General features: G+C 40.6%; 4 protein-coding genes and 1 long non-coding RNA gene across 10 annotated transcripts in view; 2 read left to right on the forward strand and 3 right to left on the reverse strand.

Annotated features, from left to right (window-relative positions):
- The first annotated feature begins 6,344 nt into the window (after positions 1–6,344).
- Positions 6,345–26,575, forward strand: LOC104610517 (dihydroorotate dehydrogenase (DUF3598)). The gene is made up of 5 exons (XM_010277172.3): positions 6,345–6,921; positions 7,218–7,658; positions 18,646–18,738; positions 23,394–23,533; positions 25,930–26,575. Exons 1-5 carry the CDS (start codon positions 6,508–6,510, stop codon positions 26,369–26,371), a joined length of 1,530 nt encoding a protein of 509 aa, XP_010275474.1. The 5' UTR covers positions 6,345–6,507; the 3' UTR covers positions 26,372–26,575.
- A 367-nt stretch (positions 26,576–26,942) lies between these two features.
- LOC104610518 (vesicle-associated protein 2-1-like) lies at positions 26,943–39,560 on the reverse strand. 4 transcript variants are annotated; one of them, XM_010277176.3, is made up of 10 exons: positions 39,336–39,475; positions 39,071–39,236; positions 38,833–38,912; positions 37,314–37,384; positions 37,117–37,198; positions 36,884–36,999; positions 36,640–36,774; positions 36,457–36,483; positions 28,307–28,381; positions 26,943–27,372 (listed from the first exon to the last, which is right to left on the reverse strand). In XM_010277176.3, exons 2-10 carry the CDS (start codon positions 39,076–39,078, stop codon positions 27,232–27,234), a joined length of 735 nt encoding a protein of 244 aa, XP_010275478.1. In that variant the 5' UTR covers positions 39,079–39,236; positions 39,336–39,475; the 3' UTR covers positions 26,943–27,231. The 4 variants fall into 4 exon arrangements, with proteins under 4 accessions (XP_010275478.1, XP_010275476.1, XP_010275477.1 ...); XM_010277174.3 differs by lacking the exon at positions 39,071–39,236 and having other exon boundaries at positions 39,336–39,560; XM_010277175.3 differs by having other exon boundaries at positions 39,071–39,365.
- A 196-nt stretch (positions 39,561–39,756) lies between these two features.
- LOC148804362 (uncharacterized) lies at positions 39,757–46,417 on the forward strand. Its single transcript, XR_016080925.1, has 2 exons — positions 39,757–40,910; positions 46,220–46,417. It is a non-coding gene; the product is annotated as an uncharacterized LOC148804362 (long non-coding RNA).
- LOC104610519 (large ribosomal subunit protein bL19cz) lies at positions 46,111–49,359 on the reverse strand. Of its 2 annotated transcripts, none has more exons than XM_010277179.3 (5): positions 48,837–49,359; positions 48,352–48,723; positions 48,130–48,216; positions 47,899–48,032; positions 46,111–46,426 (listed from the first exon to the last, which is right to left on the reverse strand). In XM_010277179.3, exons 1-5 carry the CDS (start codon positions 48,846–48,848, stop codon positions 46,318–46,320), a joined length of 714 nt encoding a protein of 237 aa, XP_010275481.1. In that variant the 5' UTR covers positions 48,849–49,359; the 3' UTR covers positions 46,111–46,317. The 2 variants fall into 2 exon arrangements, with proteins under 2 accessions (XP_010275481.1, XP_010275480.1); XM_010277178.3 differs by having other exon boundaries at positions 48,825–49,357.
- A 14,016-nt stretch (positions 49,360–63,375) lies between these two features.
- Positions 63,376–71,262, reverse strand: part of LOC104610520 (uncharacterized) — an 11,534-nt gene continuing 3,647 nt past the window's right edge. Inside the window, exons 2-4 of one of the 2 annotated variants that reach the window (XM_088895877.1) lie at positions 70,648–70,836; positions 65,148–67,098; positions 63,376–63,764 (exon numbers count right to left, since the gene is read on the reverse strand). In XM_088895877.1, the coding sequence (XP_088752003.1) occupies positions 65,241–67,004 (1,764 nt within the window). In that variant the 5' untranslated portion in view covers positions 67,005–67,098; positions 70,648–70,836 and the 3' untranslated portion in view covers positions 63,376–63,764; positions 65,148–65,240. The remainder of the gene's footprint in view (positions 63,765–65,147; positions 67,099–70,647; positions 70,837–71,262) is intronic. The other variant, XM_010277180.2, reaches the window with a different exon arrangement.

Genomic DNA, 71,262 nt, shown 5'->3' on the forward strand with positions numbered 1-71,262 from the left:
CGAGGGGTCCTAGAGAAGGCGTTGTAGACATACACATCGCGCCACAGGAAGGAGTCGCCTCGCTTTGAATGACAACGAGGAGGTGGAAAAGAAAAAGGAGAATGAAGCCACCTCGTCAGCATAGCCGGTGTCCCGAACTTCACCACTAGCTGTTGAAATCCTCTTGTCCCCATGGCCAAAAGAATTCAAGACCCCTATCCTATAATCCTATGACGAGACAACCAACCCAGTCGACCATATTGATAGTTTCTAGGCCCTGATGCAACTACATGGAGCAAATGACACACTTTCTGGGACACAGCTCGGATGTGGGATTCGAGGTTGGCCGCATGCTCCATTAAGAGTTGGAACCAGTTCGCCGATTTGTTCACTACACACTTCGCCACAAGCAAGCAATGTCCAAAGTCCGCGACTTGCCTGCTCAATGTTGTACAATAACCCGATGAGAAGCTCTGGGACTACATCAAATGATTTAACCTGAACCAACTTCAAATTCCCAACATCGACCCAACCATCCAGCTCACCACAACAGTCAACGGTGTTCGGCACCCCGACTTGCTCTAGGAGGTTGAGTTGAAACCTCCGACCTCCATGAAGGAGTTCCTCAACCAAGCAGCCAAGTTTACAAAGGCTGAGGAAATGCTTAGATCCTGGTTATAGCTGAGCGGCAAACAAAAGATGTTAGAAGATGAGCTAGCGAGCAGCAAATAGCGGCAGAAGAGCAAGTCACCAAGGCGTAGCAAATCCCCCCACAATTGTTGCAGCAAGTCATCACAAAGAAGAAACAGGTCTACGTATAGAAGCGACAGATCCTTAGGGTCAGCATTCTCGCGCCCCACCCGTCCAAACCGTAACTACACGGCGTTGAATACGAAAAGGGGAGAAATTTTGATGTAGGTCAAGACGACCAAGTACATCAAATGGCCACCTCAAGTGAGAGGAGATCCTACTAACAGGAACCCGAACAAGTATTGCCACTTTCATCAGGACATTGGCCATGAAGCTAAGAATTATCGTAACCTCAAGGACGAGAAAGAGGAGTTGATCCGTTGAGGTTACTTGAAGTAGTTCATCAGGCGAGAGGACCGAAGCCGACCTACCGACCAGCCAAGAAAAGCGCCACAATCGAGCAAGGACCAAAACAACCTCCTTGAGACCCACCAGCAACAGAGCGGTCCATCCGTGGTGTTATTAACACGATCACGGGAGGGTCCATAGTGGTAGGATGTAGCACCTCGACGAGAAAGAACTGAGTTCGGGAGCTTGAACATGAGGACGAGAACCCACCAAAGCACCCTGGTGTGGATGAAGTGATTTACTTTATTGAGGATGACACTTGTAGGATTTAGTATTCGCACGACGATGCCCTCATAGTCAAATTAATCATAAATGACTTTCGAGGTAAAGTGAATTCTAGTCGACCTTGCCTGGTATTATCTTCTTGGAGGCATTTGAGCACATGGAGCTCGAGAGGAAGGATATGCAACCGACTGACGTCCCTCTGGTTGGTTTTAGTGGATAAGTAGTCCGATCCCTAGGCCGAGTGAGAGTGATAGTAACAACGGGCTTGACACCGAATTCAATACATTTCAATCATGACTTTTCTAGTGGTCGCGACCCCTCGCCCTACAACGCCATTTTGGGTTGACCTATCTTGCATGCTCTCTGAGCAATAGTGTCAACCCATTACCTACCGATGAAGTTTCCAACAATGTGAGGTGATCAGCTCAAGTCTCATAAGTGTTACGTGACCGCACTAAAGAGCAAAGGAAAGCAGGGCATTGACATCGACCTAGAGCCGCCACCGGAGAACAATGACAAGAGAGCTCACCCCATGGAAGACACTATCTTGGTGCCGGTCTCAAATATTGACCCTGAGAAGACAATGCAGATCGGAGCTCGCCTCATAGAACCATTGTGCTCTGACCTAGTAAGTTTTTTAATTAAAAATATAGATGTTTTTGCTTGATCGGCAGCGGAAATGTTTGGCATAGACCCCTCTGTCATAACTCATACGCTAAATGTTGATCCTTCAATCAAACCAGTATGACAGAGGAAAATGAACCTCACCCAGGAGTGATGGAGGATAGTAAATGAGGAGGTCGGGAAGCTCCTCGTAGCAAACTTTGTTAGAGAGGTCCAATACTCAAGCTAAATTTCCAACTTAGTGCTCGTGAAGAAAGCCAATGGCAAGTGGTGCGTTGACTATACCAACCTCAATCGAATATACCCAAAAGAGAACTTCCCTCTCTCTAGGATTGACTGCCTAATAGACGTGACCTTAGGGTTTGAGCTGTTGAGTTTCATGGATGCATACTTCGGCTACAACGAAATCCAAATGGATCCTATCAATGAAGAAAATACTACTTTTGTAACCGAGATGGGCTTGCATTTTTTTAAAGTTATGCCATTTTGTTTAAAAAACGTTGGAGCAACCTACCAATCTCTTATTGATAAAGTTTTTTCTAAGTTAATTGGAAATAAAATTGAAGCCTATGTTGATGATATGGTAGTAAAAACCCAGTTTCCAAATTCTTTGATTTTTTTTATCTTAATTGCGTTTTTGACATTCTAAGAAAATACAACATGAAACTCAACCTGAAAAGTGTGTTTTCGAGGTCACGTTGGGAAAGTTCCTTGTGTATATAGTGAATCGACGTGACATCGAAGCCAATCTATATAAAATCCAGGCCGTCCTAGATACTCCCTAGATCAATTAAAGAACTTCAAAAGCTAACAAGTCGAATAGCTGCCTTGAACTAGTTTATGTCTAAGTCGGTTGGGCGGTGCCTTTCATTCTTCAATGCCATAAAAAAGAACCAAGACTTCAAGTGGAAAGAAGAGTGCTAGCTCGTGTTTGATGAGCACAAGAGGTACCTCAATTCACCACCTTTGTTAACCAGGCTATAACTTAGGGACAAGCTCAAAATCTACCTCTCTACGAGTGATGAGGTAGACAGAGTGCATCGACCTGTCTACTACATGAGTAAAGTCCTGTACACCACGGAGTCTAGGTACCCAAACTTCAAGAAGCTGGCCTTTTCGTTGGTATTAGTAGCTCGAAAGTTGTGACCTTACTTTCAGGCCCATATTGTCGTGGTCTTAACCGATCAACCTCTAAAATAAGTCCTCTAGAAACCTAAGGTCTCAAGTAGGTTAATAAAATGGACAATCGAGCTCAGTAAGTATGACATCCGGTTTGAGCTGTGCCTAGCGATCAAGGCATAGGTCCTGGTTGACTTCTTCGTCGAGTGCACGTTCAGCACACTGACCCCTGAAGTTGCTGAGCTTGTGACCACCTCGGAGGCGTCAACTAGTGCAGCACCTTGCCCAACTTGGGACAAGGAGTCCTAGATCCTCCATGTGGACGACTCATCTATGGACCTAACGAGGTAAAGCTAGAGTATACTCTCCAGTTTGCGTTCCGAGCGTTGAACAATGAAGCTAGGTATGAGACATTGATAGCTGTGCTATTGTTGGTGAAGGAGGTCAGTGCAAAACATCTCGTGGTGTGCAGCAACTCATAACTAGTGGTGAACCAAGTGAATGGGCAGTATGAGGCCCGAGAGTCTGCCATATTGGCTTATTTGGCCAAGGTTATAGATCTCCTACCCAACTTCTACTGTTGGTACATTCATAAAGTGTCGAGGCCGGTGCGCTCTCAAAGTTGGATGGTGTGTTAGACACTACAAAGACAACGATCTACATTGAAGATCTACCATGACCTATCATAAAAAGGGTGGCATAAGAGGTTACTCCTATTTTAGCTATAGAGTCGGGTAGGATGGATCTGCTCGTTGACTATCTATGCCACGAGACTCTACCTGCAGAGTGTAATACAGTTTGGAGGGTGGAGTGGTAGTCAGCTTGCTATGTAATCATAGGCAAGCAACTGTACTACAGGTTGTTTATGCTCCCCTATTTGTACTACTTGTGCTCAATTGAAGCAAGCCTAGTGCTACACGAGATCCATGAAGGCCTCTACGGAGGACCCCTAGGAGGGTAGGGCGCTCACCCAAAAGGCGCTATGACAAGGCTATTATTGGCCTTCAATGAAGGTAGACACATTGGAATTAGTTCGAAAGTGCAACAAGTGCCAATGACATGCCAACATACTACACTAACCCGCTACTGATTTGACCCGGTGGGGGATAGATATCCTCGATCCCTTTCCACCTGCGACCAGGGAAAGGAGGTTCTTGGTTGTTGCGGTTGACTATTTTGCGAAGTGGGTGGAAATTGAGCCGTTGGTATCCATCACAACTCAGAACATGCAGAATTTTTCTATAAGAGCATTGTTTGTAGATTCAGACTCCCCAAGGTATTGGTTTTAGATAATGGGAAGTAATTCAAAGACATTAAGTTTCAGAATTGGTGTGCCAAGATAGGAATCTAACAAAACTTCACATCGTTGGCCCATCCCCAGGCAAACGATCAGGCTGAAGTGACGAACAATGTGATACTCCGTGAACTTAAAGCTCGGCTCTCTCGAGTTAAAGGTTTGTGGGTGAACAAGTTGCTCAATATCCTTTGGGCCTACCAAACTACTATCAAGATAACGACCGGGGAGACTCCTTTCAACCTAATGTATGAGACGGAGGCTGCCATTCCAATGAAGATTGAGATGCTGACCTTACGGTTGAGATATATGATAAGGAGGCTAACTAGAATGAGCAAAAGAATAAAATGGTGGATTTTGGTGCTTTCTAAGCTTGGATTTTTGATAATATTGTATGGTTAATTAATGGACATAGCCCCGCATAAATTTACCAAATGAATATACAATTTTTCAAAAACTCACATACAAATAAATGTTTTTTCTATAATCAAAATTCAGAAAAACTGAATAACATAGAATAAAAACGCACCCTATGTGACATAGCCCCTTCCTTTTGCTACCTTTTCTTTCAAACAAAATGCAGCCTGAATTACATAATGTGGGATCGAATCCCTTCTCAGGCTCTAATATGCTGAAGGTACACGAGGCTGGGATCCACCATAAAAATGGACCCGTGGTTTGGGGTTGAAACATGTACGGTTGGCAGGAGATACGGACTCGAGAAAACAATTCCTCGACGACCCAACTTGGCAGTTGGCAGTTGGCAGTAGGCACAGGATAGCATCTTTTGGGCTGTAGCAGCGGTATGTATTAACTGAGTCAAGATCTACTCCTCACACTGTCCTCACATCGGCTGATTGCGCCACGCGTCCCACGTTCGTGTGAAAGCAAAACACGAGCGGAGCGTTGCATTTGGCGCCCAAAACATTCGTACCCTTCTTCGTCTCTCCCTCTTCTAAAACTTTCGATCTTCAAATAGTACTTGATCCCTGTCTGCTTTCATAACCTCTAAGAACACTAGATAGACATTGTCCCTGTTTCGTTCTTCTTCTTTTTTTGCTCTGACTTCTATTAAATTCCTTCACATCTTATATTTCAATTCTTCTTCGGACCTCTCTTCCAAACCCAACAACTACCGTCAAAAACAACACAAACCCGCAGACAACAACGTCCACAACAAATAGAGAGATAAAGCAATACCAATAACTGAGAGAAATAGCTCGATAATAGAGAGATAAAGCAATAACGAAGAGAAGACACTGTATTGGGTTAAGTGTGTTGTCTGAAATCTCAATAGAAGTGTGTTTTGGTGTCTCCACATAGAAGTGCAGCAGGATAGGCGCTGCGTGTTGCGTCTTTGAAAGGTCATGGGTAATAAAGTGTCTACTTCTTTATATCAGGACTAAAGTCCTCCCTCCCTTCTCCACTGGTTGTAATCATATTTTCGGCGGTCATCTGCGAGATGAGAATCTGGAAATAGTCCGTCAATGGGAGTACTCTGTAGTTGAAAAAGAGAAAAACATAAAACCCCCAACATGAGAGAGGTTTCTCAACAGCCTTTTATTCTTAGGATTTTGGGAGAGATTTGATTTGTCGGAATCAATTCCTTGGTGTCTATTCTCGCCGGTGAGACTAATTCCTGTACTGACCTGAAGAAAAAAGGTTTCGTGAAGAGAAAATAACAGGGGTGAGAGATTTGGACAGGTAAAAAAGAAAATAAAAAACAGAATCGCAGGAGTCTCGTCTCATTGGTGACCGCCGGAGAAGTGATTGCAACCGGTGGAGGGAGGGAGGGCTTTCAGTCTTTACCTGAACAGAGCAGATGCGGGGTTGAATGTGATTACTACAGTTAATGACGCATGCTCCCCCTCCGCTCGTGTTTTGCTCCCACACGAACCCGGAGATGCGTGGCGCCACCAGATCTTGTGAGGATGGTGTGAGGCGCCCTTCTGTCCCTTCTGTGAGGAGAAGATCCGGACTCGTATTAACATGCGCCGCGAGCTTAGAATGTTTAATCGCCACTCAAAGTTCCCGCTTTCAGCCAAGGTGGGGGCGTGGAACAACGTTTTCTTCGTTATCTTTCGGTCCCTTCGAAGGCGTCTCTCGTTCAGATAGACTCTTCTTTCTCTCACACTCACTGACACTCGCGCGCGCACACACACAGAGAAATGCAGACTCCTTGTCTTAACGCTTGTAAGAATTGTACGAATTCTCCACCGTTTCTAGGGTTTAGCAGTCGCAACTTCTGCTCATACTCCGAATCTCTGGTCGTCTTTTCCGGTCGGAAGGTATCTCCTAGGAGGATTTTCTGCAGCTTTAATGGAGGCAATAGGAGGACGAAAGCAAGCGCGAAGCAGGGAAGGAAGAACGGTGGTGGAGACAAGGTGAAGACGAAGGAGAAGGAGAACGTATGGAGTGTCGATAACGAGCTCGCTAAGAAAGAGGCCATGGTGGAGAAGGAGAAATTCAACCGCAGGAGGAGAGGAAGGAAGGTCAGGAATATTGTGAAGAAGGATAAGAATTCTAGGGTTATGGTTTCTGGAGCCATGTTGATGGAGGTCGAAACCGTTTTGCAGACGCAGGTATTTTGTCTCTTCCTATTGCATTTTGTTTCAATTACGAAGGTTGGGTCGTGCTGTTTTTACTGTTGAATTGATCACAAAAATATTTGTTGATTTTGCTGAAACCTCAACTGTATATAATACCTGCTATTCTTCGTTAGAAATGAAAGGTGAATGCAGTAAAATTTGCAGATAGATTGTTAAGGTTGAGAAGATTGAAGATATCATTGTTTAATCCAACTAACCAACTTAATGGAGAGAAGAGTGTCTCTTCTTTGGGCTGTGAATTTTCTGATATGGTTTTCTTGCATTTTTAGGAACCCGTTATAAGACCGTCATGGAATACTTTTGCAAGTAGTGTCAGTGGGATTTGGAAGGGAGTTGGAGCAGTATTTTCGCCTATCAATGCTGAAATGGAGCCCATTGAAATTGGAAACGGAAACGAAAATTTATATGATTGCTACACACTTTCTCACATTGAAGCCGTGCCTGCCCCTTCACCTGGGCGTGGTTCTCAAATCCATAGGAAAATTAATTGGGTCACTTTGAACCCTCATGGTGAAATATGGCAACAAAAAGCGGGCAGCAATAGAAGTAAAGAGGCAGATAAAGATGGAGTCTTTTCACCCATGAAGGAAATAACTGATACCATCATTGCAGGTCGTGATTTGCCTGGATTTGAGTCATTTGACTTCACAAAGAGTGATCTATTGGAAGAAGATTTCATGGCTATGGAGCCTGGTCTTATTTTCTTTGAGGTAGGTTATGCTTCATTTGTTTCCTTGGTTTAGAGGCTTTCAGATTATGTTCTGGAATTGGACACATGCATTAATTCTTCTGGATTAGCTATTGGATTTAGACCATGCTAATCAGTAAATAAGGATTGGTTATCATTTAATATTATTGTTCTCTTAAAACAATTTTATGATTGTTTGTTATGCTTTTCCTTCTATCACCTAATGTTATATTTTCTTTTAAAATCTTTGAAAACAAAACTCAACTTATTTATTTATTATTGCCATATCAACTGGCTGGATGTTTTGTGAGGCTGGGTGTATCAGGGTTTTGATCGGTTTAGGGGGTGGATGGACCTTAAATTGGCCCCTCTGAACTGGATTTGAAAAAAACTAAAAAAAAAAAACCTACCGATATGCCTCTACAGGCGTATTGATATTTTGAACCTTAGTTGTTACTGAAGTCTTCAAGCAAATAAAAACCTTTTGTTGAGCTCAGTAATAAGCCTAATGCTACCTACATCAGCAAATTGGAGGAGGTTGATTTTTTGGGTGGATAGAAAAAAATTCATATGGATAGGTAAAAACCAAACTTCAAATAAGAAATTAAGTTACAAGAGTTTGATGTGCTAAATTGTTTCTTGAGCCATTGTACAGTTTCTAGTTGAATTTGCACCATTGGTATGACAACAACATGGGGACCTGTAATCAACATGAGTTAAATATACAGTTTTGGCTGGTATTCTAAGTTTGTCTTCCACTCATTTTAGACTTCAGACTTTGGAATATGTGGTTGGAGATGTTGAACTTTGTATCTATGTTGCCATGACTTTTTAGAAAGAGTTTGTTTCAGCAGTTCGAACCAGTAGAGAAGGACGGAGAGAAAGAAGAAGAAGAAGAAACAATCTAACTAGTAAACCTTAGCCCTACTAATCGACCATAATATGCATTATGTTGTAATTAGTGGACAGGGACTAAACTGCCCCCACTGTATGGGACAAGAGAACTATAGAAATAATATCAAGATTGCCACATCTGCATATAACTTGAACATGATGAAAAGACTACTCTACCCTTACTTGAGCAACTCTAACACTCCCCCTCAAGTTAGAGAATATATGTCATTATAATCCCAGCTTGTTACATATATAGTTCACTCTCCTTGAGCTCAAACCTTTTGTAAACAAATCTGCCCACTGATCACCTGAGCCCACGTGTTCTGTGCTTATCTCTCCAGTAAGGACTTTCTCCCTCACAAAATGGCAATCAATCTCTATATGCTTTGTTCTCTCATGAAAAACAGGATTAGATGAGATGTGAATTGCAGTATGGTTATCAAAGTACAATCTCATAGGTCTGTCCATTGAGAATCCAATCTCTTGTAAGAGATTTTTCAGCCACACTAACTCACATGTAGTGTGTGCCATGGCTCTGTATTCAGTTTCAACACTATTCCTTGCCACAACGGTTTGCTTCTTACTTTTCCATGTCACCAGATTTCCTCCAAGAAATTTGCAGTAACCTATAGTAGATCTTCTATCTGACATTGAGCCTGCCCAATCTGCATATGTATACCCAACTACCTCAAGTCTTCCTCTTGGTTTGTACAATAACCCACGGCTTGGAACTCCCTTCAGGTAGGTACCTTACAATTCTAAGAACTTCACCCCAGTGAGGTATCTGGGTGGCTCACCACACTAACAACAAAGGAGATGTCTGGTCTTGTGATGGTCAGGTAGTTCAGCTTCCCCACTAACTGTCTATATCTTCCAAGATCATCAAATATTTCACTTGTATCACTTCTCAATTTAGCATTTGGTTCCATGGGAGTTTCAGCCGGTTTCACACCTAACGATCCTGTTTCATCCAGCAGATCAAAGACATATTTTCTTTGGCACAGGTTTACACCTTGTTTTGACCTGGCAACTTTTATACCTAATAAATACTTCAACTTCCCAAGGTCTTTTGTTTGAAAATGGTCTTGCAGAAAGGCCTTTAGTTTGTCAATCTCTAATCTGTCACTGCCATTTATGACAATATGATCCACATAGACTACTAATAAAATCTTTTCGGCTTCAGAATCATAGTTGAACACCGAGTGGTCGACCTGACATTGTTTCATTCCAAAATTTTTTACCACTTCACTAAACTTCTCAAACCAAGCACGAGGAGATCGTTTCAACCCATAAATTGTCTTTTTTAGTCTACATAGCTTACCATCCTCCCCCTGAGCAACAAACCCAGGTGGTTGCTCCATATATACCTCTTCCATAAGGTCACCATGGAGTAAGGCATTTTTAATGTCAAGTTGAAACAGGGGACAATCATACATAACTGCTAAGGAAATTAAGACACTGATTGAATTAATCTTTTTCACAAGGGAGAAGGTCTCCATATAATCCACCTCATACAACTGAGAATAACCTTTAGCAACAAGTCGGGCCTTCAACCGCTCCACACTGCCATCTGGCAAGTATTTAAGAGTATACACCCATTTACAACCCACAACATGCTTACCTGGAGGAAGAGTTATGAGCTCTCATGTGTTAGTATGCTGAAGAGCAGAGAGTTCCTCCTCCATTGCTTGATACCATGTTTCAGCAGTTGTTTCAACAGTTCGGACCAGTAGAGAAGGAAGGAGAGAGATAAGAAGGAGAAGAGGAAGAAGAAGAAGAAACAATCGAACTAGTAAACCTTAACGACTTAACCCTACTAGTTGACCATAATATGCATTATGTTGTAATTAGTGTACAAGGACTAAATTGCCCTCACTTAAGTATGGGACAATAGAACTATAGAAATAATATCAGGATTGCCACATCAGCATATTGAATTAGCAATAAAAAGGTTTTTGTGTTTGACCTATTTAAGAATAAATTGTTTTGGTTGGGGGGACTATCCACGTTGAATACTTTGCTGATTGGTATGACTTCTACATTGACTTTGCATCCAAGTTCTGTACTTGCCAAATTTGCGTAACATAGCTTTGGATAGTGTGTAGCTTCTTGGTCAAGCTTTCTTTTACCTTGAATTGTCACTGGGTTGGATTCATACTAGATATGAATTTTATTTGATTAGTATTCCAATTCAAACCTAATTGGACAAATTAAATTTGGATTAGTAAAGTAGGTTAAAGGAATGCACTTAATACTATTTACAATGCTATGTTCAAACTATGCATCATGTGATATAATCATGAGGGATTTTTTGTGGGAGCCAAGGGAAAAAAAAGAAGGATCACTTTAGATGGGAAAGGTGGTGAAATTAAAGGCAGAAGGGGGGCTGGGAAGGGAATTGGTAATATCAAGTTGAAGAATATGGCTTTTCTTAGCAAATGGCTTTGGAGATTTGGATTCATACTAGAAGTAGAGATCACTAATTGCAGATTTAGTCAAGTTTCTTGTGAAGGAAAGAGGGGGAAGATGAAGATTTCAGCAGTAGAGAAGAAAGGAGAAGAAGAAGAGAGTAGGAAGTCGACCAGGATTGTGAAATCAACCCTAGCCGCCCCCCTCTCATTATATTTATACTTAACTTAAAAAGATGAGATATTACAAGGATGCCCTTAGTAGGGTGGCTACTAAAAGCTGAATAGTCACAACTTAAGAAAACATAAACTAATGGGCTTAAAGCCCAACAACTTCCTAACTAAATAAAAACAAACCGGACCAACTAAACACTCCCCCTCAAGTTGGGAGTAAATGTCACACATTCCCAACTTGCGTAGATCATGCTCTAGCTTGTTCTTTGCAACACCTTTTGTGAGAACATCAGGGAGCTGCAGATCAGAAGCAATGTATGGAAGACAAACTTCTCCAAAAGTTACCATTTCTCTGATAAAATGTCTATCCACTTCAATGTGCTTAATTCGGTTATGTTGGACTGGGTTATGGGTAATGTTAATTGCTGCCTGGTTATCATAGTATAGCATCATAAGTTCTTCTGCCTGTACACCAATTTTTTCTAACAGGGAACGGATCCGGAGAAGTTCTGAAACTCCATGTTCCATGGCCCTGTATTCGGCTTCGGCATTTGATCTTGCCACCACTGTTTGTTTCTTACTCTTCCATGAGACAAGGTTACCCCCAACTAGGGTGCACACTCCTGAAGTTGATCTCCTGTCATCAAGGCATCTTGCCCAATCTGCATCTGTATAAGCCTCTAGTTTCAACTGTCCATGATCAGTAAACAATATGCCTCTGCCCGGGTGTCCCTTCAGATAAGCAAGAATCCTGTCAACTGCCTCCCAATGCTGGCATCGTGGAGCATGCATGTATTGACTTACTACACTTACTGCATAGGAGATGTCTGGTCTTGTCATACACAAGTATAGCAACCGACCCACAAGTCTCTAACATCTCCCAATGTCCTTTACTGGTTCACTTTTTGATGCATTGATTTTATGGTTCTGATCAATAGGGGTGCTAATTGCCTTTGTTCCAAGCTTCCCTGCTTGAAGAAGATTCAAGACATACTTATTTTGTGAGATAAAAATTCCATGTTTTGATCTTGCAACTTCAATGCCTAAGAAGTATCTCAGTTTTCCAAGATCCTTAATTTCAAAATCTTTATGTAGGTTCTTTTTCAGACCATCAATCTCACTCAGATCATTCCCGGTGACAACAATATCATCCACATAAACAATTAGGACTGACACCAAAGATCCCCTTCGCTTTACAAACAAGGTGTGGTCAGATTGAGTCTGAGTGTAGCCAAAAGCAATCAAGGCCTGTCTGAATCTGTCAAACCATGCTCTGGGAGATTGTTTCAAGCCATAAAGTGACTTCTTAAGCCTACATACCTTTTCCTTTTCAGTATCATTGTAAAAACCAACAGGAAGATCCATATACACTTCTTCTTGCAGATCCCCATTTAGGAAATCATTCTTCACATCAAGTTGAAACAAGGGCCAAGAGTATGAGGCGGCAAGAGAGAAGTATCCGAACAGAGGTCATCTTTGCAATTGGCGCAAAGGTCTCTAAGTAATCAATGCCATAGGTCTGTGTGTACCCTTTTGCAACAAGTCTTGCCTTGTACCTTTCTATACTTCCATTTGCTTTATATTTTACTATGTAAACCCATCTGCATCCAATTGTCTCCTTGCCTTCTAGTAGATCCCCAATGTCCCATGTTTGATTCTTAATCAAAGCTGCCATCTCTTCCTGCATAGCTGTCTTCCACTCAGGTTTGGAGAGAGCCTCACTAGCACCATTGGGTATAGACACTGAATCAAGAGAGGAGAGAAAAGCACGGTAGGAAGGAGAAAGTTCACTATAGGATAAGTACTGTGAAATACAATGAGCAATACACTTTCTCTTCCTTTTTCTGAGAGCAATAGGGAGATCAAGGTTATCTGTAACAGAGTTAGTAGGATCAATGGGAATTGAAACAATAGCGGAACCAAGAGGAATACCTGAATCCATGGTAGCTGAATCTGGAGTCTCCAAGGAATCGGCAGGAAGTGATGTGAGTTCTGCTGTAGTGGAATCAATCTCCCTGTGAAGTCTCTGTCGTAAGTAATGTTGAGAAGCAGAACGCAAAGGAGGTGGCAAGGTAGGTGCCACAGGGTGCTGGTCAAGCACAGGAGTAGACATAGGGACTGGAACTGGGAGAGGAATAGATTGCTGACTCACTTCCCCAAAACACTCCCCCTGAGAAGGATTCTTTGAGAAGAAGTACGTGGATTCAATAAAGGTGACATCCATGGTAACATACCGGCTCCCAGAGACTGGATCATAGCAGCATTACCCTTTCTGATTCTCTGCATATCCAAGGAAGACGCACTTCTTTGCCTTGGGATCAAGCTTCGAGCGATGAGGACCAAGGATATGTGCAAAGCAGACACACCCAAACACCCTGAGAGGAATATGAAACATCTCCCCCTGAGGAAAAAGAAGACTGAATGGGGTGCTGAATCCAAGTATACGAGAGGGCACCCTGTTAATCAGATATACTGCTGTGAGAATTGCATCACCCCAAAACCGAACTGGAACTGTAGATGTGATCATCATGCTTCTTGCAGTCTCAATAATGTGTCTGTTCTTCCTTTCTGCAACACCATTCTGCTGTGGACTGTAGGGGCAATTGCTCTGATGGACAACACCATATTCTAACAGATATGAGGCAAGATGTCTTTCAAAATATTCCCTGGCATTGTCAGATCTGAACACCTTTATTCTTGTTCCAAACTGTGCCATCTGATGAAATTGCCTCACCAAGGATGGTACCTCATCGCGGGATCTCATCAGGTAAATCCAAGAGTATTGTGAGAAATCATCCACAAATAAGAGAAAATAGCAATAGCCTCCCATAGAAGGAACATGGTAAGGGCCCCACACATCCGAATGAATAACATCAAAAGAAGAAGATCTTTTATTATTACGTTTAAATGAATGTCTACAATGCTTTCCAAGTTGACAACTTTCACACTCCAGACTTGACAAATTAACAGACTCAAAAAGTTTTGGAAACAAAAAACTCAAAGAAGAAAACGGTAAATGACCCAAACGATTATGCCAAAACATAATTTGACTCACAGACCTTGACTCACTATCCCTGCTGACATGATGACTCTGATGAGAAGGAAGTACATCCAGGAGGTAGATTCCATTCACTTCACGACCACTCCCAATCGTCCTCTTTGAATCCAGATCCTGCAAAATACAACGACCAGGAGAAAAAATTAATGAGCAGTTCTGGTTCTTGGTTAAACTATTAACAGATAACAAGTTAGTGCTCAATCTGGGAACATGAAGGACAGAGGGTAGAGAAATAGAATCACTAATCTTGACAGATCCCTTCCCAGCAATAGGAACATGGGATCCATCAGTTGTGGAGACCCTATCTCTGCCAAAACAGAGCTGGTAAGTTGAAAAAATAGTAGAGCTTTGGGTCATGTGCTCTGAGGCTCCAAAATCTATAATCCAACGAGGTCCCTCCTTACCTGAAGTGGAAACATAATTTGCAGTGACGTGTGAACTACCTGTGTGAGCAAAGGAAGTATAGTGGACTCCACCAGTGCCACCTGTACCTTGCTGTCCGCTTGCGGCTGAACTGCAACTGGCTGTATCCCGCTGGTTCAGAAATAGTCCATACCTTTCAAGTTCGGCCCTTATTGCAGTAGCTGCAACAGACTCCAGAGCAGTTGTAGTAGGAGGGGCTGGAATGTCACCAGTAACTGCCATGTGCACATTTCCCTTCTTATTTTTCAATCTAGTCGGCACAAGATGTGGGTGAAGCTTCCAGCAAGTATCTCTTGTATGTTTAGGCTTCTTACAGTAGTCACAGATCAGATCTCTTTTATCTTCCTTCTTGATGTCACTGCCATTTTGTTTAGGTTTCACAACACTTACCATGGCAGACTGATCAGAAATAAGGTTTTTCATCATCACATCTCTCCTGCACTCCTCTCCCGACAGAAAGGCATATGCTTGGGAGAGAGTAACACTGTCCCTGGAAAGAAGGTGCTGTCGTGCAATATCATACTCAGGACTAAGGCCAACAATGAATTCAAACACCCTATACTTCTCTAGATGTTTCTGATAGGTAGCTGCATCCTTAGTGGTTTCCCAAGCAAATGTCTCTAAATGGTCAATCTCCTGCCATAGGGTTTTAAGGACTGAAAAATAGGCTGCAACAAATCTATCTCCCTGCCTTGTAGCAATAATCTGATTTCTCAATTGATAAGCCCTAGCAACATTCTCCCTCTGAATAGGTTTTTGCAACCCCATCCCATATTTCCTTAGCTGTATTTGCCCATAAAAAATTTTTACTTATATGTGGCAATATGAAATTACACAACCAAGTCATCACCATATAATTCTCCTGTACCCACTGGGAGTTGCTAGTTTCGGGTTTCACCTCTTCACCAGTGATATTCCCTAATTTTCCACGAGCACCAATGGCCATCTTTGCAGATTGTGACCATTCTAAGTAATTTGCACCATCCAACCTAACTGTAGTAATGGTCCCAGCCCCGAAAGGGTCTCCAACACCTCTCATGGTCCCATTTCACTCCCGGGCTTATTTTCAACTCCGTGGCTCTCCATGCTTCTCAAAAAATGTAAAGAAAATAACTGAAATTTGCAGCAAGATCAAACAAAACACCTTTTGGAACCAACAACACCTTTCTAGTGTCCTAGACTTTCTTCTCACAAAAGATTCCTTTTCTGCGGGACGGGAGAAGAGAGAGAAGAGGCAACCGCTCTCTCTAGAAGCCTTCAAATCAGGCAGACTTGAATCACCCCTTACAAAAAACTCCAAGGAACCCTAAAAAATGAGGGTGCCACTTCCTAGGTCAAAATTGAAGAGTCCAACAGAAACATGACTCATCCCCTTTCTCCAGTTTTTCCTGATTTTGATGAGAAACCCTAGACCAGCTACAGGGCACACAGATCCACCAAAAAAATCCAAAAACTGGGCTTACCTGAGAGCTTCGATCAGCCTCTTAAATCACCATGCAGTTGGCCGATCTAGGGCTGCATGAGAGAACAACTTCAAGGAACCTTCAACCTGCTCTGATACCAAGTAGAGATCACTAATTGCAGATTTAGTCGAGTTTCTTGTGAAGGAAAGAGGGGGAAGATGAAGATTTCAGCAGTAGAGAAGAAAGGAGAAGAAGAAGAGAGGAGGAAGTCAACCAGGATTGTGAAATCAACCCTAGCCGCCCCCCTCTCATTATATTTATGCTTAACTTAAAAAGATGAGATATTACAAGGATGCCCTTAGTAGGCGGCTACTAAAAGCTGAATAGTCACAACTTAAAAAAACATAAACTAATGGGCCTAAAGCCCAACAACTTCCTCACTAAATAAAAACAAACCGGACCAACTTAACACTAGATATACCTATATATGAATTTTATGTGATTAATATTCCAATTCAAACCTAATTGGACAAATTAAATTTGGATTAGTAAAGTAGGTTAAAGGAGTGCACTTAATTCTATTTGCGATGCTATGTTCAAACTATGCATCATGTGACATAATCATGAAGGATTTTCTCTGGGAGCCAAGGGAAAAAAAGAAGGATCACTTGATTAGATCGGAAAAGGTGGTGAAATTAAAGGCAGAAGGGGGGCTAGAAAGGGAATTGGTAATATCAAGTTGAAGAATATGGCTTTTCTTAGCAAATGGCTTTGGAGATTCCCTAATGAGAATGAGAAATTGTGTCACAAAGTTGTTGCAAGCATTCAAGGCATATCAAGCAATGGATGAGATGCTGGTTGTCTTTGTCTACCTTGGCTGCTCCTTGGAAGGTCATCCGTGAGATTCTTCCAACCTTTCTAAATCATGTCAGGTATGACTTGGCTTTGGGCCAAAAAATTAGGTTTTGGGAGGATGTGTGGATTGGGAATGCCCCCCTAGGTGAGAGGTTTCTTGTTCTTTTCTATCTTTCTGGCCATATTTGACTTTTTGGGCCAGCAACCTCATCCTTTAGGGTTGAATTGGAACTTTGGCTTTGATAGGAACCTTAGAGAAGCTGAAATTCCTAGTGTGGTTAAGTTGTTAGGCTTGCTGAATTTAGTGTATTTGGGAGAAGGGGGCTTTGATTCTAGGGTTTGGGGCCTTAATCCTGATGGATTGTTCTCTTGTTAGTCTTTCTTTAATTCTTTGGTAGCCACCTCCCCTTCTCCTTCTTTCCTAGAAAAGGCAGTTAGGTGCTTTTCCATTTCCCCAAAAATCAGTGGATTCAGTGCTTTTTGTTGGGAAGTGTTTCATGGTTGTATTAATACCTTTGACTTGCTTCAATGAAAAAGACCAACTTGGTGTTTGTCCCCCAGCTGGTGCGTTCTGTGTAAGTTAAGTGGTGAGACTGCCTTTAATCTCCTTCTTGCCCTCTTATTAGCTTTATTTGGAATTGGTTTTCTCCCCTTTTTGGATGCAGATGGTCTTTTCTTGATAGGCTAGAAGGATTGTTTAGCCCTTCTGTTTTTAGTTGCACTTGGGAGGGGTAGGGTCTTGGGGAGATGTACAAAGAGCAGTGGTGCTACGGACAGTTTGGGAGTAAAGAAATTCAAGAATATTTGAAGAAAGAGAAAGAAGCAAAGAAGCCGTGGTAGAAACCATAACTCTAAGAGTGGCACACACTGGGCAAAAAGTCTGAAACTTTTTTTTTTTTTAGATTTAAGGTTGAAGATTTCTTTCGGGCCTGGGCTGTTATTGCTGCCTCATCATCTAGAAGACAGAAACCTGTTGAGAAGTAGTCACCCCCAATATGTGGCTGGAAGAAATTGAATTTTGATGGGAGATGTCTGGGTAATCCGGGCCCCTCAGACATGGGGGGGGGGCGTCATTAGGGATGAAGGAAAATTATACCCTTATACTCTGGACCTGCTGAGCAAGGCAATGTGGCAAGAGCAGAACTATTGGCTGCAGTATATGGGGTCGAGAAGGCAAAAGAGGTGGGCATTGATAGTTTAATCATTGAGGGTGACTCAAGAATTGCTGTGAAATGGCTAAAGGAGGGGGAGGGGGTGACATGGCACTTGAGGAATGAATTTAGGCAATTTAAATTCTATCAAAGGACATGACAATTAGAGTTAAGTGGGTGAGAAGAACTGCCAACAGCTTGGGAGATGGTCTAGCTAAGCAAGGGGTACAAAGAACTCAATTGTAATTATTGGGTTGGGTATATCTGTATTTTTTTTCCTTTTTCACAACTAGACAACCACTTGTTGTATCATCCTTTGTTTTTATTAATGAAATCAATCGTGTTGCTGATAAATAAAAAGATGTAATTGAGGAATGCACTTAATACTATTCTGTGTTGGAGTTTCTCAAATGCTAGTGTTCTATTCTGCTTTTTGTGATGCTAGAAATTTGTAGTTGTGAACTTCACAATAAACCAATTGACATGGAATTTCCATAATTGAAATGAAGTAGATACAAAAAGCAGGAGTTTGTGACCTTGTGCAATTAAAATTTGCAATAATCATTAAATTATTCATGCATAATGTCTTTGTTTCTTACCCTTCAGGAATCAGGAGTTTGTGATTCATTTCATTGATTTGCAGGATGGGTCATATTCTAGAGGTCCAATCAGTATACCAGTTGGAGAAATTGATGAGTCTCATTATTTCGTTTCACCAACATTAAAGTTTGAACAAGTAGGTTGTGTTTAGTTCAATTTCAGCTTCTAACCTGATATGTTGTTTTTTGCTCATATGGCTTTTATTTTCTTTATTTTCTTTAATGATAGTTATTATCAATGTGCTTGGTGGATGTTTTCTGACTGCTGCGGCAGACATTTATTGAGTATTACATAAAGGAAAACTGCAAGTTAATGGGTTCCTTTGCCAATGCACTTGAAGCATTATTAAATCAGTGAAGTTTCTGAAGTTTGTAACCAAGTATACCAGATGCAACACTGGTGGCATAAAACCAGTGTTACCAGAATACCTGAGAACTTTTACTAATGCTGGAACCTGGAGACCTTGCTGAGTTGTCATCACTTATCACAGCAGTAGAAACATATTGAAATGCCCCAAATTGACAGACAAAAACTCCTTGTGAGAATCAATAGATAAAGTGCTGGAAATTCATAGCAACAATCTTTGTCTTTTCTTTTAATATAGGTTTGGTAAAAGAGAAAGGGGAGACCTAACCTTATCTTAATCATGGTGAACTATTGTATTTGCTCCATTACATGAAAAGGAAGTCCAAACAGTTCTTTCTGGTTTTTAATCATGTTGGCTCAATGACTAGACCAACCTGAAAAGATAACTGGCTGATGATTTGATTGCTCCGACAGTCCAGGTAGGTTTGTAAAACATTGCTGAATGTTAAATTGTTGATGATAGTTTTTATATCTCCTGAAGTTTCACCGGAAAATTCTATATTTTAACATAATATTTTCCTTAAAAAACATATTCTGTACCATTGAAATTTCTCACAAAATTCAACATGTAAATTTCCATTATTGGAAAACCAAAGTTTCCTGAATCTCCACTAGAGTCTTCTGCTTCCTTCTCAGGTTGGGACTACACAAATGCAATCAAGTACTTATTGTAATTCATGACATCTGAGTAATATTTCTTGCTATCCTTGCCTATCTTTTTTTCTTCCCTTTTTTTTTTTTTTTCATATGGAGAGGGAGCCGCCTTAAATTTTATTCATGAATAAAATGCTATCTTTACTAGATATATCTGTTATTTCCAGTTTAGTTAAGGTGACTGGGCAATGCCTAGGCATTTTGGCCCAGTAAAGTGAGTTGATGTCTAGGTGAAATTGACAACTTGGCATTGCTTGGCAACTTAGGTGGCAAGGATAAACTTATAAACATATTCATAAAAAAAGGATAAACAAATAAACATATACACAAGCACTAGTTGATTAAATGTTAATCATTAAGTATTATATTACAAAATTAATGAGTAAATGATTTATAACAATTTACACCTGATGTTAAAAGAAATAACAAGGTTTTTGAATAACCTCACCGGTTCAATGTAAATTGCACATACACAAAGGGATCAAGAACCCTAACCTTTAGCTATATATACACTTATAATGACCCAAAATGAGTTGCAAACACTCAATTCCCTAGTTGATGCCTATGCAATGCTTTGACTTTACTGGTAATTCCGTAGCTGGTCTTTCAAAGGCACACTATCCTGGACCCACAAATTTTATAGTCACTGAAATGCAGTGGATTTTTCTGGTGATGTATCAACTTCAGAAAAAATTGAGTGTGGATCTGTTTGGTCTGGTGGTGGATATTGCAAGGAGGGTTCCTCTATTATTTAATAAATATATATTACTAGTAAGGATAAGAATGTTTAGGTACAACAAAGCAGTACCTAACCCTGTAAGTTGTAAATCAGTAAGGATAAGAGGGTTATTTGATAAAAAAATCAGTAAAAATTACTTGACCAAATTTAGGGCAAGATATTGCCAATGACATAATTTTAATTAAGGTTACCATTCTTGTTTGCTGTCCTCAAAAGAAAGATTACAATAGTGTCCCAGAGTGCATTCTATAAGTTGCAAGCAGCGCTTTCAAACATGAAGCACATAAAATCTTAAAACACAGGATCTAAAGCAAAATGCACATGTGTACTAAAACAAAATTACAGATCAGCCCAAAATAGTGTTTCCCGAGTTGTGACCTGTTTTACCAAGCTATCAGCAAAGGCATTAGCTGATCTCTTCACCCACTGTACAGTAACAGTCATATTCCTTGTCAACCATTTGTGTTTCTTTAGCTCATTCTTGTAACCCCACACGATGTTCTCCGGATTATTTAACCACTCCACCACTACCTTAGAGTCCCCTTAATCAGCAACTGCTCCACACCCAATTCTTTTGCAAAGAGGATCCCTTGCATAGCAGCTAGCAATTCTGCCCTAACAGAATTCCCAACGCTCAATGGGCCAGAGTAGAGAAGGATAACCTCTCCAGTCTCATTTCTCAAGACACCTCCCATCCCAGAGGGCCCTGGGTTGCCCTGGCTACTCCCATCAAAATTCAGCTTCAGAAAACCTTGAGGAGGGGGGGGGGGCAGTTTGTAGAGACCCTTTCCTTTGAGGATGAATAGCTCGCTACTGCTAACCAGTTCCTCCATAAATCATTAAAGGAAAATTAATGAAACAGTTCCATAGTCTTTAACCACTGTATTGCCCTATTCAAAATGCAGTCTTTTAGGGCCTGGCTGCTCCTCTCCTTCTCTTGGAAGATTCTAGCATTCCAAAGTTCTCCAAGGAATCACCATTCATGTTCTCAAGTCATGTGAGGTAAACGCTGCATGGGTTGAAGTGTGTATGAAGCGTACACGTTAGATATGCTCCAATCCTGAAGTGTCTGCACCACCAGTACCATCCCCTTTAAGAAAAAGCAACACAACTCATCAAAAAAGGGGAAATAAAAAAGAAAATGTCATTGCTGTTGCTTATCCGCATCCTTTCTCCTTCCTATTCAGACAGAAAAGAGAAGCCCATTATAACACCTATTTTTTTAGAAGTAATAATTCTTTTTATTACTTTGAACTATGTAATGATTATATTTTGACCCTGAGGCTGTCATAATTAGACCTGTTCATGGGCCGGGTGGCCCGACGGGCCGGTCCGGCCCGGCCCGGTCCCCGGACGGGCTTGAACATGTATATAGGCCCGCGGGCTTAACCTCGGGCCAAAAATCCCAGCCCGCAATAAATTTGAGCCGGGCTCGGGATTTGCCAAAATAGCCCGGCCCGACCTATAAATAAACCTAGAAAACCTAGTTGAATACCCCTCTTTTTTTCACCTCTTTCCCTTCTTTTTCCAACCAAATTCTTCTTCTCCACATCCTCTTTCCCTTCTTTATATATATTTTTTAATATAAATAAAATTTGAATTTATATATTTTTTTAATGTAAATAAATTCTGATTTATATTGATTATTGAATAGGGAAAATTTCTAATTTTTTTTATTAGGTCGGGCTTCGGGCTCGGGCTTGGGCTCGGGCTTCGGGCTTTTTATTAGGGCCGGGCTCGGGCTCGGGCCTAACATATTTCTGTTAATGAATAGTAAAAGCCCGGCCCGAACCCGGCCCGGCTCGGCCCATGAACAGGTCTAGTCATAATCATGTATTTTTCCTATTGGACTATCAAAGTTGTAATTTTACTCCTGGAGCAATATAAAAATAATGAAATATGAATTTATAATTAAATACTACTCATAATTGATATTTAAATTATGTGGAGCAAAAGATATTAAAAATAAACTGAACTATTAGTGATGAAAAAGGTATAAACATGTAAATTACATAAATAAAAATTGTGTTTGTTTAAATTGACTAGGAGGTATTTACTCTCTGTGATGAATTGTGCAAAAAAAGATAATATTTATCATTTATTTTTTTATTTGTTAAAACTATGCATGCATGTGAGGCGCACACTTACATATCACACATTGCAAGAAAAGAAACTTGTGTGGCACCTCAGCATCTAAAAACACTGGTTGGAAGTAAACCACAATCCCATATATAGAACATTAGGATTTTTATTTTGATCAGTAAACATTAGGATGATCACGCCAAAACAAAGTAGATGTTTTATAAAACATTGTGAGTTGTGAGGTTCAATCTGCTTCTAGGTAACCTGGGGCCTGGGCACAGCTTGCTGTGTGTTCTACCTTGTATGGTATCAGATTCTACAGCTATTACCTGATTTTAGTCTTTAGCAGTACCAGTATGTGATTTTACATATTAACTTCTATGGTGATGTTGGAATTTTGCAGGATTTTGGGCTTACAGTTTTTTTTGGTCATGCTTTCTAAATTTCAAGTATTGGAAACTAGATAATTTACCAAGCATTAGGGGCCATTGCTTGATCAAATGGTAAAAACCTTGGCCTGGCAATCTGACAATGCTACTTTGAGTCCGAGGGTGGATGATTTGTGCACAAATCAGGAGAAAAAAAGGCCAAGGGTAGGTCCATATTCAGTCCACCCCTCCCAAGACCCTGGATAGCCAGGACTAACCTTGTATAATGATCCAAAATTACCATGTATAACTGTATTTTTCTAACAAGAACAGTTTAAATTGAAATATGTACTAATGTTCAGAGAATGCATAAATGAGAAACCATTAGAATTATTTGGAAACCATTCATAAAATGGTGCACTTACACTGTAAGTTAGAATTACTAAACTGATCTAATTGTTCTGGTTGTTTTGTCAAATTTCTTTAAACAATTGGATAAATTCAGTTTTCTTACTTAGCAAAGGCTTAGTTATGTAAGTTGTGATAATCATCTAATCTTACAATTTCTGTTTCATGGCCCAGTGCTTGGTAAAAGGATGCCATAAAAGATTGCGCATTGTGCACACTATAGAATTCAGCAATGGGGGTTCAGATATACAAATAATGAGGGTAGCTGTATATGAAGAACAATGGGTCAGTCCTGCTAATCTCCCTGATCAAAGGTAACCTGTACTTCACTTTCTTTTTTAGTACTCAGTTTCATAATCTTCCATAAAGTATAAGCTTCGATCTCATAATATTTTAGAAAGCCAATATGTATCTTCTTATCTCTTAATCTGGCGCACCTGAACTTGCTGGCTTGGGCTAAACCCCACCCTGGCCTGTTGTGGTCTAAGACGAGACATAAGAGTAAACAGTTGGCTTGAGTCATTGGTCCAGCAGCGGGCTTTATTTTATTGTAGTGAGAACCTAGCTGAAACCAAATTGTTGTGGCTTATTTTGGAATCTGGTGGGCCTATGTCTTTTGGACACAGTCCAAACTTGTTATGGTGGGTTTGCTTATGTGCTCATTGCAACGACCCAGCTCTTGTGCACCTCTATTGGGATAAGAATGCCTTTTCTATGGGTATCATAGTATGTGATGGGTGTGAGGTTTGTTAGGCGATCTGAATTGGAGCAATTATAAAATCTTCAATGGGGTAATGAGGAGAGTATTTAGTTATTTGTACTTTGCAGATTTTATCCACTTTGAATATGCTATTACTCTATTAATCTATTTTGGTCCTCTTGACCTTTGTTTTTCTTTATCCTTTTTGACATCATATATCAATAAGAAGCATAGTTGTCAAGGCAACGTCTAGGCGATAAGGTGCTCATGGAGGGTAGCTTTGCTTAATAGCCAAGATATATTTTTTTACAGTGTTCTTGGATACTTTTATATTCATAACTTTTTGAGATGTAACAATAAAATAGACATCATTAAGTTAAAATACTAGTTTCTTTTTTAATTATTTTTCTCATTTGTTAGGGCTCAATCAACATGTATACTGCCTTGAACTAGGGGTGAGAACATTTGGTTTATTCGGTTAAAAACTGAACCGAACAAACCAAAATTTTGGAAACCAAATTTGTGAAATGGAAAACTGAACCAAAATTTTTAGTTAAAGCCAGATTTCATTAATATTATATATATAATGAAATTTGGTTAGTTCATTGTTTTTGGTTAACCAAATTTCCAATTCTGAAAATTGAAATCAAAACCAAAATTCTCAATAACCGAATTAACTAAACTGAAAACAAAATTTTCGGTTCAGTTTTTAAGTTTTTATCAATGACATTGATTATTTTCATCATCATTATCTTCATTCACCTTTTCTTATTTCCTAGAACAAAAATAGAGGCCAGCCCCTCTATTTTCTGAAATATCTTTTCTTTCATTTTTTTTTCATGAATATGTTGATTTTCTATGTTTCATATGAAGCTTATAGACAATTTCATTTTTTTAAGAAAATTGTAGACATATAACAAAAGATGGTTGCTGCTTGCTATGGAGCCTAAAAAAACAAATGGTTTTTATTCAAAAAAAGCCTTTCACCTATCCTCACCTTGATGCCTTCAAAACTATGATACAAACATTTATAAGAAGTATCATATATCAATAAGATCAATAGCTAATGGAAGGAATACTATGTCAATAGCAGGATTCAAGACAACCCTTATTGGGAGGGGGAAGGGATGAAACAACTATGCAAGGGTTGACAATGGCATATGGTGCTTTCCCCAGTATTTTTCCAGTTTGTTGCATCATAACCATCCCCAAAGATGGTATTTTCTTTTCTTTTCTTTTTGTTTCTTTTTTCTTCAATTGGAGAGGGTGTGGATGGGGGAATTGAACAGCAAGAAGTATGTACACCATCAAGTAGTGTGTCCAAGTGCATTTCAAGAGTGCTAAGGTGCTATGTCTTCATAACCAAGAGAATGACTTCTTTTTCTTCCAATGCTGATGTCAACATTCATTTGAGTTAATAATCTTCCCAAATTAAACATCAACTTAATCCACTAAGCATTTTCTTTCTTGTACAGTATGTAACTTTAGGCTGCATTTAGATGCGATGTAAATTAAGAACTGATGTAAAATTTACATTGGTTCGGTTTTGTAGGCGTTTGGAAAGAGGTTGTAATTATATTGACGTAAAACTCCACTCTGGTTCAGTTTTGCATGTGTTTGGATGGAGTGGAGTTTTTACACTCATCAGCTCTAAAGTTTTACATTGATATTTTACATCGATTTTGTTGATGTAAAACTTTACACTCTTCCACCCGTCGCTATTTTCATAAAGCAACGATCACTTTCTTTTTTTTTGATAAATAGCAACAGTCACTTTCATGGTTCAGTGTAAAACGTCATCCGTGTAAAAATACACCGATGACATTTTACACTGATTCAAATGCAGCCTTAAGGTTCAAATTACCATCCTTTTTCTTCACACTGCTTGGGGTGGCCACCCTGCTCAATTAGGGGTTATGTTTCCTCCTATACAATATGGTGATGATAAGTTGCTATTTATTTCCAATGAAATACTCTGATCTTGCTGCTTAATTTGTTTGCTCTGAACAGTGACGTGGGATTTGATCTGAAGCTATTTTCTCAGCGAAAAAGAACCCAACCGTCAGAGTTGACTGGGTCCTGGAAGGTGTTTGAGGTGAGTGCTACTCCAATTTTTGGTGAGGAGACAATATCCGAGGAAAGCAATGGTGCCCCCTTTGTGTATCTCTGCACTGAGACCCTGAAGAAGAGGAATTTGCCTGAAAACACTGTATACTTTGGAGAGGAAGAAATGCTGGACATGCAGGATGTGGCTGTTCTTTGGCTCCCAGGTGGTGTCACAGGTTATGTTGATGTTAACGAGGACGGAATTCTCTGCATTGGAGTTGGTTGGTATTCAGAGGAAGGAATTAACCTTGTCATGGAGAGGGATTACGGGTCAGATGGGAAGCTCAAAGAGGTTCGATGGAAATCTGAGGTGAAGAGAAGATGGCCCGACCCACTGCCTGTATAAAATATTGGTCCTCAGTCTTTTTATCTAATTCTCTCTTCATCCAAGGAAAAGAAGCGGCGGGGAGACCCGCCTTCTTTGTAAATTTCAGTTCCCTTCGTATTTTTAACCAGTGATTTCATCTTTCGAGAAATTTGAGATATGTCCAAATTCCAAAATCATTCAGTGTGTATATGCATGAGTAGCTGTGAAGCTGATTTTCGAGGTTTTGTCACTAGTTTGGTCTTTATTTTTTCGAGTTTATGGTCCGATTTCAATCATGTCCAATGTTCTTAATACCCGGATGGGCAATTGGTTAGGTTAGGTTCTTAATACGCTTTTGCTTCTCTCTTTTTTTTCTTCCCGAAACCTATTAACCTTTTTGAATGGGGATCTGCTGCGCTTTTTATCTTGCATTTCTAATTTTATATTCCGTCTGTGACAGTGTTGCATTACATTACATTTTACATTGAAGTTTTCGAGTTGGGATCTTCTGCGTTTTTTTTACAGCAGTTGCGTACTTTCCATTCATTTTGTGAATGGGGGGGGGGGGGCACCTCTCACTGAATGAAGTGCACAAAGTGCAGAAGATCCGGGTTCGAAGTTTTCTTTGCAATTTGTTTCTGTCCCCCAAATTTATTTCAGGTGGAGGGGCGGCCACCTGCAATTACAATTTACAAACGTGAAATTACTAACGAATTCCTGTTCCATGTGATGCAACCACAATGCAGTGGCATGCACATGCGGCAGCGAGACACTTGACCAAATGCAATCAAATATAATAATGAACAGGCCAAAGTGAACAAATTTCCATTTGACAGAAAATGAAATGTTACATGATCGGCGCAAGAAGCATATCTCCAAATATCCTGAAGATTGTCAAACTATTTGTCAATGTCAGATGGTACGGAGAATACAAGTCTGAAGATTAGGCCAACCACGATTCCAATGAGCCCCACGCAAGCAGCAAATGCTAGGGAGAAGCCGGGATCACTTCTGCGGTTCATACGTCTCCTCATCAAATCCTAAACAAGGCAGAAAGGGAAGAGCATAGTCATTTTGTGGTACATCACGTCACATCTGTTTTTTTAACCATCATATAGAAAAAAAATAAGTGCAGCTAATAAGAATTATTGTTATTAGTGATGATATTGATTAAAAATATAGAGAAAATACAGAAATTTGCAATGAAAAAAAAGGACTTAGACGGATATTGGGTTTTTAGGAATTAGATGAAAGTTTCTCGAAAATAAATGGTGTTTTATGATTAAAAACAAGGTTTAATGTGTAACTGTTACCCATTTACCAGGTTCGGTGGTTCGATGGTTCAACTGGCTTGGTCACCATGTTATTGACTCAATCAACATTTTATATTGACAAATGGTTCAAGGGGTAAACAGATCTAGATTCCTAGCCGGGTAACGGGTTGACTGATCCAACCGCCAGATCAATGAGGGGTTGAAATCATTGCTCTGTATGCAAGAGTTCACTTCCACAGTTGACAGTTCCACTACAATGAAACTTCATCCTAGGCTGCATCAGGCCAATTAAAATCAACCATGTTGCTAATGTTTCCAGACATGGTTATGAGTGATCCGCCAAATACCAATCAAAATTGATGTTTGATTAGCCAGATGCAGCATCACTTAGCACTGAACTCTCTAGGCAAGTACATCTACATATATAATGTTATGTTCCGAACAGTGAGAAAAGTAATCTAGTCCTACAAAAGGGAGTCAAGCTTGTGAGTCTGTTGAATCATCATATTCTAAACATTGATGAAACCCATTGCAATCTAGCCTGGCTAGGGTGCTTATACTATTTCCAGATGATTGAAGATTAAATTTGACAAATTATACACATCAGAGCCTTCAGCTTCAATCTATGCAATCTTGTACTTCATCAAACTCTTGACACAAAAAGAACAAAAGAATATATAATGCATAAATAGTAAAATACCAATTCCCTTTGCAACTGCTGAGTTTGTTGAATAGCCAAGTCTCTCTCCTCCTTCAGGCGCTGCACTGTGCGAATCTACATGTAGAAAAGAATTAAACAATACCACATGAATAACCTAGATCACCTAAATGAGCTTGCAGTGAATGCATAAAGCATCTGCTTCATATATGCATAATAGTAAAGAAGCTTCAGATATAACTAAATATTATAAGCTGTTTCTGCTGCCTAGACATTGAAATACACAGATAAGACAAAAAAAAAAAAAGACAACTTGGCAATATAATTATAAATTTTGCAGGCAGACATGATAACAAGAAAATTTGTTTACATACATCCATCATATTGAAGAAAATTAACTGTATGAGAGTAAAATCTCAATGTTCAGTAGTGTTCAGGCAGAAGTGATTTCTTTGGACAGATGACAACTGGTGACATTTATTGCATCTACTTCATTGGGGAAGTTAAAAGTGTGCTTCTCCTTAACTGAAGATGGGATAGATGGGATGTTGGGTTCTAATTGGAAAGTTTAATAGCACTTTCTTGTTTCCCATTGGGCAGCAGATAATAGAATGGAAGACAAGGCACAAAGTGTAATAACAGGGGGAAGGTTGTTCGAATTGAAGCATTCTCATTTGGTAGTACTATCACTTGAGTCTTGAGATAGGCCCACATGATTGGTCATGCCCCTTCCATAAATTTAGCTTTTCACTTTGTCAATGTTGAGAGAGAGAGAGAGAGAGAGAGAGAGAAATGAAAGAAAAAATAAGTTGAACTCAGACTTCACAACAAATGGTATAAGATAATGGAGAGTTGATCCAATTTAAGCATTCCCATCAGGTAGTACTATAACTTAATCAATATGAATAAAGATCTGTTTTGAGATGCAAATACGCCCACGCGAAAATTGATAAAAGTGGGTGCTAACTTGGCCATGCCCCTTCCATAAATTTCACTTTGTCCATGTTGCCCAAGCTGTTGTATCTTGAAAAGATTCTTCTTGAGGCATGGTGTTAGTGGAAAGTTTTTAGTATAATTTCTCACATAACATAATTCACCCATTTAGACTAATAACTGGCTTTTTTTTTGTTATTTTCATAAGCCCCATTCGGGAAATCACATAGATATTCCCTTAATTACATCTCTGCTAGGGCAGAGAAAACCTTTTGATTCTGATTCAGAAGTACCAATGAATAAAGACTAAACTAAGTATGAATTTTCTACAGAATTTTCCTTTGAAAAATTTGGTATATATTCCCTCTTTATTTGAGAGAAAACCAACATATAAAGAAACAAATATTGTATGCATAACAAGTAAATAGGTATCATAAAAAGCATGTTTCATCAATAAGGCTACAAATGGCCTTTAAATTGTGGTTGTGTGCATTATCATGTTGTGAGGAATCATAATCAGCCAAGTTTCATGAATAAGGCTGTAGATGGTTTTCCCCCTCACACATAGGTTAGTAGGTTGTAAGGAACCATATAATCAGCCAAGTTTCATGAACAAGGCTGTAGATGGTTGTCTCCTTACATGTATTTCAATATGAAATAAGGAAGAAAAGAAAAATAAAAGGAAGAAAGAAAGGAGTGAGAGGAATTGATAGAATATGGGCTTCCATCTCATGTGAGAAGCACAAGGAGTATCATATTGAAAAGGTGTAGGAAGAACACAAGATTCCCTACCTTCTTCTTCTTTTTTCTTTTATGCTCTCCACACCAATCTTCTTCTCTTTTCTCTTCCGACTTGTTTCTTAATGCTAGAAATCCTGCAAATCAATTAGTAAAAGCCAACAAAAAGGCATTAGCCAACAAAAAAGGCATTAGCCCCCTTCTCCTTGTAGGAGAGGGGGTTTATATAGAGGAGGGAGGTGGTTAAATAACTCCCCACTCCTCTCTTTTTAGAGTGCCAAGTGTCACCCCACTTAAAATGGGTCAAGGAGGGAAAAGAAAACTCTTCCTTCCTAAGGTGACAAGTGTCCCCCCCACTTCAAGTGGTTAAAGGAGGGAAAATAACTCTCTCCCTTAGGGTGACATGTGTCCCCCCACTTCAAGTGGTTAAATGAGGGAAAATAATTCTCTCTCCCTTAGGGTGTCATGTATTCCCCCACTTCAAGTGGTTAAAGGAGGGAAAATAACTCTCTCCCTTAGGGTGACATGTGTCCCCCCACTTCAACTGGTTGGATGAGGGAAAATAAATCCTTCTCCCTAGGGTGACATGTGTGAAAACAAAAACAAATGTTTGAAGATTTCTGTTCTAATTTCATTGAGAAGATCTGTACAAATATATACAACTTCTAAGAATCAATCTAGGAGCTATTCTAGGAAACTAACCCACTAATTTAGCCTAAAGAAAAAAAGGAAAATAATCACAGCCTAAATAAGAAAATAAATAACTAAAAAAACAGGAAAGATTCTGACTCGGATTCCACAAGGAATACTCCTCGTCATCCCTTTCCAACACTCCCCCTCAAGCTGGTGAATGTATATCAATCATTCCCAGTTTGGATACATTTGTCTCAAACCCAACCCTAAGTAATGGTTTAGTGAGGATGTCTACTTCCTGTGATCTAGATGGCACATAGGATAGACAATTTTTTCCACTTTCGATCTCTGATTTGATGAAATTTTTGTCAATGCGAACATGCTTCATTCGATTATGTTGAATAGGGTTGTGTACAATTGCTATTGCTGACTTACTGTCACTATACCGTTTCATTGGACTATTAAGTGGAACATTTAAGTCTGACAGTAGTCGTTCAAACCATATTAACTCACAAATCCCTTGTGCAATTGCCCTGTATTCTGCTTCTGCACTACTTCTGGACACAACAGTTTGCTTCTTACTTCGCCATGTAACAACATTCCCCCAAACCTTTGTACAATATCCTGTAGTAGACTATCCTCAACCGAACCAGCCCAATCAGCATTTGCAAATCCCTCAACTAATCGATTATCACTTTTCTTGAACAATATACCCTTGCCAGGAGTTCCTTTCAAATATCTAAGGATCTGATCAACAACACACTGATGTCTCTCGGTTGGAGCATGCATAAACTGACCAACTATGCTAACACTATAGGCAATATCGGGCCTAGTAAGTGATAGATAGATTATTTTTCCCACAAGACGTTGATATCTCTCTTTGTTAGCTGGAGGATCATTCTCAGAGATCTTATGCTTCCAATTCTTCTTCAGTGGAGTGCTAGCTGGACGACAACCAAGCTTCCCGGTTTCCTTCAACAGATCTAGGATGCATTTCTTTGAGAAATGAAAATACCAATTTTGCTTCTAGCAATTTCCATCACAAGGAAATACTGAAGTTTTCCAAGATCCTTAACTTTGAACTCAGATTGTAGTAGGCCCTTGAGATTCGTAATCTCATCATTGTCATCACCCGTGATTATCATATCATCAACATACACAATCAAGATTGATTTTTTTCCATCCCTTGACTGTTTTTGAATAGGGTGTGATCTGCTCGTCCTTGTGTGTATCCAAATCTTTTCATAACTATGCTGAATCGAGTGAACCATGCCCTAGGAGATTGTTTTAACCCATACAGAGACTTCTTCAATTTACACACTGATCCTGGTTTTTCTTTGTCTTCGAAGCCAGGAGGCAGCTTCATGTAGACTTCTTCATCAAGAGTTCCATTCAGGAAAGCATTTGAAACATCCATTTGGTGCAATTCCCAATCCAAGTTGGCTGCCATAGACAAGAGAACCCGTATAGAGTTCAATTTTGCAACTGGTGCAAAAGTTTCTTCGTAGTCAAGCCCGTATGTTTGCGTATACCCTTGAGCAACCAAACGCGCCTTGTATCTCTCTATTTTCTCTTCCAACTTCCCATGTATTATTGTCATTTAGGCTCTTCCAAAACAACAACCTTCCATTTTGAATCTCTCAAGGCATCATATATATTTGCAGGAATTGTTACATTATCAAGTTGAGATACAAATGCCCTGTGAGTGTTAGATAAACGACAATATGACAAATGATTTGAAATCGGATGTTGAGTACAAAATCTTACCCCCTTTCTTGTAGCAATGGGAACATCAAGATCATCAATTGTAACAACACCTCTTTGTGAATCTTGTGGTGAATCCGCCATAGGTTCCGATGATTAGTTTTGCTGAGTAACACGGGGCCTCCTTGAGTAAACAATTAGTTCACTTTGTTGGACTGATTCTCCCCCTTGACCGAGACCTGTGGTTGTATCTGGTAGGGGTAATGGTGGAGACTCAAAGGATGGTAAAGTGGACACTGATGGAGACTGGGGCAAAGACACAGGAAGAGATATCAAAGGATCACAATGATTATCTTCAATTAATTTCTCCCCCTGAAGAGAATCATGGGAATAAAATGATTGATCTTCCAGGAATGTAACATCATAGGATATATAGATTTTTTTTGTGACAGGATTGTAACATTTATATCCTTTTTTAGTGGGAGAGTATCCTATGAAGATACATTTGATGGCCTTTGGATCAAATTTTCCCCAAGTAGGACTGGTGTTATGAACAAACACAGAACACCTGAATATTTTTGGTGGGAGAGAGTTGAGTAAACGAATACAAGGGAATTCTTTTTGGAGACAACTGACTGGTGTACGAAATTTGAGGGGTTTTGATGGAAGTCTATTGATTAAATAGGCAGCAGTTAATACAAATTCTCCCCAAAAATGATGTGGAACAACACTAGCAAACATGAGTGATCGAGCTACCTCCAACAAATGACGATTTTTTCGTTCTGCAACCCCATTTTGTTGTGGGGTAGATGTACATGAGCTTTGATGAAATATGCCATTCTAAATGAGGTAATCTCCAAGAATCTGTGCAAAGTACTCCATTATTTGTGTAGAGTATGTGAATGTTGCATTGGAACACATTCTTTATCATTTTATGGAACTGTTGAAACACATTCCTGGCATCAGATTTGTTCTTCAAGAGATAGACCCAGCAAGCACGAGTATGGTCATCTATGAAGGTGATGAACCATCTCTTGCATGTTAAATCCACAACCCGTGATGCTCCCCAAATATCACTGTAAACAAGATGGAACGGTTTGGAAGGTTTGTAATTGTGAATAGGATAATTTTTTTTGGACTATTTCGCAAGAATACATGACTCACAATGGAAAGAAGAAGGATCTTTATTGAGAAATAAGTTTGGATACAAATGTTTCAAATATTGAAAACTAGGATGTCCTAAGCGTTTGTGCCATAGAATTACATCTGAATTCAACGAACTAGACGCAAAAAGAGATAGATGTGGTTTTGGCCTTAGAGAAGAATCAGTGAGATAGTAGAGACCATGTCGTTCTTCAGCATTGCCAATCATCTTCCTCGAAGACGGATCCTGAAAAATACAACGATCACAAAGAAATGTTACTTTACAATTTTGATCCTTAGTTAACTTACTAACAAAAAGGAGATTATATCTTAAACTCGGAACATGTAGAACAAATTTCAAATAAAGTCCTTGGTAAAAAACATCTCCAACTCCAGTCACAATTATTGTATTCCCATTTGCCACTGAGACTTTTATCTCACCATCACATTTTTTATAATTCAAAAAAGTTGTATGATGTCCTGTCATATGATCTGATGCACCGGTGTCAACAATCCAGTCATTGGGATCATCTTTTCATGATAATAGAGATGATGATATTACCTCGTTGTGCAATTGCTGCTGTAGGTGTAGAACTTGATGCCTCAGAAATCTGTTGTTGGTGAAGAAGAGACCTTAAAATCTCCATTTGTTTCGGTGTGAAAGCTGATGTGTTAGGTTTCTTTGTCTCAGTAGATTCGGCTACATGAGCTGAAGGGTTGCCTTTCCTCTGATTCCGTGGTTTCCAATCTGGAGGTTTTCCATGAATGTCCTAGCAAGTCTCCTTTGTGTGATACGACTTTTTGCAGTGTTCACACCACTGGTGGTTTTTTTTTCTTCTGAGGTTGAGACCGAGTAGATGCAAGTGCAAATCCTTGAGATTGTTCCTCTAGGATTCCGTGTGAGGATGGGTTCAGCATGATTTTCCTCCTGCTTTCTTCTCATCGAACCTCAAAGAACACCTCATGAAGTGAAGGGGTTTGATTCCAAGAATACAACCTCGTACTTCATCCAGGTCTTTATTAAGTCCTTGAAGAAAATCAAATACTCGATCTTTCTCAAGGACTTGATTGTACAATACTCCATCATCAGTACACTTCCATGGAATTGTATAAAACAAATCCATTTCTTGCCATAGATCAATCAGCCTGTTGTAGTACTCTGCTACTGACATTGATCCCTTCTTTATGTTCCGTAGGAGAGAATGAATTTCAAAACACTGAGACGTGTTTCCAAGATCCGAGTACATCTCTTGAACAACCTTCCATATTTCGTGAGCATTCTTGTAAAACATATACGTGCATCCTATTTGCGGCTCCATGGAATTGATTAACCACACCATGACAATGGAATTTTCAGCTTCCCATGTCTTGTAACTCGCATCACTGCTCGCTGGAGGAGGGATTTCACTAGTAAGGTAACCCACTTTTCCTTTTCCTCGAATCACTAACAAAACGGATTGAAACCATTCACAAAAATTGGACCCATTTAATTTGTGTTGGGTAATTTGCAAAGAATGGCTTATGTCAGAGGTGGTGAAGGAGGTTCCAAGGGATCTCGATGCATTCATGGTTGAATCAATTGCTGTCGAGTCCACTGTTGATAAAGAATTGCTCGTTCCAGACATCGTTGCAGGCTCTGATACCATGAAAACAGAAACAAATATTTGAAGATTTTTGTTCTAATTTCATTGAGAAGATTTGTACAAATATATACAACTTCTAAGAATCAATCTAGGAGCTATTCTTGGAAACTAACCCACTAATTTAGCCTAAAGTAAAAAAGGAAGCTAAATCATAGCCTAAAAATGGAAAATAATCACAACCTAAATAAGAAAATAAATAACTAAAAAAACAGGAAAGATTCTGACTCGGATTCCACAAGGAATAATCCTCGTCATCCCTTTCCAACAATGTGCCCCCCCACTTCAAGTGGTTAAAGGAGGGAAAATAAATCCTTCTCCCTAGGGTGACATGTGTCCCCCCACTTAAAATGGTTAGAGGAGGGAAAACAATCCTCTTGTTAGAATAGGACAAGTGGCATCCCCTCATAAATAAGTGCGACACCTCACAATTAATTAATCAAAATGGATTTAGGGCCTGCTGTTCCACTAAATGGGCTCTACTGCAGGCCCATTAAATGCTTATTGTATTACAAATAAGCCCAAATAACTTGGGGTCTGTTATTCACTAAACTAGACTGTAGGCCCCTTTCTTTATTAAGAAAGCCCTTTTTTCTTCTTTATTGTTATTATTTTTTAAGCTGTGACTGGGAGTATCTTAATAACCTGCTCCCAGTCCAGCAAATTTAAGGACTTAACACATGGTCAAGTTAGAAGAACATCTCTTGATAAACTGGACTTTATTGGAAAGATGTATTGGGGATTATATATTAAATCATAAATTAGAAATGCTGAAATGGATAAAAAAGAGCCCATCATTAACTCAGTTTTATCCATGAAAGATTGCAAAAGAAAAAGGATAAATCAAAGGGCCTTGACACAAGGATCAACTATATGCATGAGTCAACATTTTGAAACAGTTGGCATAATTTATTTTCATAGATAGATAGCAAAATGGGCACACATTACAGTTAACTAATACTTTCAATAAATGAAAAAAAAATAATCTCAAATATCACTATTTTCAAATCACATGAATGCAGGCACAAGGTAAATGGGCATCACATTTTACTGGAAATTTGGAAAGATCATCTGTATGTAAAAGAGAAAAAGAAGAATTAAAAGAAAGGAAACAATATTCTTCAGTTTATTCAGTTTTCTGAGGTTGCGAAGTCAGATTTTGTTTAAATTGTATCCATATGGAACTCAAGAAAGTGAGAAACTCATTCCAGTTAATTTGGTCATCAACCATTTCTCATCAGAAAGGATACCCTCTTTTATAAATGGTAAATTTCATCAAAAGAGAGGGAGAGCTTGCCTCAACAATAAAAGCAGAATACATGAAATCTCTTTAAATTTTGAACAATTGCAGGTAAACAAAGAAATGAAGAGACATCAGAAATAACAGAAAGTGCTACTTACATCATCAATACTTGAGTTTCTAAGTATCTGCAGTTAATAAAAGTCACAAAGTTATGCCATAGAAAAATTTAGCCAAAGAATGAGAACATAATTAAGGGATCACAAACTTGAAAGTGATAAATAATTTACCAGAAATCTATTAAATGGGCAACATGGAAAAGGAAAAAAGTCAGAGAACCTCACATGGTTGTTGCTGTGGCTCTGCTTGGAGCTCACTGTGAGTGATGACTCATCTTCAGAGTTCCCATGACCCGCAGGAGAGGTATATACTACCCTAAGCTTGAATTCCTCTATTGTCTTTTCACCATCTTTATTGAACTGGGCATAATAATAATCATCATAATTTCTAGTTTTGAAGAATCAAACTTAAAAGTAAAGATTTCATCCATCTATTCAAGAGAATTGTTGTCCAAGTAAGCAATCTTACAGCATCTTGAGGGATCTCATCAACATCAGTATTTGGAGGCACTATTGTACTCTGTAGGAGAAATTTGTCCTTGCATTGCATATCTGGAGGATATTCTCGTTGTGCTTGCAAGGTGACTAGAGGTGCCAATGAAAAAGAAGGTTATTATGAAATTGATATTATGAGAAGAAATATTAAGGAACAATATTGGATAAGTAGAGAATAGAAAGAATGTGACAAATAGAGAGTAGTACCTGTTATGACACATGAATCCCAAGGTTGAACAACACCAGTATTTGGCCGCACAAAGTACTTCTTGGGTGAAGTGGTTTTAACCTAAACAACACAAAAGGGAAGAAAAGAGACAGAAAAGAAATCAATTCTACATTACTGTGCTCTCCAAATAATTTAGTAGTTTGCTTTATACATGTGCATAATCTTGCTGAAGTACCTTGAAGGCAACATGGTGCTCACTGTTGTTCGCTACCTTGAGATCACAATAGCTTTGTTTTTCCAGCTCAACTGCTCATGTGAATGTCACAAGTTATCAGTCTAGAAACCCTCCCTAGAAAAAGTCTCAATAGAACTAAAGAACAAAAAAAGAACAGGCTCAGAGTGGGATGCTTCATCTGAAACCACCCTAAGACATTGTTCTCCCAGATTGGAAAAGATCTGCCTATTGCCAACATATTTTCACCAACTACTTTACACAACACTTACCCCTATACGATGCAAATAGGCCCTAATATTCAGTCCAGGACAAGCATGTAATGTAAGCACACCCTTTGAAATTATATACATCTTTATCTTAGTTATCCTTTCTGTTATTGCCACAAGACACACATCACAACAGCCAGATGGAACCATGCAGTGTAGGATGCACCATGCAGATTCCACATGGATGGTGGATTGCCTACTGATTACCTAAGTGATCCCCTAGAATTATTAAAAACATAGGCATGATTTTGTAGTCATCACTTACATGATATGGCATTAAGACATAAAAAAGAAATTTTGACCATCAAATAAATAACTGAGCATCATGTTTATATCTAGGTGATTGGAGATATGATCGTTACCTAATCAGCCACAGAAGAACATCCTGTAATTGTAATTGTAATCTTTTACAGTTGCATCATATCTGTCGTCATGCAAATCACTTCTAAGGCGAACACATATTTAGTACACTAAGGTTTATGTTCTTTCTTTAGTATAAGTGATGTGACGTAACATACTAAGTAGAACATAATAAGTAAATACAATGCAATCCCTAACAGAACACAACGTTTGACATTGCTAATATTGCAAAAGATGCATGTTTATCAATCCCCCCCAAGAGAAGAGATAAAGATAAGAAAAGGAGGGAAAGGAAAAAGAAGAATATACACCTACATCTCCTCCCATTTCATGCAACCATATGAAATCAAGAAACCAACTAATTCATTCATTTCCAAAAAAAAAAAAAAAAAAAACACAATAACGGTTCCTATGACAAAGGAACAAAAAAAATGATATTAGAGTCTCGAATGGATGATGCCATGCAGATGCAGCACGAAGTTTTGATTGACATTTTTTCTCATGTTTTTCTATGTACATACAATAAATTATTAAAGCTTATGTTGTTATGCTCTTGAGATTTGTTAGTTAATCAAATATATACCCTGTCGTAACAATTGAAAAGAAAACGTTGGATACTACTTCCCACCAGTATTTCTAGTTCTATAGAATTTTGGCAAAAATACCTTGACGTCCCTGTTAATGGAATCCAACCCGTCTAGCTTACAAATACTCATTATGACCGATAAGTGCTTGACAACACAGAACCACGTACATATCAAGTTTCCAATCTACTGTCTTTGATCAATAAGCATTCTACCTACTGTTGTCCATGAATTGTGTCGTGATCCATATAAATGTTGCAAAAACAAGAAACAGAAACAACAATAACAATGGAGACAAATATTGCTTACATTGGAACCTGAGCTCTTCAGGATGAACAGAGATCAACTGGCTACTACCACCCATGATTGCCACCGGACGGATCTCGAATCTTAATCAAATTTCAAAACAACCAATAAAATCTGTCATAGGAGAATACCGAAATCTTAAACCGCTAATTTCAGCCGGAGGTCAAGATAGAGAATAAAATGGTCAGAGACGAAAACATCAAACAAAAAACGAGAGAGAGAGAGAGAGAGAGAAACAAACAGAAACATAATGCAAATTCAGGGTAGAAGCAAAAGAAAAAGATGCCGTTAACAAGTGCTCGAAGTGACGGCGATAATGACGGATCGCCCGGTCCAAATCAAGTTCAACGGCTTCGCCACGAAAATCGGTTTCGGTGTCTATTCCATCAGAGAGAGTTGGCGAGAACCTGAGGATCGAAAGAGTCTAGGGTTTCTTTAACAAAAGGAGCTTAGAAAAGGCAAACTAGAGGGAAAGAAGGGGATGAAAACGTGGTTATCGTGCGCACCCTGGTTGTTCATTCATTGTTTGCTGGCTTGAAGCACGAAATGATGAGAGACAGAGACGAGGCATCTTCGATAGGAGAGAGTTTGAACTTGGAAGAGAATTGGAACTGGACACGTGTCGACCAGCAAAGCTTTTGACACCCGATTCTATAGGGACTGGTATTAAGTACCAGCCTGGAGGAGGGACCCATCCACGTCTGCCTCGAAAATGCAGGTTGTCTCGAGCTCACATTGTCTGCATCCACGTTGCAGAAAAATTTTCTGCAACTCTCCCTTATTTAGGGTTCGACCATGTTAAAAAATGTATGATATCTGAAAAACTTCTGACCATTAAAGTAGAATCATAAATGTGATAGTCAATGGTGTTATTTATCCTATTTCATGGGTGAGTTTTGATTGGTTAAAACTCTTTTCATATTCCACGTTAACGACGGGAATCTGTATTCCAAAAAATTTGAAGTTATTTTTATTCTGGCTTGCGGACTTGCCTCCCCGCTTCTCTCAGAGTAGTTAGTTCTCTGTCCCTTTCTCCTTCGTTCTTCTGCTTCAACCCAATATTTCGTTCTCTTTTTTCCGTTCTCTCTCTCTCTCTCTCCTTCTTTATTCTTTTCTCCTTGCTTCTCTCTCCCTCCAGCAAAGCCCTTCTTCATTCTCCGTCAAATGTGATCATCACCGCCCTCCCTCGACTAACAGACATGAATTGAAAAAATCAGGAAAATCTGTTGATGGAGGTGATGTTTCTAATTTGATATGTATATTTTTGTACAGAAGAGGAATGATGAATTCAGGGAACTATACAAAGTTGTTAGAGAATTGGACCCTTAATGGGGAACGAGGAACTTGGGAAAAAGTTTAATTGACTCCTCAAGTAATAAATAAATCGGCGACAATTAAACAAAGAGGGTCTTTGTACCTAACTACAGGTTATGCAAAAGATACTGAGGATGATGTTTCTACTTTTTTGGCCGATTTAGAATTTCTTCAGTGAAACCAGAAGATACGGAGGAGGGGGAGAGATAGTGAAGAAAGACGAACACAAAAGGACAGTTAATGTGAATGTTGTACAATTTAAGAGAGAACATTGAGTCATCATTGGTGATGGTATCATTTTGGTTTTTGGGTGGTGATAATGGTGGTTGAAGGAGAACGAAGGAGGGGGGAGAGAGAGAGAAGCAGGGGAGAGAATAATAAAGAAGGGAGAGTGAGAAATGTTGCTGGTCCTTAGATTGCCGCCGGTTACAGTAGCAATAGTTTGGACAACGGAGTATTTGGGTTGAAAGAGAACGGAGGAGGGGGAGAGAGAGTGAAGTGGGGGGAGAAGGCAGGACTAAAAGAATTTTAATTTTTTTTTTTTGGGAATCCAGACCCCGTGGTCTTGGCTTTATTAAGTTGTCATTAAATAAGGGAGACTGTTGTGGCCTTTTCTCATTACGTTGCAAAAAATTTTCTGCAACATTGATGCAGACGATGTGAGCTCGGTTGTCTCTACTCGGCAGTTAAATCTTCGAGCACGGGAGGAGTTCAGATCAGCGTGGGGCGCCTTATAACACTCCACGGCACATCCCATTTGTGTATTGGTACATCTCCCGAATTGACAAATTTAAAATATTTTCTTTTTCACAAGTGCCCTATTTTCTTTTTTTCTTTCTGACCTTATCTTATGGTAAATTATAAATTAGAGAATATATGTACTTTGGGACAGGGAATATATGTACTTTCGGATAGTGGCCATTATCCCCTGAATTTTCATTTGAAACAAAAATTCCCTTTCTAAATTCTATCAATTAATTTTGAAAAAGATTCTCATATAATTAATTATTATTTTTTAAATTCTAAATAACTCTATTATCCCATGGTTTTCTAAAACAAGTGGTGGGATTTATTTTAGTGGTTTTTTTAATTTCTGTGGTTATTGGCTTAGTTGATATTAATTGCATGTTGCCTTTTTTTTTTTTGCATTTTCAAGTTTTCATAAAAATTTCTTAATGTTTTTGTTGCAATTTCTATTTTATAAGCGTTTTAATGGGTATTTTAGTAAATTAATTTATTCTGTCATTCAACTTAACGCAATAGAGAGAGAGAGGTCTTTGTTGCAAATAATAGTTTAGGTACGATTATTGTCACTACTATGAATCCTACAGGGAAGGTTGTAATATATAATTTACCCATATGTGAGGATAAGGATGGAAAAATTTTTATCCTCATGGGTAGGGATAGTATAGGGATGGGGAGAGCAGGAGCATTCCCCGCCTCGTGAGGATCTCCGCATGTATGTATCTATATTACTATTTTAAAAAATATGGTTGAATATATTTGTATCTTTTTTAATAGGATTATAAATTTTAATTTTTAATTTTTTTAAATAAAATAAAAAATAAAAACAAAATGGTTGATATTATAAAAACATCACGGGAGTAGGGATCTCTAGGGGATGGGGATCCTTGTAGAGATGAAGAAGGGGATAACCTTGTCCCTGCTAGTAGGGATGGGGAGTGCCTCTTTGTTCCCATTCTACCCTGCCCCATTGCCATTCCTATACAGAATTATGTCTAACAAATCATCAAAAAACTCTTTTTTTTTGAAGGCATCAAAAAGTTTCTTTCACCCTTATGATTCATGTTACTTTCAAAATAGTGAAATCTCTATTGAAAAAAATAGTGGCACATAAACTTTTTAATTCCATGAAAAATATTTTCCAAATGTCTTCTTAATCTTTTTCAGCCTATATTTTTTATGGAATTTCTTTCTATTTATGGTCTTAAACTTGAAAGAGATTTAAAAGATAAAACAAACTTTATTTTATTTACTCAAAAATGTTGCCATTCCCAGATAGATCATCATTGTCCACACAATTCACACCTAGGGTTGTCAATTGACCAGTTTTGGATTGGATCCTATCCAAACCAAAATCAATTTGGATGGATTGGACAGACCAACAAGACATATTGAATTGGACCATTCCAGACTTAATGATCCAAAGTATTTATTGGATTGGATTGGACTTGGTCCATCCATAATGAATTTATATTGGATTGATCCAATATCTGGTCCATTGATAGAAGATAAGAATATACGTGTCGATGGACCAGGTTTGAGTTAGAACTAATCTCAATTAAAAACAAATTTGAACAGATTGGGTGGTCCAAACATTGAATTGGACTAGTTCAAAATAGTCCATTTGTAATGGACTCGTTGGATTGGATCGGATTGGACCAAATTTAGTCGAATTAACACTCCTATTCACACCTTGGTTAGCATGGCTTCAACATCCCATCAAAAAATAATAGTAAGAAAGGATATGGATTCTTTTTAAATATTATTTTTGCTTGCTAAAAATATCATAAAGAGAAATTTGAGTTAAAACAAAGGGTTCTACTATGATACTAGAAAAATATGTTATCAAAATCGATGGGTATCATAAAAGTGATAACCAATTAAATAATATCTAGGGCAAATTTCTTAAACTACCCTTATGGTTTAGTTAAATGACTAACTCTACCCTTACTGTTTACATATTGTCTTTAAAGTACCCTTAAGTTTTTGTAACACTCTATTCGCATGTGATATCACATGATTGATATATCTTTAAAAATTCCTAAAATACCCTTGTGTCAAAAGCAAGAAAAACAACTTCTAAGTCCACTTCATTTCGTCTTCATCTCCATCTTGGTCTATGTCTCCGTCTCTATAAGAAAGCATAGATTCCAGAGAAGGTGGTCATCATCATGTATAAACGGTAAACCCACTTGATGCTGCGCAATCTAACTGCTCCTAGCTGGAGGTGATTTGGCTTCTAGTAGACGGCGGACGTGGAGAATCTGCACAGAAAGAATCAGAGAACCCGAGGGTGCTTACCCGGCGAGGTCGCTCGGATGCTTAAATTAGTATGTGCGAGCTGAGAGTAATTAAAGAGCAAGAGAGCTAGTAAGCAGTAATTGCACGTACCTTGGGCCCTTGAAGGGAGGCCTTTATATAATGGAGTCCTCGTGGGCTTCGCGGAGTAGTTCTGAGATTATTGCCATGATAGGATCTATTTTCGTGTTATCTAGAGATAACGTTATCAGTTGATAAGGTTAATTGCTTCCGCCCGAATCGGACGGGGAGATAATGCTTAGTTGTTACGAGGCGTGATCCCGCAAAATTTGGGAACCGTTGGAGTGACTTTCGGGATTGTATTGAGGGCAGATCGATATATCCAAACTGGTTTCTATCTCGAACTAATGTTCTTGAGCTAAGGGTTGTACACTAAACTAAATTATGTATTGATGTCGCGACCTGGTACCGAGGTGCCCTTAGCTCGAGATGATCTCAGCTCGAAGAACCTTAGTTCGGGGTGGTGGAGTATTACTTTGTAGAGAGCTGGCTATGCCGAGTTGTCACTTATGTCGAGTCACGTCCACATGTCCCCTTATTACGAGATCAGGCCAAATCACCCTACATCACCACTAGTTTCTGGATTAATTGTAATATCTTATTTCTTATGTCTCTTGTTGATTTAATCCCTCTTTGTTGATGGTTAATATAGAAGTGAAGTCTCAGATCAAGAGAGGTAAAAAGAGGGTACTGATACAACATAAAAACATGAAGACGTGGAAATTGAAAGTAAATAAAGCCCCCATAGAGAAGTGAAGTCTCAGTCCATCTTCATTGTCGTGGATTTTGGTTTCTTAAAGCCTAACATAAAGGCGCTGAAATTGGTAAGATTTCAAGACGAGAGAGGAGGACTCGAGTGGCACGAGCTTTCCTTTGAAGAAGAGATCATCAGAAGGGGAGAAGGAGAGATCCGAGTATGTTCGATCGCCGCTAGAGTGAAGTTAATGCCACTGGCACTTTTGTTTGCGAGGATCTCAGGATTGAAAATTGATTTCCTCTTTTCCCTTGTGTTGCCACCTAATCACCAAGGCTTCTACGTCTAAACTTTCCATCTCTGAAACTATTACTGTATACGTACCTAGAGGATACTATTTCACCTCGACCCCTACTTTGACTATGTCTCTGTCCCGGTGGCAATGGTGGCATGTTCGCATTACCCAGTAAGCAAATGGCAGTACCAAAAAACCAAGCACAACAAACCATATTAATTATTTAATATGGAAAAGTGAGCACTCTGGTTATTTAAAAGTGAGCACCAGCTCTTCCTCATGGCTTCTGCATTTTTTGGATACCAACGTACGTCCCAGCCCATACGGGAAGATATTGGTACCATTGATAGAGGGTGTTGCTCCATTCAGAAATTTCAGACAAGACCTAGGGTGGAAAGCTCGACAACAGATCATTTTCTTTGAGACCACCACCTGCTCCGGAAGCCATGCTTTCTTATAGAAGCGGAGATGGAAACAGAGTAGACTTAAAAGTAGGTTTTCTTGAAAATTTTCATCAAAAAATTTGTTTTGAAAATTTGATGAATAATAGAGGGCAAATTCGATATTATGGAAAATTTGATGAATATTTGTTAAGTATGTAAATAGTAAATAGTAAAGGTAGAATTTATCAATTAACTAAACCACAAGAGTAGTTTAAGAAATTTGCTCAGGCCTCAAAAATATTAATTGTATACATTAAAATTCACTTTGGTTTTGATAGTCAAAATTCTTTGATATCATGTCTTTTTCACAGTATGGATTTTTTTTTTCTTTAAAGAAATTTGCATTGAATTTTCAGGGATTGCTAATGGAGAATTCACATTGGTGATTATCGCCCCACATGCACATCTCAGCGTACATTAAGAACATCTCCAACTTATCTTGTACATCTCAGCGTGCATTGGGAACATCTCCAACTTATCATGGGGGAGATGTTTCCAATACACAGTTGGAATGGGCTGTGGGGCGCTCAATTTGCTAATGGAGGGATGTGTTTATCCGATTACATCACCCAACAAGGGAGATTTAAGTCTTTTATGAGATGTGAGGTTTTAATATTTGTCAAAATGTCAAGAGAGGTCTTTTACCCTTTATTTGTACAATTCATCCATCCTATTAGCCACGTGATCTCATCCGTCAATATTTTGCAAATAGAATCCCAGTATTAAGAGAATGTGCTTCCATATCAACACGGTTTGATGAGCCACAAAGTCATGAATGTGCTTCGTGCTTCCATATCTTCATTCTTGCTTTAATTTTTATTTATTTTGTTTTCTTCTATTACTGAATAAAATATTGTGAAGGGAGGGTTTTGCTTCTGAAAAGGTGATATGAGACATTTTACCAGTATTTTTGGAACAAAAGACCATTCCCAAACAGTTTCTAACGCAAGGTGCATGAAGTAAAGCGGTTGCAAAGTACTGGAAGTGTTTTGCTAGGTCTTAGCATTCACTTGAAACTAGGAGTATTTTAGTATATGACCCTCAAATCAAATTAGAAAATTTTTAATATTTGATGAAGTTAGGAATTTTTATTCAGCCATGGAAACTTTTAATTTCAACATGAAATTGTAATTCCAAAGATAAAAAGACCAATCAATATATGGGAAAATTTATTTTAAATATGTTTTATGACAAAACGTTTTGTATATCATGCATATTTGCAATAGATTTTACATATATTATATTTAAAACGCACTACATTCTTATTGTATTCTTAAAATAAAACTTATTGAATAACAATTCGCCCTTAGGAAGAGAAAGGAGTTTCCTCAACCTTAGAGAGGGGTTAAAGTTCAAGATAGACTCAATTTTATGTCTCCTGTGATGTTTTTTTTCTTATCATCCCACCCATTAGTTGCTCGCACTTCTTGGTGGCATCATTTAATCTGAATCTTATTGATGATAAGAAAATGTCTCATTGAACCCATTTTTAGTTTGATACAACATTTTCATATGACATGCCATTTCATCTAACAAGGTAAAAGGTATTTAGCAAAGTTATTGTACTGTTAATTATTGCAGGAATATTTCCTCCAAGACCAGGCATTTGCAACAAAGGACGAGATAAATCTGATACACGGTTGAGATGAAAGTGGGGAAGAGCTTCCAAATGTTGAGTTTCACTTGAAGGTTGAAAGTCTGGGGAGCTTGTCTCTTAGATAGTACAACCTTGCTCTTCTCACTTTCCTGTGGCTAACAACTTTTATCTCCTTGATGTTTGGTGAGTACCTGTAATTATAAAGACATGCCAGAATTTACAACTTCCTGAATCCTGATATCTAAATGTAGTTGAAAATTACGTAAGATGCATTCTCAACAAGGTAAGCAAACTACCATTATGGCACATTATTATATAGTATGCAATTTCAGCAAGGAAACAGTAGCCACAGTTAGATCTTCCTAGGTTCTTGTCAGTTTCATCCTTATTCACCCTTGAGTTTTTTTTGTCCCCTATTTTTTGGGTAAACACCTTTGAAGTTTGAATTGGAATTTTTGGCCAATTGAGATCAAATTAAGTATATGATTATAGTTCATGAAACAAGTCAATTATCTTGTGGGTCATCTTCCGTGTGGGGCTAAAAAAATGCCTAGCTCCTGAAAATGTGGCATTCATGTTACAGACATTGCATTACAAATAAATGAGTAATAATAAGTGGATAATGGAACCAGAAAGCCAGAAGAGAGAATAGATTGCAACAGATTAGGCATAAACAGAGAGCTTATGTAAAAGTTTTGGGAGAAGTGGAAATCCTTCGCTAAGCATCACTACTGAAAATCTACAAGCAGCATGGAATCATGTTTTTAGGTTTTATCTACCTAGTTGTTTTTGTGTTCCCTGCATGCAGGTTTTGTTTTCTACCTTCCCTATGGATTATGAAATTAAGATGAATGCCACAAGAGTTCTACAAACTAAAAAACATTTTTCCTACCGAGTGCCACAAAGTTAAATATGGTATATCATCGATTAAGTGTATTGCCTTGCCTTGATTTGTGTGACTAAGACAGGCACAAATCCTCCACCCTCCAAAAGAAACACAGAAAATATCATAGTTTTGCAAGCATTTTGAGAATTTCAGAATTGGGAGTTGTATTCCAGCATTCAATTTGACATTATTATAAGCCAGATTCTATGATGCTACAAATGGTATGATACTGGAAGAACTTTGACCAATCAGATCCCCCTCCTCCCGCCACGAATTTTGATGAATACTAGCTGATTGATTACCACTTTTATAATACCTGTTGATTGGTTATCAGTTTTTTAGGCATCAAAGGACTTGGTTTGACGAATAAGCTGAGAATGCATAATAAAGCCTTGTTAACAACATGGGCTTTGCTTCTTAACTAGAGAACACATAAAGTGATCTTTGCTTTATTATCCCTGCAAATTCTTAACTCTTTAATACTAGGAAAAGATGGAATCATAAGGCCTCTGATATTAAGTTAACGCCTAAATGTATATTGATCCAAGTTATGTACAGAACTATATATCCTTGCAATGCAGTGACATTTGGATTTTATCTTTTCACATCTTTTTTACTTTGACTTGTGCGTGTGTTGATACATACATGATTTTTTGGTAAAAAGGATGACCAGTTCTTGACTATCTGGGTGTAATTCAAAATTGTAAATTTCCTCATTGTTTCTAATCACACAAAATACCTGATCAAAATTAAGAAATATCAGGAGACGATACTTACACAGGGAAGACAATCTCTACTCCTATTCCAGCAATAATTCTCCGAATTCGAATTGTTGTATGAATTCCAGCATTTTGCTTTGAGATCACAATACCTTTGTAGATAGACAGCCTACGCCTATTCTCTGGGACTTCCTATAGGTTGATCACATATACAAAATTATAAGCATTTTTTTTCTAAAGAAAGACGAGAAAAGAAGGGATTTAAAGAGAAAATCAGATTCCGGGTTACCAATTTAATCTCTACAACATCTCCAGTCCTAATATCTGGCGTGGGCCTTTCCTTGTCTGATTCCTCGATGGCTCTCTTATTCAAAATCTGGCTTTTCACGAACAAATGAAATATGAATTCAACAACCCAACTAAACTCTTAACTTGTACAAAAGACGATCGAATGAACAAATAAGAACAATTAAAATTATTAAAAAACTCAACCCAGTTGCAAGAAAATTACCCCCATTATCTCCCCAAGCTTGATTCGAGGTTTCCTAGGCGGTTGTGCTTCGGCTTCCGCCGCGTCATTGGGCTTGGTTTCCGATTCCGCTTCTGCGACGGGAACTTCAGAGTTGGCGGCTTCCTCCGCTTCAGCATTGTCAATAGCTTCAACAACTTCCCCCTCGGAACTAGATTCTGCCTTTACAACTAAGGGGAATTTGTTTCGTTGAGAGACAATTGGATTAACTCTCGAGCCAAATCCGTTGGAAGAAACCCTAGAAATCGTAATTGGAGTGGAGCTGAAAGAAGAGGAACGAGATATGAAGACAGTAGAGAACTGTAGCTTCTTTGAAGAACAAGGAAAAACGGTGCTTGGGGCTGAAACCGCAGCCTATAAACCCAAAACATTATTCGATAAGGAACTAGACTAATCGAGTTAAAAACAATTAAAAGTTACGAAGAGAAAATGAAGAGTGAGAGAGAAAAGAGTACATGAGGAAGTACTTTAGAGCCCATGATTCAATAAGGAAAGAAAGAAATTTAGGGCTTCTGTTAGGAGAGAAAGAGAGAGAGAGGGAGAGAGAGGGGTTCAAGTCATGGGCGAAGGAAATGGACCTTGAGGCAGCAGAAACAACTCAAGCAGGAGCCTTATCTGTTCAGACTTCAGAGTCGCTTTGAAGGAGAGGGAGCTGAGTCTGAGCCGCTGATCACCAACGTTTTATCCTATCTGGCAAAATGTGGCTACCTGCAATGCTAGAGTGCTCCGAATGCGTGCTTTGAGTTCGTGGGCTCGATCGACACTTCTGATTCGTTCTCAATCGGATGCTGCAGCACATGTTGGAGCATGAGTGTGCAGCTAATCGCAATAGCAGCGGGATAAACCCGTTGGCCGTTATGCCGTAGCACCCACCAATGAGTTCGGATCTGTTCCTCACACAGCGCGTCTCACACCGATTTTACGGCACGTTTCTATCATGCATCTAAAACATCTGAAGGTTTTCAGCCTTAAGTTATTATTCAGGGAAGATGTTCGGCGCCCATGTGTGAGGAGAAGGTCCCATTCCAAAATATCTTCCGTGAATAAAAATTTATAAATACGGAGATGTTCTGGATGCACTATTTAAGTTTGGTTAGACATTTCCATGCGTGGTAGTGGCAGACATTCTTTGGTTAAAAGGAGCCGGACTCTTGAATCCAAACATGCTGAAAATGGGGCTGTCAACGAAATTCGATAGCCACAACCCGATTTGAGATCGAGAGATGTTACTTTATCCTTTTGGATTCGAATTCTTTATTTAAATTTTATATAGGGTAAATTTCTTAAACTATCCTTATGGTTTAGTTAATTGATTAATTCTATCTTACTGTTTATATATTTTCTTAAATTATTACTATTACTTATGACAATTGACAACCTTGTTAAATGGTAACGGAAAAAAAACAGAATGTCAAATTTATCCTCAACTATTTCTCAAAATTTTAAAATAAAACCCAATTAATGAAAATTTTCAAGAACATAATAATAGATCGCTACTCTCTCTGTTTCCGTTTTTGCCTTCGTCTACATTTTTTGTATTCATCTTCGTCTCCGCCTCGATCTCCATCTTTGCCTTTGCCTCGTCTACATAATAGCAGATAGCAGACTCCCTTCTTTCCCACACTCCTCAATCGTCATCTCTGTTGTAGTGATCTTAAGAGAAACAGAAACTATCGTTGCAAATAAGAAAATTTAGATGGTCTGAAATTGGTTTGAAATGGATTTTACAGCTTTTTGCATGCAATGCAGAGGTCCTTTTAAAGCTCCAGCAACTTAGTCAACTTGAGGATGCAAGCCCGTTTGAAGTGTTTACACCCTCTTATTCAAAGACCAAATTCTTTAGGATGCAAGCCCGTTTCAATCCCTCCCGGACACTCACCCCATTTTTCGAAAGAGAAGAGGGAGGAGCGTCATCCATCGACGGCTCGATGCTTCCATCGCCAACGGCGGTCGCTGCAAATACCGAATGACGGAGGTCCGACGGAAGTCCGATGAAGGTCGGTTTGTTTGTTTAGCGTTAATGAACCCTAAATAAAGTGGAGGTCGGTGAATATTTTAGGGTATTGAGATCGTTGCAGAGGACTGAAATTGAGATCATTGCCATCATCTTCCCCACAAATCTCGTGAAGAGGAAAAATAGGAATTCTGCAAAGGAACTCATGCTTTGGATCTTGAACACGTCAGTGGAGATCCCACAATGTAAGATCAGAAAAAGGAAGAAGTAAAAATTCAACCATGGTCTCGAACTTTTCAACAATGGTGATGCCGAGGGCCGACCCTTCCGGTACAATCAGCCCCACTAGAAGAGCTCCGTGGGTGGGCATTATACCCATTGATGTTGCGCAATCCGACTACTCCTAACTGAAGGTGATCTGGCTCCCAATAGACGATGAACTCAGTGATCTGCAAAAAGTGAATCAGAGAACCCGGGGGTGCTTACCCGGCGAGGTCGCTCCGATGCTTAAGTCAATAATGGGTTGCGAGCTGATAGTAGCTTAGAAAGCAAGAGAGTTGGTGAGCAAAGATTACACGTACCTTTCACCCCCGGGGGGTGGAGCCTTTATATAGTGGAGTCCTCACGGGTTTTGCGGAGTGGTTTCGGGATCCTCATTACGATGAAGTCCGTTTCCACGTTAGCTGGGTATAACGCTGCCAGCTGGTAAGACTTATCACTTCTGCCCGAATCGGACGGGGGAGATAATGCTATCTGTTACGAGGTATGATCCCGTAAGGCATGGAATCTAGTGGCGAGATCTTTGGGGTTGCCATGCAGAGGTCGGTCAATATTACCCGAGTTAGTGCCCTTTGGATCCGTCCTGGTATGAATGCCAAAGTGCCTTGGAACCGAGGTGGTCTTGATGCGATCGTGCCCCAAGGTGAACTTGTCCCGAGGTGGTTCGGTTATCCGAGCTCGATCTGTTGTAGACTTGGTGCGTTGGAGTGAGTTGTCATCCTGTCAGTTAGGTCGTGTCCACGTGTCCCCCTATTACTAGGTCGGGCCAAATCACCCTACATCAATTGCCCCCCATTCCCCAAGCCAGGGATCCTGATCCTATGCGGGGAGTTCATGACGAGCCAAGTGGATTTGGTCTGAGGTCTGGGCAGCTAGCCAGATGAATCACGGGTCGGATTTGTTCGGCCACCCGGCTCAACCAGGAAAACCTAGGTCGCGTCTGGCCTACGCGCGGATGTCACACGATCTATAAACTCCGCGGACGTCAAAAAACGCTCTAAATCGATTTTATCCTCGAGGGTCGTGCAACCGGTTTTCCTAGGAGCCGTTGGATTGCTTCGATTTCGATCGTTAGTTCTCGGACATAGCGGCTATAAATAGGGGGTCTGTGACTCATTTTTCTTGCCACAAATTCTGTGATTGAGTTCTCCCGAGGTCGCGTCGGAGTCTTTCAGCTCGCTCTTCTCTTTGTTTTCCGAGGTCGTCCTTCTTTTCAATGAGTCTGTGTTTTCTTGTTCTTCCTTTGTTTTTTAATCATGTCTAGTTCTAGCGTAAATAGGCTTTTAGGTAGTTCTAGCGAGTTTGAGGGTGCCGTGGTGCAATCCGTGGCCCCTGCTGGGGAGGTCAGCTCGCCGCTGGGTGGCTCCCCTCTTCAGTCTTTAGAGGAAGCTTTTGCTCCTGAAGTTGAGCCATCTCGGCTCGGGGAGACCGAGGTTCAGGAAGAGGGTCCGTCCTCTAGAACGGAGGCCCTATCTTCTTCCTGGGTTCGGGATCCAGATGACTTTGGTCCTTCTACTCTAACTTCTGATAGGCTAATGTACCTAGTAGTTCTCTATCGTCTTCCCGATAGCTTGGTTTTTAGCCTTCCCTTAGGTCAATATCCTTGGGCTCATGATCACCATGAGCTCATGGTCTTTGAGGAGCAGCTCGCGTCCAGGCTGCGCTTCCCGCTTCACCCTTTTATTATAGAGGTAGTTAAGTTTTTTAACATTACCATCGACCAACTACACCCGAACTCTATTCGGAATATAATTGGTACTATCTCTTTGTTCCACACATACAACCGGCCTCTGTCCCTAGACACCTTCAGCTCGATCTGTGCGATCAAGTGAAATTCTGCCTATCTGCGTGGGGATGTCAGACAGAGTTTTTACATCTCACCTTGGCCTGGTTTCAAAATCCTGTTCTGCTGCTCGAACAAGGTTCCAGCCTGGAAGAGGAGGTATTTCATCGTCCGAAATCATGAGGGGTGGTCTTTTCCAACTCATTGGAGGGTGGCTATTAAGGATCCTGGGGTGAGCTTGGATGCAGAAACTAGGGCAGTCATCAACTCGTGGAGGGACCTCGGCCTCGAGATGAAAGATTTCTTGGCCAAGGAGAAGCTTGTGCGAGTTGGTCTGAGCCCTCCTGGTAGGTTTCCACCTTGGTTTCTTTTTACTTTAAGGTTCCTTTTAGTTCGTGGCTAACCTTTTGCTCTTGCAGTTACCATGTTGGAGGTCGATGCCGAGAACCTTCTCAAGAGCTCTCAGAGAGGAAAAAAGAGAAAGGCTTCAAAGAAGCTTTGCCGGGAGGCTGGTCCTTTAGCCCCTACCCCATCCGAAGTCCTGGCTGTGGAGCCGATCTCTGCCGAGCTCCTCTGGGAGGAGGTTCGTCCTCAACCCCCCGTAGTGGACCTGGATGACGACTAGGAGGAGGATGCTCAGCCTCATGAACTGGGGAGCACTTCTGTACCCGAGTAGGAAAGTGTCCAACCTCATGAGCCGGAGAGCGCTTCTGCGCTAGGGCCCAAGTCCCCCAAGGAAAGCATCATGACCCTTCGGCTCGGAATGCGCAAGAGCAGGGATGCCGTCTTTCCTGACGAGGTCGTGGAGTGGGCTGACATGCCTACAGCCCAGCTCGAAGGCCGAGCTGCCAGTTATTGCATGGTGGTAAGTATCTTTACATTTTGTTTCTTTGTTAATTTCAAATGTACTTACCTCGGTTTTATTTGCTAGGTGAATTCCGCCATTCATTCGTTGATGTGTCAGTCTGAGATCTGTCTGAAGCAGGCTCAGGATGCCGAGGAGAAGGCACGACAACTTCATCGCGAGCTGGACATAGCTCAGGGTGAGATACTTTGGGCCAAGAATGGAGCTCGTAGCCAGCAGGAGTTGATCTTGGCCATGACTGAGGAGAAGGAGAAGCAGTAGGAACTAATCTCTGCACTGACCGAGGAGAAAATGAAGCAATAGAAGCAGATCTCGACGTTGATCGAGGAGAAGGCAAAGCTTCAATGAGAGAACGAGAGTCTCGAAGCGATGATCCAGGAGTGGACTAAGATCTTCGAGACCGCTATCCAAGAGGCGCGAGCTGAAGAAAGAAGCCACGCTATCGAACGCTTCAAGGAATCCTCGGATTTTCACGATCTCCAGGTCGAGTATGGATTGAGCTCCTATCGTTCCAGATTCAAACTGTGTAGGTACTTAGTGCGGAAGAAGTTCCCCGACCTTGATCACAGAGTCATCACTATGTCAGGCCTTAACCCTGAGGTGGCAAAGGCGGCGAACGAAGAGCTCAGCTCATCAGAGGAGGAAAGTGATGATGAAGTCGAAGAGGTAGGCTCCTCGGGTCAAGAGGACTTGGGAGAGCACATGGAGACCGATCCGACTGGCAGTCCTCCTGAGTGATTTTTGCTTTTTTCTTCTTTCTGTGTTTTGGATGTATGCCCCGAGGCCACCGAGCTCAGGTTTCAACGAAATCTCTGTACTCATACTTTTCATTAATGAAATATAAACTTTTTTGAGCAGTCTTTGTGCAAAATACTCTAAGTGTGAGTGACTCCCGATCTGGGCGATGAATGTATAGGTTACCCAAATTGTCGAGCTACCGAGTTGGACAACAAGTAAGGATAGCCAAAGTAAAAATTTATCTAAGTGTTTGTTACCCCGATCTGTCAAGTGTTTGTTACCCCGAACTGTCTACTTGGACTATTAGTAGGGGCAACTTTACATAGTGAACGCCAAGGTGAGCGAGGTTGCAGGGTATATACCCAACCTGTCCGTGCATGGGCTACTCATTAAATGTCAGTTGTCCCTAACGGGCCCAACCTATTGATGTATGCTGAAGTGGACTAGACGTCGTAGGGCTCACACCCGAGCTGTCTACACTTTAGGCATTAGAAGTATTTTGCCTATGCCGAAGAGGCGAATAGGATTTATATGCCCATGCCAAGGAGGCGACTGGGACTTATATGCCCATGCCGAAGAGGCGACTGGGACTAGTTCGCCCAAGCCGAAGAGGCGTTTGGGACTTATATGATGCTAAGGTCTTTTTTCGGCTCGACACTTTTAGTCCTTAGACTTCTGGGAGTGACTCACAGTCCACTCGCTAGTTAGACGATCATAGGTTGTATCGCCTTAGATTGTTGATGTTCCACGCTTGAGGTACCTGTCTTCCTTCTAAAGTTTCGAGCTCGTACGTACCTTCCCCGAGTACCCGCTTTACTCGGTAGGAACCTTCCCAGTTTGGTCTGAGCTTACCAACACCGGGCTCAAGCACCATAACTTTCCGAAGGACCAGGTCTCTAACATGGAAGTGCCGCTTCTTGACCAAGGCGTTATAGTACCAAGCCACTCTTTGCTGGTAGGCTGCGGTCCAGATATATGCGTGGTCCTGTACTTCTTCTACCAGGTCGAGGTTGGTACGAAGCTCATCATCATTTGCCTCTTCGTCGTATGCCTCCAGACATAATGTAGGCACCTCGATCTCGGCTGGAATTACCACTTCCGTGCCATAGGTGAGGTTGAAGGGGGTTTCACATGTGGTAGTTTTCACGGTAGTTCGGTAGGCCCATAATACACTGGGCAACTCGTCTACCCATAGTCCTTTAGCTCGGGCTAAGTGGAATTAGCACTTCCATGCCTCTGTTCATGACTTCCGCCTGCCCGTTTGTTTGAAGGTGCGCCGCCGAAGTGAAATTCTGCTGTATCCCCATCTCAGCACACTAGTTCTGAAACTTGATATCTTCGAACTGCTTACCGTTGCCAGAGATAAGCACCCGAGGTAGCTCGAAGCGGCATACTGTACTCCTCCAAAAGAAGTTTTGTACACTTTGTGTTGTAATTGTCGCTAGGGGTTCCCGCCTCCACCCACTTTGTGAAGTAATCCACCGCTACCACCAAGAATCTCCTTTGTCCTGTCGTTGGCTGGAATGGTCCAAGGATATCGATTCCCCATTGTGCGAAGGGCCATGGGCAAGTGAGGTACTTCAGGTCGGCAGCAGGTTGGTGGTGGATGTTGGCGTGCCTTTGACATTTATCGCACTTCTTGACAAGCTCGAGTGTGTCTCCCTTCATCGTGGGCCAGTAGTACCCCTGTCGTAGCGCTTTCTAGGCGAGGGCCCTACCCCCCAGGTGTTCGCCACACAGGCCTTCATGAGTGTCACGGAGAACGAGCTCGACCTCTGAGGGTCGCAAACAACGCAAGTAGGGGAGCGGAGAATAGGCAGTCAATTACAACAAGGTTGCAATTCGATACAACTGTCCGTCTATCATGACATAATTGACTGCTTGTCGCTCTACCCTTTTGGCCGCATTGCAACCAGCAAGGAGGGTCCCGCAAAGCAGGTAGCTCGCGAGTGGGTCAATCCAGCTCGGCTCTGCTTGTACAAAAGGAGCGACCTCTTCTACCCCCCCGTGAATGTTGGGCCGAGACAGGTTCTCTATGTACACGGTCCTCATGGCGTTGTTGCTCGTGCTGGCTAACCGGGACAAGGTATCGGCCTCAGTGTTCTCGAACCTTGGAATCTACCTGATGAAATAGGATTGGAAGCCGCACAGAACTTCCCTGACCTTGGCTAGATAAGCAACCATGGTGGGGTCGCGAGCTTAGTATTTGCCAGTGACCTGGTTGACCACGAGCTGGAATTCGTTGCAGATGACGACATGCTTCGCTTGTACTTCGTTTGCTAGAGCGAGCCCGACTATTAGTGCTTTGTATTCTGCTTCGTTATTGAATGCTTCGAACTCGAACCGAAGTGCATACTCTAGCTTCACCCCGCTTTGGCCCGTACAGAATGATGCCGACTCCGCTTCCTTGCTGATTAGATGAGCCATCTACATGGAGGATCCAAGGCTCCTCGTCCTAGGTTAGCCTTGCTCTAATTGGGACTGGTGCCGCACTAGTTAAAGCTTCCTCTCTGTGCTCGAGCTCAATTAATTCAGGGACTGCGGTGCTGAAGGAGTATTTTGCAACGAAGTCGGCTAAGGCTTGGGCCTTAATCGCCATCTGAGGCTCGTACCGGATGTCGTACTCGTTGAGTTCGATGGTCCACTTCGTCAATCTGCCAGAGACCTCAGGCTTGAGTAAAATTTTTCTCAGAGGTTTGTTGGTGAGGACGACGACGATGTGGGCTTGGAAGTACGGTCGAAGCTTCCGAGCTGCGATGACCAGTGCGTACGCCAACTTCTCGATCTCTAGGTACCTTGTTTCTGTGTCCTACAAAACTTTACTAACATAGTAGATGGGTCGTTGAACCTGATCTACTTCCTTTATCAGTACCAAGCTGACCACCTCATCACTCGCGGAGAGGTACAACTTCAAAACATCTCCCTCCTCGGGTCAGGTCAGAACCGGGATACTAGTTAGGTATTTTTTGAACTCGTCGAAGGTGAGTTGGCACTCTTCGGTCCATTCAAAATCCTTACTTTTTTTAATTGCCTTGGAAAAAGGCAGGCAACGATCTGCCGACTTGGACATGATGCGGCTCAAAGCGGCTATACGACTGTTTAGCCTCTAAACCTCCTTCAATTTACGAGGTGGCCTTATATCTAGGATGGACTTTATTTTTTCAGGGTTGGCTTCGATGCCACGTTGGTTAACTATGTAACCCAGGTGACACCGAAGACACATTTGTTAGGGTTTAACTTCATGTTATATTTGCGCAAAATTTCAAAAACACTGTGCAAATCTTTTATTAAACAATTTGAAAATTGGGTTTTGAAAATCATGTCGTCTACATAACATTCGACCTTGTTGCCGATCAATGGCTCAAAAATTATGTTTACAAGTCTTTGGAAGGTTGTCCCGACATTTTTCAATCCAAAGGGCATGACCTTGTAACAGTACAGGCCTAGTTCAGTTATGAAAGCCGTTTTTTCATCGTCGGCAAGGTCCATCTTGATCTGATTATATCCTAAGTGCGCATCCAAGAAACTCAGCAACTCGTGCCCTGAGGTCGCATCCACTAGACAGTCGATCATAGGGAGTGGGAAATAGTCCTTTGGCCAAGCTCGATTTAGGTCGGTATAATCGTCGCACATGCGCCATTTACCGTTGGCCTTTTTTAACAGAACGAGTTAGCTACCCAGCTCGGGTAATGGACCTCCCTGATAAAATTGGCTGCGAGGAGCTTCCCGACCTCCTCGTCAACTATCCTTTAGCGCTCCGGGGCTAGGTTGCGTTTATTCTGTCTAACGGGCCTGACTACAGGATCAGTATTTAACTTGTGAGTTGTTATTTTTGCATCTATACCGGGCATCTCTGCTGCGGACCATGCGAATACATCTAAATTTTTAATTAAAAAGCTTACCAACTGAGAACAAAGAGGTTCCTCGACTGATGCACCGATCTGGAGAGTCCTAGCTGGATCTTCTGTCGAAACAGGTACATGGACTATCTCTTCTGTTGGTGTAGCTCGCTCCTCGGTGTACTCCGTAGGTCGCTTTAGCTCAAGGTCATCTGCTACCTTGGCTTTCCCTTTGAGGGCGGCGACGTAGCATTTGCGAAACTCGAGTTGGTTGCCTCGCGCTACCTCTACTCCGATGTCCGTGGGGAATTTCATAGCCAAATAATAGGTGGACACTACTACGCGAAGTCCATGGGTGATGGGCCGACCTATAATGGCATTGTACGGGGAGGGAGTCGTGACCACTAGGAAAGTATGCTCGAATCTTGCGATACTAGGCCACGTGCCGACCTCCACAGGTACTGAAATTCGCTCCAGAGGCCTGAATTCTTCTCCACTGAAGCCTACCAGAGGAGTGTTCATGGGCTTGATGTCGCTTTCTTGGAACTGGAGCTTGTCGAACGCGTCCTTGAACAGGATGTCTGCTAAATTGCCTGAATCAACTAGGACGTGCTTCACCTCGAAGTCATTCTTCTCTTTCTAGTTCATGAGCTGAAGTCTTCGCCGCTGCCGAGGTGCAGCCCGCGACAATAGACCTGCCAGTAATAGTGTGGATTACCCCGTGGATCGCTCTCTCTTCGGGCAGCTGCCTCTGCGGCTGCTCACTCTGCCTGATGCTGGACTCATGAGCATCTCTCCTTTGATTGCCATGAGAATTTCTGATATTAGGATCTCCTCTTAACTGAGGTGGCCACTTCACATACGAGGCGTCCTTGATCGCCATGAGAATTTCTCCTCGCTTCTCATTGAGGGGCGTGTAGTTCGTCCTTTCAACCGGAGGAGTTCGGGAATGCTGATCTGGCTTGTTCCCTCCCCTGGTTGGTTCGTCCTTTCTTTTTTTATTGTCCCCGTTGGTCGCGGTGTCGCTATCTCATTTTCTCTTCTCCGCCGGATTCTCACTTTTTTGGTTCATCTCTTCTTCTGTCCCGATGAACTGGTCAACGAGCTTGAGGAACTCGGTGACGTCCTTGGGCTTGTTGGCTACCACATGCCACTTAAACTCTCTGTGAGTGATGCCTCTCTTCACTGCCGTGAGCCTCACAGCAGAATCCAAGTCGGGGATCTGCAAGCACGTGTTGTTGAAGCATTTGATGTAGCTTCGAATCGACTCTCATTCCCTTTGGACTATGCTGAGGAGGCTTTCCTATGACCTCAAACACTTTTTAGTGGTGATGAAGTGTGAGGTGAACATTTGCACGAACTGCGCCCAACTCTTGATCATCTCGGGTGCGAGGTTCTTGTACCACATGCGAACCACTCCTTTGAAGGTTGTGGAGAAGGCAACGCACATGCAAGATTCATCAGCCCCAGCTAGGTGCATCTGGGACTGGAAGGAATCCACATGATCATTCGGGTCGAATGACCCGTCATACTTGTCCAGCAGAGGTACCTTGAAGTCCTTTGGCATCGGTGTAGCTAGGAGCTCGGAGGACAAGGGAGATGGAATAGAGAGGAGGGGAGCGGTCTTTGCGGTTCCCGAGCTTGCCTCTTCTTTGCCTTTAGGCTGTTCGGTCTAGCTTTGAACTGTAGTTCGACGAGCCTTACGACGCCGCTTCTACTGCTTCTTGACTGGCTCCGCATTAGTGTTGCTAGCCTCTGTGTTGTCAGGTACTGTTCTGGCATGGAGCTGCTCGGACTGTCGACGGTGGCTGCTGTGGAAAGAGGGGCCTTGTCTAGAGTCCACGGCCAGCACCCTGAACCGGTTTCTTGCAAGAGAACCTTCAAGCTGCGAAGGCCGAGGTGAGGCAGCTCTGGCGGGCTAAGTGTCTCCCGACCTATTCACTTGCTGCGAGGCAGGAGGAGTGACTTGTCTTTCCCTCCTACCGCGGGACGAGACCTAGCTCCCAAGAGGATTCTGGATCTGGGAGGTCTCTCCCCGGTGAGGAGGGTGATTGTTTTGACGGCGAGACTTGTTCTGATGTGTCGCCGGATGCCGAGGTGGAATTGGTTGTGGATTTTGCTGCAGCGGTGGGAACTGCTGTTGATATTGTTGCTGGTAGACGTGATGCAGGACCTGCTAGAAGTGTTGCATTTGGGCTTGAATAGCCCACATGCAGTGTACCAGGTCGTCGAGCTGATTCTGTCCGACTCCAGGGGAACCACAGTTGGTTCAGCAAATGTCGCACCCACTACAGGAGGAAGTGGGGCGTTCACGGGTGTCGTTCCTTGAGGCGCAGTAAACATTGGGATCCCACCCATAGAGAGCGGTATGGTGAACTGACCGATGCACACAGTCGGGATCTGAGGCTGCCAACCGGGGACGTTCATTTCAACATTCTGTCCGGCGTTACTGGAGGAAGCCATGGATGCTTTTTGAGGAAATAGACTTCTTGTATCGATTTCCCATAGACGGTGCCAAATGATGTTGCGCAATCCGGTTGCTCCTAGATGGAGGTGATCTGGCTCCCAGTAGACGACGGGCTCAGTGATCTGCAAAAAGTGAATCAGAGAACCCGGGGGTGCTTACCCAACAAGGTCGCTCCGATGCTTAAGTGAGTAATGGGTTGCGAGCTGATAGTAGCTTAGAAAGCAAGAGAGCTGGTGAGCAAAGATTACATGTACCTTTCACCCCTGGGGGGTGGAGCCTTTATATAGTGGAGTCCTCGCGGGTTTTGCGGAGTGGTTTCGGGATCCTCGTTACGATGAGGTCCGTTTTCATGTTAGCTTGGGATAACGCTGCCAGATGGTAAGACTTATCACTTCCGCCCGAATCGGACGGGGGAGATAATGCTATTTATTACGAGGCGTGATCCCGTAAGGCGTGGAATCTGGTGGCGAGATCTTTGGGGTTGTCATGCAGATGTTGGTCAATATTACCCAAGCTAGTGCCCTTTGGATCCGTCCTAGTACGAATGCTGAAGTGCCTTGGGACCGAGGTGGTCATGATGCGATCGTGCCTCGAGGTGAACTTGTCCCGAGGTGGTTCGGTTATCCGAGCTCGATCCATTGCAGACTTGGTGCATCGGAGTGAGCTGTCATCCTGTCAGTTAGGTCGTGTTCACGTGTCCCCCTATTACTAGGTCGGGCCAAATCACCCTACATCACCCACCATGTCGCAGAGGAATACTAGGACGAGCACCCCCACCAGCAGAGTTACCATGTATAATACACCACCACATCGCCCACAATTGTGTTGGACATGGCAAGCTTGCCCAACTCAGAGGTCAGGAGATTGAACTCATTCATGGTGTAAGCCAGATTGGGCAAGGGGTGCTGGATATCAACATTAATATAGAGAAAAGAAAGTGTTCAGGGCGTAGCTCCGAGAAGAGTTTCTTCATTTTGAGGTTGACGAACATCATGATTTCGAAAGTAATCAGGAAGCATGAGAAGCCAATTTTCAATGCCTTCACACTCGGCCTTATGATCGAATTCGTGTCCATCTTGACACCAGCCAAGAAGAAGTAGATTGATGCCAGTGACGATAATATATTCATCAGCATCTTCTCTTCTAGATAGGGCGAGTGTTGAGAGGGATTGAGTTAAGTTAAAATCAGGGATACAAATATAACTTCGCATAGGGGTAAAATGGGAATTTGACCTCCGTCTATATTTAATGGTTAAGGATATATTTATTCAATTGTTGGAAACAGTAAGGAGGTACTTAATTAATTTTTAAATAGTAAAGGTAAGTTAGTCAAGTAATTAAACCATAAGAGTAGTTTAAGAAATTTACTCTTATTTATATGGAAGAAATATAGTTAAAATATCATAGTTTTTAAAACCGACCCGATGACCGAACCAGTCAGGGGTCTGGTTACCGGGTCGAACGGTCTGAACGCTCGGCCCGTTTTGACAGAAAAATAAAAAATAAAAAACAGTCAAAACCGTTCAAACGATTAATTGCCCAGTTCAGCGATTTATTGACTAAAATCTACGGTTTTGGGGGAAATCCGATTTTTGGGAAAAACGAAACCAATCAGGTGATCGGTTCTCGATTTTCTGGTCGGACCATCCGGTCCAATACGGTATTGAAAACCATGTAAAATATTATAAACAATGCACTGATTTGACGAAGTGTTAAATTTTAAAAGGATTTTTGGCGAAGGGTAAAAATTAGATATCTAATTAGACTTCTGGATGGCACTCCTTTTTATTTCAGGACTACATATCCTGGGTTTAATCAGGATCAGGATTCTGCGTTCACGAAATCTACCTCAGGCCTGGTGGTGCCGACGCCTCCAATTGCAAAGCTGAGGTGACGAGCAGCATCTTTGACCGTGGCCGTGAGATGCGTTCTGTTACTTTGCAAATGCATCATACGAACAATAAGGTTATACAACAGAATCTTCTAGCAGCTTGGGGCAAAGGAGATACCACGTTCTAGCAGCATAACAACATTTTTTATCCCCCCAATTAACTTCAAGGATATATATATATATAAAGGGGTGTGCTGGAATACATGAGTGGGTCACAGCCATGGCATTCCTCAAGATTTCACCACCTGTAATTGAGTTTTCAAATATTTGTCTGTTGCTTTCGATCCACACAGACCAAAAAATTGCAGCAGGGGTCATAGTCCACGCAACCTTGCCTTTTCTATTCGGACCACTAATGTGCCAACCAGTCCAAGACAAAAAAGTCACCTTGGAAGGCATTTGAGGTGATTAAACCACACCGCTCGGGACAGAAGATGGAGGGAGGCTCAAATGTCTTGCAGTCAACAGCATCGGCTCTCATCTGTTGACATTTAAGGACGAATAAGAGCTCCACTAGGGTGATTTCCCAATCTTGGAGATGCCTTCCAAACATTACTGGCCCCAAGGTCGTCGAAATGGGCAACCACCTCATCCAAGTTAGCTGCTAGGGCAAATAAACTTGAAAAGATTATCGAAAGTGGCCTATCTTCACACCATGGATCAAGCTCAAATCTCATGTATTTTTTTTTTCCAAAAAATCTTCAAAAGGAGGGATAGACACGAGGGACATCCATCTAATCTTTGCACATAGAAAGGGGTCTTTCATATCATGGGACAAGGATCACTTCCCTTATGGGCATAACACCAAGTCCAACAGATAAGGAAATTTGAAAATCCTGTTCCTCCCAACTAAGGTGCTGTTAGAGGTAATGAACCCTATATCAGCCCATCAGTTGCAGGTATTCCATGTATATGATATGTACCAAATGAAACTAATTACTAAAGTTCTGCAATCAACCAACAAAGACGCGCCTTTGCAATCAAAGGGCATACTCTGTTTATGCCTGCCCATCTTTATAATGTCAAGTTAAAGATAAACTGAAGACTGAACCAAGAGGATGACTATCTTGAATAAGCATAGAGGATACTTATGTCCTCTAAATATGCTGACAAGAGTGGTATTAAAACTTTTCAGGTGATTCTTCTTGGAGGATGGTTGGAGGACCAATATCGAATTTGAGAGAAAGATGAGCCATATATAGTCAGCGTTATCATTCATCAAGAATTTAACTACGAACAAAATGTATATGGGATACACATGTTGCAATAATATCAGGTGGTAGGCTGGTAGCTTGACAGTTGCTGTGGGCTTCTTCACCTTCCAGAATGACAATGCTGTAACAAATCTTTGAAGTTTGACCAGGCACTTCATTATGCAGGCCCTCTCTTACAGATGGTTCTTCCACCCTCAAGTCTATATCTAAGCCAACAACGAATCATAGTCCAAAAGAGAACAGAAAGATTGTAAAAACTGCAATTTGAACGATTTCTTCCTTTCAACTTAATTGGCTTGAAAGGGTAGTTTTCTCCCTTGGAGAAGCGTATTGCCATATCCTCTTCATCAACTTCCTTGAGCTCCCTGCGGAGTACAAACCATGGAATATCAAGGGGTAGAGTAAGATTGCCAACTGAGAAGAGATAGTATAGCAAATTTAAAGATCATTAACACTCAATTAATCAAGAAACCAACATAATTTTCTAGTAATTGAGAAATGTCGGTGCACAATGATAAGCGACTAGTTGGTGAATGTTTGAGAAACAACTCAAGCAAAGCCTGAACGTCCAAGGAAAAATAACAGAGCAGATGGACTGTCTTGATTCCAGGCACAGTTTTGAAGCATCTGGTGCCAAATGGTAACTGTTCTCTTGATAGAAATAAAGAGGAAATAGAAAAGAAGAAGAGAAAGTAGGAGAGAAGAGAGAAGAGAGAAGAGAGAAGAGAAGAGAGGAAGAGAAACAGAAATTGAAGAGACAAAAATCTGGGCTGGCGGCACCAGCTTTCTATTATATAGTAGGGTGACACACTAAACAAATAATAAAGAGTAAAAATAGCACAGTACCCCTGCAGCCCATAATACATTAAATATGTTTAGTTTTAACAGTAACAAAAGAAAAAAGAGACCATAGCTTTGCAGACAGACTAGTCCACTTAAATAACAGAAATGAAGCACGTCCTTATCTTAATAATGCCATTTCCATCAGGCCCCTCACGGTTGCCCAGTCAAGTGGAAGTTCAAAATGGTCCAGTAGCTTAACGACAAACCAATTGACCTTGGTAGAAGCAGGAGGGTTGGAGGGGGTGGGTGACTATCCTGAAGGAAAGGATAAAGAAAGACATGCATATAGGAAAAAAAAACCTATACGAAAATATGACGTAACCATCATTTAACTACAAATCATCCTGAAATGATTCAAGGCTTCAACAACTGGGCCACTGTGGCATTGAAAACCCTAAACATAAAAAATTAATATAACGAGTTCTTATGGAAATATTTCCAATTTGAGGCATACAATTTCCGAAGACTGTCCTCCCAATTCTGGAAAATGTTATCTACCTAACGGTTTCATGAACAAACCGATATTTATAAAAGATTAAAAGCAAAGTATAAATTGCATCTGAAACTTAAATTCAAGCACATGGATAAATAGTCTAATAGAAATAATTTTAGCTATCCAATATAGACCTAATTTTAGCTTGCTTTAGCCAAAATAGCTACTCTAAGACTCAAACATGTGTTATCAACTTATCATGCTTGTTAGCCCAACATTTTATAATTGCAAGTTGCACCAAGTAAAGGCCCCTACAATAAGCTAACCAGAAAAAGAAGAGGCATCTTATCTCATCCATAGAAAACCGTGATGATACATCTATCAGCAAAATCTGAGCAATGGAACAAGTTTTGGCAATAATAGTTTGTATACTATTCAACAGGCAATTTTATTGATAAATTGTAAAACTTACACTGAAAATTTGATGGAGAAAAGATGTACTTGATGCCCACCAGACAATTAAACCAACTATTTCAGATCACTCAGAACTTCGAAGTTTTGACCACTACAAGCTTGAACTAGTTGATGAAGATAGAGATTGTCTCCTTTTTTTGATTGAATCAGTGGATCTCTTGATAGGAGCCTTGTAATTCTTTTTTGTATACTCATCATTGTCAGATGAGGAAGAGTCATCAGATGAGCTAGGAGATGTTTTTCTATGCTTCCTTTTCCTCCTTGCCCTTTCTTTGTGACTTTTATGATGCCTCTTATGATCCTTCCTATCACATTTTCTCAATTTCCACTTGTTTCGCTCTTCTTTTCTGTCATAGTCATCTTCTTCAGATTCATCGTTCTGATGCCTTTTATGGTGCTTGCCATGATTTCTTCTCTCCCTGGACCTTGATTGCTGTTTAGATCCTTTGGGATGTCGGCTTGCATCTGGACTCCTTAAAACATGCTTGGTGACTACATTACCAGATGCTAGTGTATGGGATTTTATATCATATTCTTGCTCTTGACTAAGCTCCCCAAGCCTCTTGCAATGCTGGAACCTATCATCCACATTTTTATCATCTTCTGGTAAAGGAAAAATAGCACATTCACCAGGATTATCCGGGTATTCAAATAAGTCTACATCATGGCTGGAGTGGTCCCCTTGTCTTTTGGGATTGTTGTTATCATTTTCATCATTCTCCACAAATGTTGCATGATCTGAATAAGTTCCCTGATCATGTTTAAACTTTTTCCTGTCATCTTTCTTTTCTTCCACACGGTTTCCAGAAGCATCATTTTCTTTTTCCTTGACAGAGTATCGCTTCTTGTCCTGATGATAAAGAGGAGAATATTCTGGAGATGGAGAAGGCCTGTTTACACAAAAAAGCTCCATATGTCCCTTCTCATGTACCCCTTTCATCAAATCGTGCTGCTTTATTTCATTGCTTTGAGTACTGCCATCATCAAATCTGCTGCTAACAATTCTATCTTCTTTGCACAAGTTGTGATCCAACTTACTAGTTGGATATACTGTATTATGATTAGACCTTGGTTGAGCAGAATCTGCTAAATCTCGTTCATCAGTGGCACCAGAGGCTCTTTGAACTGACTCTCCATCAGATCTGGATGAATGTAAATCATTCTCATTGACAGAGGCATACTTACCAGAGATAGCTTTCTTAAATCTGGGTTCTATAACGTTTCTTTCACCAGAATTGTTAGTGGAAATGGACCTTGATCTTGATGAAGAATTAGAACATTCATTCCTTGTTAACTGAACATTCAAAGGTGTACATTCCTTTTTCTGCTGCTTCAAATCTGGTTTAGGTGCACTATTAGTTTCACTGTCGCTAGCATCACGATCACCCCTACTGTGATTTGCCAAAGGACTAGTGGTGTCATGACTTGGACTGTTTCCTGAAAATGACAAACTTATGCTGGCTGTTGGCCTTCTTAGACTGGTAACCCTTGCACCCTGAGGACTCAGGCTGGTGCTACTGCTCTTAATGGGACTTCTAGAAATACCATGCCTGCTTGAAACTCTTGAAGACATCTTTCGTCCAGACCTGGGGGATGGAGATCTAATATGCCTCCGCCTAGGAGAAGAGGAGTCATCATGGCGGCGCCTTATAGAGCGTAATATAGACATAGACCTTCTCCTGTTCCTGCTTCTACTCCTGTGGTAATATAAGTAATCTCTTCCTCCACGTGAACGGTCTGAACCCCTTCTGTAATATGATCTAGGATAGTCCCTGTCATGATGGTAGTAATAAGTGGAATGTCTATGATTTCTGTATCTGCTGCGACCTTTTGGTGAATATTCTTCTTGTTCCATGCAGATACTCTGTTTCCTTGGAGGAGATACAGATTTTGACTTTGAAGACCTCGGAGATTGGGACCGAGAACCGGATTTTGATTCAAAATGTTCCCTGTGCAGCAGGGAAATTTATATATTAACATTGTATTGGGACAAGAAAACTAATATGTTAAGTTTGAAAAACTATGACAGCAAAATGTGTTAACTTCTACCTCATGTCCCCCCCCCCCCCCCAATTTACCTGTTTTTATCAACATAACAATTAGGGTTTAACCATCATTAACACTACCTGTCACATCTAAGTGAGGACCAACTTTGACCATATATAATAGAAATATACAGAAATTTATTATTATTTTATCAATATGAAAATTACACAAGATCATGAATCGGAAGCTCTCTCAAGTCATTTTTGGATATGCCTTACAACTCCATGATAAAAATTAGAAAAAAGTACAAAATCTTCAAAGGCACACCTTCACATGTATAAATACATTTCAAAACTCAAATGTCCAAACTGTTGGATATGGCTTTAAACAGAACGGATTGGTGAAACGGGATTCATGCAGCCGACCCAATATAGTTGGGATAAGGCATGGATGACGACAGCGACGATGATGATGATGAAATATTCAAGTTGTTGCAGTCTTTTCATCATAAGGTGAATTGAAATAAATAGTAGACCTTTGTTAGACAGTTGTATGCCCTTAGCTTCAATCAGAAATATGTACATTATGAATTTATTGTAAATGAATAAAGTACACATTTGATTCATGTTCCTGTAGTATGTTTCTGTGTAATACCCTTTAAATTGGACACTTAATGAGACTTGTGTTAGTTTAGAATGTTCACAGCCATTGGGTAAGTCTGGGGAGATTTATCCTGCCAAGGCTGACACTGGTGTGCTGCCAACTGTTGGGGTGGCTTGTCTCAGCTACCAGGGTGAGACCCGAAGCACATGCAGTGTAGAATTAATAGAACCTTTGAACCGGACCAGATTTCCAGTATTGCCCTGGACCTTGGAGATAGATGGGCAAAACTGGAAAGTTACACCTGACCCCTAGACTCTATTATGATACTACACTAGGTGTCAGATTGGGCTATCTTTGATGTGCCAATCAGTGAGATCCTTAGCGGGGGTCAAAACCTGGGTATGTTGGGACAATCCGAGAATTCATCTGAGTGGGTGATCATAGTGACAGGATCAGCCCCTTTGTCGGACAAAGGTAATGATCAGGGATGCACTCTCTCTGATGGAAACCAAGATTGCCGGCAACCAATTTCAATTGTTGAGATTTTGTTTTGCAAAATATATTTATATAAAGATATATGTGTTATGGTTTCAAAATGATTTGCAAAAAGTTTTAATTCCCGGGATCCATGTAAGCAGAGAGTGCAACACTGTTCCTTGTAGTCGAGGGAGAGGTCCTCCTTTGTCGGGCAGTGTTTGATCATTATGGGCTGAGAGGTTAAGTGTAAGACCATTGAGGATAATACCTGATGGGCTAATCTTGCATCTGCCCACAGTCCCTGAGTGTTACAAGGTGGCTTGGCCTAGGGACCACTTAGGGTAAGTGTTGGGCCCATAGAGCCCATAAGACGGGTTTCAGGGGGTGCATTGTCCATAACAGTGTATTCGGCCAGGCCTTGTAACAAAGGCTGGGCTGAACCCATGTGGCTAATGTGTAGATCAATGCTTGAGTCCCACGCCATACAAGGAAGCCCAACTAGGCAGCAGTTTGGAAGGCCAAGTGAGTACATAACCTTAAATGGGCCTTGAGCCCATTTCGAACTGGGCTGATTTGATCAGTCAATTAAAAGGGGGCGAATTCTGAGATGGATCAGCTGATAGGATTGGGCCTAGACCCTATCCACTTAGAGAGTCCAAGATCTAAATAAGATTTAGATCTGGAAGCCTCCTGATTAGATTAGGAGATGGTTGATCTGATCTGCAGATAAGATAAGGGTTCTCCCTTATCACTTAAAGGGACTTCTAATCCAAATATAATTTGGATCAGCAGCTCCTAATAGGATTAGGAGCTGATCCCTTTTAAATCTATAAAAGGATGAGGGGGCGGTAGCCTTTAGACATGTAACCTAAGATTCTTGTCTTCAGAGTTGAAATCACAGAAGAGAGATTTTTGCAACCTCTGCAAAATCTCTCTTGTCGCCTCCTTCCTGCTGCCGCCATACCTTCAGTTCGATCTCCAGTTCTTGGGAGAAATCAAGATCTGATCTTGATACCAATCTTTTGGGAAAAGATTGATTGGAGCTGTACTCACCAGCCATCCAGTTGATTCTTGCAAAGGGTCAAGTTCTTTTGAAGAACATTGCTGATTCTGCTCCATCCTGCACTGCGCCATTTTCAGTGGGAGCAGTCTTTGGATCATTCCTTGGGCGTGAACACCTCCATTGAGAGATACTAATTCTCCGTATCTGGTTTGGTTCATGATTCAAGATTGATCATTGAAAAATATTTTTTAAAATAGGGAATTCGATTCCCTGCAAAGATGGGAGAAATTTTTGAAATTCGCCCAGTCCATTCCGCAAGACTTGGGCGTCCATGTGATGGATATCCCATCCCTTCAACCTTAGTGAAAGTTTCAGGAGTACTCCTGATTAGACTCCTGCTTGTACTTCATTTTTCTTTTCATGTTGTAAAATTTGTGACCATAAACGTATGAAATTGGTAAAAAAATGAACCCAAAAAAGTGAAGTACCATAGGTCTTCAGGCATTATTTCAGAGGCTAGAAATCTGGCATCTGAAGCAAAGACCTTTTTTTGAAGATAATAAAAAAGAAAATTTATTAAAAGAGAAAGAGATTACAAGATAGGTGATAAGGTATACCCACAAGAAAGAAAAAAGAAAAACAACTCCCAAATCCACCACCCTCCTCTAGACTTTTTTGCTGCTCTCTCTCCAAAACCCAAAGCACAAAAAGTGAAGACCTCATTCAACTGGGGATAGAAACCACCAATTTCTCAGCACATAGCTTAGCTAGAGAAGTGAGAACAATATTGTATATGGCATATCTCCCAAACAGAAAAAAAAGTATATTTAATAGATGCTTATGGTTTTCAGATCTACATTTGCTTCTTTTTGTAATGCAGTCAGTTTTTCTTGAAAGGTTAAATCAGCCTTCCATTTTGATCTGGTTACTGATCAAAAAATAAAAATAGAGAACCCAATATGAGTCCTACTGACATATATTAATAAAAGGATTACTGTGTTTTTATAGAGAGTGGAAATTGAAAAACCATAAGTCATGAAGGGCAGTATCTGTAGACAATTGATTTTTTTTTTTTTGAAAAAAGGGTAAAGTATGATTGTATTAATATAAGGTCCCGTATACAATGAGAAGCTGTACAAAATGAAGGACCTCAAAAAAAGGGTAAAGTATGATTATAGACAACTGAATTTTACAAAGCCTATCTGAACTATTTAGACACAACTACTCAAAAACTGTATTTCCCCATTCTTTTCTTTCCCTTTTATCCATTCCACCATCAGCAAATCATTTATAAAAAGCCTTCAAATGTTAGAGATTTAGTTAAAAATTTAAAATTAGCAAGTTAAGGGTATCAACTATTGAGAATAATAGTAAACAAGACTTAGAATCATGGTAACATAGTATAAACATATCAAAAGGATATATTTACCTGTATCCATGTCCTGGATAACAGGAAATAGAGGGTCATCAACCTCATCATAATCTTGGAGAAGAAGAATCCATCCCCCACTCATGATTACATTGTTCATTTACTTTGGGCTTATGGTCAACATTTGCACTGTTATACAAGAAAACTGGTTGCTTCCCAAGGACATCTCAATGCTGATACCCTCTTCACCTACGAGGGGTTTAAGTTGATCAGGAACCATTTATTGAAAGTTCTTGCCTTTTGTGTTGTGCTGGTGTGTTTAGAAGGAAAATAACTCTCAAATCTTTGAAGAAAATGGATCAATTGACAATTATCAGCATCCTCATTGGAAAGATTGAAAGAATGCTGGTTTGTTGGACCTTTGACAGTGAGAAAGTTTGAAGGCTTCTCTATTATCGTTTCAAGTGCCCATGGGAGGATATCTTGTTTAACTCTTTCTTTTAATGTATAGAGCATATACATTACCAATGTAGAGAATGTCTCTATTTAACTTTCCCCTTTAGGATGTAGTTATATAATCTTATACCATTTATCATACAATTGCAAACGTGGAAGCACGAAGATAAAACACAAAAAAAAACCAACAATTTCCATATTCTTTAACTGACGGAAATT

This window comes from Nelumbo nucifera, chromosome 1 (genome assembly GCF_055504915.1).
Source record: "Nelumbo nucifera cultivar China Antique chromosome 1, China Antique-T2T, whole genome shotgun sequence".
Lineage (NCBI taxonomy): Eukaryota > Viridiplantae > Streptophyta > Magnoliopsida > Proteales > Nelumbonaceae > Nelumbo > Nelumbo nucifera.

Coding starts and splice junctions, on each gene's coding strand:
- LOC104610518 (XM_010277174.3), bottom strand. CDS start 39,400: ATGCCTCGTCTCTGTCTCTCATCATTTCGTGCTTCAAGCCAGCAAACA. Junction 38,913..39,335: donor ACAATGAATGAACAACCAGG/GTGCGCACGATA, acceptor AATTTGATTAAG/ATTCGAGATCCGTCCGGTGG. Junction 28,382..36,456: donor GAAACTCAAGTATTGATGAT/GTAAGTAGCACT, acceptor TTCTACATGTAG/ATTCGCACAGTGCAGCGCCT.
- LOC104610517 (XM_010277172.3), top strand. CDS start 6,508: ATGCAGACTCCTTGTCTTAACGCTTGTAAGAATTGTACGAATTCTCCA. Junction 7,659..18,645: donor CTGGTCTTATTTTCTTTGAG/GTAGGTTATGCT, acceptor ATTGATTTGCAG/GATGGGTCATATTCTAGAGG. Junction 18,739..23,393: donor CAACATTAAAGTTTGAACAA/GTAGGTTGTGTT, acceptor TTCATGGCCCAG/TGCTTGGTAAAAGGATGCCA.
- LOC104610519 (XM_010277178.3), bottom strand. CDS start 48,848: ATGGGCTCTAAAGTACTTCCTCAT. Junction 48,217..48,351: donor AGCTTGGGGAGATAATGGGG/GTAATTTTCTTG, acceptor GTGAAAAGCCAG/ATTTTGAATAAGAGAGCCAT. Junction 46,427..47,898: donor GTAGAGATTGTCTTCCCTGT/GTAAGTATCGTC, acceptor TTATAATTACAG/GTACTCACCAAACATCAAGG.